General features: G+C 39.5%; 1 long non-coding RNA gene across 1 annotated transcript; it reads right to left on the reverse strand.

The window, feature by feature from the left end:
- Positions 1 to 22,641: 22,641 nt before the first annotated feature.
- On the reverse strand, positions 22,642 to 57,925 carry LOC108713978. The gene is made up of 3 exons (XR_005966923.1): positions 57,589 to 57,925; positions 27,263 to 27,308; positions 22,642 to 26,893 (listed from the first exon to the last, which is right to left on the reverse strand). It is a non-coding gene; the product is annotated as an uncharacterized LOC108713978 (long non-coding RNA).
- Between the last annotated feature and the right edge of the window lie 14,164 nt (positions 57,926 to 72,089).

Raw genomic sequence — 72,089 nt, forward strand, 5'->3', positions numbered from 1 at the left:
TATCTGAACTAAGATACGTTGTATTGGGGAAATGTCTTGCAGGTGAATAAAACTAGGTTTGGCAAGTATTTAGATGTGCAATGAAAAAGACTAATCTAAGATAATTCCTATGCAGCGTACCTGTGTGGTCAAGTGAAATGTGATGTTAACTGTAAGTGAGATGTGAGGGAAAATTTGGAGCAAATATAAGGAGTTCTGTTTTAGAAAAATTAGCTGTAAAATCCAGGAGGTAACATCAGAAAGCAAGTCTGTAACTTGTGAAAGGACAGAAGGATAGAGGTCAGTGGTAGACAAGCAGAGTTGGATATTATCAGCATAAATGTGGTACTGAAGTACTAACAGAATAAGTTTGCCTAGGGGAATAGTATAGAGTGAGAATAGCAGAGGGCCCAAGACAGAGCCTTGAGGAACTCCAAAAGGGTGAGAGGGAATGTAGTGGAAGTAGAGTTAGAGAAATCAACTTTAAAGAAACAGTTAACAAGATAAGATGTAAACCGTGAAAGAGCAGTGTGACAAATGCCAGCTTAGTATATAATATCTAGGAGGAGTGGGTGGTCAACTGTGTCAATAATATTTTAATGAATGCAATCTTACATTAGTGTGTCTAAATTGCACATTTATGTACACATTGGGGCACATTTAATCATCACAGTGACACTAGGCAAACTTATATAGTCTTTCGGACTTCAGTACCACCTTTATGCTGATGACACCCAACTCTACTTGTCTACTCCTGATCTCTTTCCTCCTGAAAGTTCACTTTGCTTGGAGGGGTTGATGTAGATGATGAAATTCAAAAGTGACTGCTCTATATTTATAATGGTAGTTCACCAGCCTGAATCTGGAGAAATTTATTTTGGAAAAAATTCATTCTTGTGTTCTTAGTAAATTGGAGAATATTCACTGGAGAAATTTCACCTGGAAAAAAGATGGGAATTTACACCAATGCAAAGAGAATTTTCACCACTGCAAAGTTAATTCTAAAAAACTTTTTGTATTCTCCTTAAATTGGAGATGTTGAGGGGAATCTTCATTTTTGGTGAAATTACTCCAAATTTTCACTTTCAACCTTTAATAAACATGCCCCATTAACTATAATGCTGAGATTACTGAGGTTTTCTTCTAAATGTCAATAAATAGAACATAAACTAAAGAGAAACAGTGATAAAGGATCAATAAGCACATATAGGCGATACTACAGTGATTTACTTTATTTTGCATATCTGTAGAAATAAGTCAAATCAGCTGGACTTGCTGTGTTTTTCTTGAAGACATTTCAACTGTCATCCAACTGGCTTTCTGAATTCAGAATAACTTGTAAATAGAATCTTTTTTTCGGGAATATATCCTGTGGAATGTTGCTCAATCAGACCAATCTGTTTATCATAACCTGCAAGGATGTTATGTAGTTAGGTGTTGATTGTATTAGCATGATTGAGGTTTTGAGGTGTTATTGAACCTTCCAGTGAAGGTGGAAAACAGGACAGGAGAAGAACTTGGTCCTCCGATATGTAGCTGGGGTGTTAATAAACACCACATCACTATCTTCTTTAAACCCGTCAACACACTTAGGCAGCAGCTAGTTCACTCAAAAGACCCAACCCCAAAGCCCAAGAAGAGTAACATTGTGTATGCAGTGCAGTGAGGGGTGTTCTGATCTGTATGTGGGAGAAACCAAACAACAGTTGCACCAGCATGTGGCGCAGCACCTAAGTCCTCTGGTCAAGACTCAGCAGTGTACCTAAATCTATAAGAAGGACACACATTTGAAGACAAGTTCAGATTCTAGACCTGGAGAGCAAAGAAGCCATATATATGAAAAGTTTGAATAGAGGCTGGAGGGTGTGTGACATCTATTGTCTGCCACACACAATGCTGTTTTGGCACCTCTCCCTGGAAGGTTTAATAACACCTCAAAGATCCATGCTAATACAATCAACACCTAACTTCATGATCTTGCGGATTATGATAAACAGATTGTGCTGATTGAGCAACATTCCAGAGGATATATTCCCCCAAAAAATATCCAATTTACAAGTTATTCTGAATTGAGAAAGCCAGTTGGATGACTGGTGAAATGTCTTCAAGAAGAACACAGCAAGTCCAGTTTATTTGACTTATTTCTACAGCTATACCTTGACCTGGCTGAATAAGAATCTTCATAAAAATTTATTTTGCATACTATATTATACCTTATTTTTTCTTTATATTTGTCTAATAAAAGTGCAAATTTCAAAGTCCAATTTTGCACAAAGGCAGCAACCAACAGCAAACAGAGGTGTACTTTTACTTTTCTAAGTAGACTGACAGCTAACTGCTGATTATTTGCACCGGAGCACCATTTAGTATAGTATAGAAGTTCAGTAAAAATCCTACTTTTCCCCAAACGTTAATCTACTGTGATAAATCCTTACAAATGCCAGCAAGAGACATGATCTAATGACCAATTACATTGAATTTACATATTCAAATTAGAGTTCGGATTTGGTTCGGTATTTGGCGAATCTTTCTCAAAGGATTTGGGATTCGGCCAAATCCTAAAATAGTGGATTGCGGATCAAGGAAGTTCACAGGGAGGGCTTTTAAAACCCAGTCTGTCTTGACTCTGGGTGAAGGCACGCCAAATCATAGTGTACCTGCTCTCCACGGTAGCGGAAACCCAGGACTCCTGTAGCAAAAAAAATTAGCGAAGAAAATTAGTGCTAGATTACGTGCAGAAGCAAAATAGGGCTTCAAATACTATCACAGTTCTAATGTGGAAATAGAAAAAGCTAGAACAATAATAATGAAGACGCGATGCCAATGCGGGTGGTGTACTTAAAGTACCTCCAAGGCTTTAATGTGCGGAATATAACCAAACGTTTCAGGAGCTTCGCTCTCCCTTCCTCAGTGGATAAGTGCACTATTTATTTACTAGGAAATAGAAAAAGCTAACCTTGCAATGTAATAAAAGAAAAGAAAGGTATCTGAAGGCAAGAGCAAGTTAACTGAAATTTACAGAGACCATATAACCAAGAGCTTCTAACTTAACATCTTCAGATGTACAAAGTATATAGTGAGCTATATTTACCTTATATAAACTCAATCTAATATAGTCCCAATTTATTTCAATTTATTTTTAAGGGCAATTGCCCCATTTGAGGCAAACATTATGATATTTAAAATTGAGTTCCTCCATCTTTATCTGGATCAGCTAGCAGATAGGCAAGTTTAATGTATTCAAAAAATTGAACTTGGTGGACATGTGCCTTTTTTAGTGTTAATTACTATTTATATTGTGTGTAATCAGTAAATGTTGTATTCCATTTTGTTAACTTTCCCTTGAGACTAAGCACCATTGGAAGCCCTGAATAACTATCTATTTGAAGTGGTTTGTAGCATAGATCACCACTAGAACACTTCTACAGCTACTCCACTACACTAATATCTTCTTATGTGCCACAATCATCAAAGCATTAATAATTTTTTGCCAGTAGGGCAACAAGCACCAGTCTCCAGGAATGCCAGGTTTACTTTTATCATAAATATCTTCCCTAATATTTAACCTATAGCAAACCCTAAATACTACCTCTTTTAAATATAGTTACATAGTTAAATCAGAGTGAAAAAAAAGACAAAATCCATCAAGTTCAACCCCTCCAATTGAAACCCAGCATCCACACACACACCCTGACATACCCTCACATAAATTATATATACCCATATCTGTACTAACTATAGAGTTCAGTATCACAATAGATTTTGATATTATGTCTGTCCAAGAAATCATTCAAGCCACTCTTAAAAGCATTAACAGAAACAGCCATCACAATCTCACTTTCCTCACTGTGAAGAACCACCTACACTGCTTCAAATGAAAGTTATTTTCCTCGAATCTGAACGGGTGGCCTCTGGTATGGTGCTCCTCTTTATGGGTAAAAAGGTCCCCTGCTATTTCTCATAATGTCCTCCAATATACATATTAATATATACAATTACAATTTATATAAAGTGTAATCATGTCCCCTCACAAGCACCTTTTTTACAGAGAAAACAACCCCCAACCTTGACAGTCTACCCTCTCTGCACTCTCTCAAGCTTATTTATATCCCTCTTAAGGACTGGAGTCCTTAAGTGTGGCCTTACCAGGGACCTATAAAGAGGCATAATAATGTTTTCATCTCTTGAGTTTATGCCCTTTTTTTATGAAAGACAGTACTTTATTTGCTTTAGTGGCCACACTGCCCAGCATTAGACAACTTGTTATCTAAGGAAACTCCCAACACACTGCCATTTAGTGAATAACTTGCATTTATATAATTTTTGCCAAAGTGCATAACCTTGAATTTATCAGCATTGAACATCATCTTCCAGTTTGCTGCCCAGTTTTCCAACTTAGTCAAATCACTCTGCAAAGTGGCAGCATCCTGCATGGAACCTATAGTTCTGCACAATTTGTATCATCAGTAAAAATAGAAACAATACTTTCAATGCCCTCCTCCAGGTCATTCATAAACAAGTTGAAAAGCAAATGACCAAGTACAGAGCCCTGCGGTATTCCACTAACAACACTGGTCCAATTAAAAAATGTTCCATGTACCACAACTCTTTGTAATCTATACTTAAGCCAGTTCTTTGTCCAGGTATAAATACTATGTTTCAGGCCAACATTCCTTAATTTAACCAGTAACCTTCTGTGTGGCACTGTAATAAATTCTTTACCAAAGTCTAAGTGGATCACATCCACTGCCATCCCGGAATCAAGGTCCCTGCTCACCATCTCATAAAAAGAAATTAAGTTAGTCTGGCAAGATCTATTAGCAGTCCAAAATATATATCCCAACACCAATTCTGAGGTTACAATTGGTATAAATAATTTCTATCCGCTTGATCCCCAGTATCATAAAAAATTACAGCGGTTTAAGATCCGCTCACCGTTGGTGGTAATTGGCCCGGGTGCACCTGCCCCGAGCCCTGCGTTTATTACACAGTCTTTCCCACGTTCCTTCCAACAGTTGTTTACATTCATAGATAAGTATGCATAAGGATCAGCTTACCCTCTCCACGGGGTGACCCGGGTGCTGCCGCCCCGAGTCTGTCGCTAAGGGAGACGTTTTCAACTAGTCACATCCAAGTCGTTGCGGCGCACTCCAAAGTCAAAGGATCGCTCATAAGTTGTTGGTTAAAAATTCATCCTTTATTGGTTACATCAGTTTAAAAAGAAGAAATGCTAACACATGGTCTGACGCGTTTCGTAACTATGTACTTCATCAGAGACCTGAGCATGCTCAGTTCCATACCACTATTTATACCCACATGGGGACTTCCCCCTCCCCTTACACATAGGTGAACTAATTAAAACTATGCATTGGTTAACTCCACATGCAGACAATCAAAATCTAAAGAGAAAAAAATATAAGAAAAAAAAGGAAAGAAAAAATTCATAAAATAATCAGTTTAACATTTCTAATTCTGCAAACAAATTCCCATCACTTTGATACATTGTTGCATACATTTAAACATTTTTCTCCATATTGCCACAGTTTCAATCTAAGTTATATTAATATGTTTTACTTTTAAGATACCACTTCCAGTTATATGTGGATATAAAGTTTTAATATGATTATTAATATATTCTATTAATTTAAAGGATGTCCTTTTTAAGTTTTATTCTATTCCATTTGATTAAAGATTATTTTTTGCGATCCCTATTTCATTCCACAGAGCTCATTCTATAAAGCAACTAACATCAAAAATGGAGTTTAACCCCTGCGGCTGCCTGGTGTGTAATCTGTGAATCCATTTCACTTCCGTTCGCAACAGTTTTGCCTGCAGGTTGCCACCCCTTTGTCCCATAGTTACATGTTCTATCCCTTGTGCCTTAAGTTTCCTTATGTTGCTATTATTACACTCCTTAAAATGTCTTGCCACCACCCTGGTTTCGCTTCCTGATTTTATGGAGTTTATGTGCTCTCTCAGTCTCTCTTTCAATGGCCTAATCGTGCAGCCTACATACTGCTTTGAACAGGCATCACATGTTAACAAATATACTACAGATTTAGTGTTACAATTCACAAATTCTTTGACTCTATATTTCTCTTGCGTGATGCTCGATGGTAACCTGCACAATGGAACAAGTTATACACCTCTTTGCTCCGCATTTAAACATTCCCTTACTCTGCAGCCATGTACCCGGCTGTGGGTTTTTAGTATAGAGACTCGGTGCCAGGATAGACCCCAACGTAGGGGCCCTCCTTGCCACTATCCTGTGTCCTGTCTGAAGTATCTCCTTAAAGTCTCTATCTGCATGTAATATCGGCACATATTTGTTAATAATGCCCCTTACTTGGCCAAACTGCCGACTAAACTTCAGACTTAGAGTGACTGGTTGCGCAGATTGACACCCGCTATTCCATCTCCTATTCCTTTTGTTCTCAATCAATTCCTTTCTATCCGCATTTAAGGCGGATCTGAAGGCATCCTGTAGCACAACAAGAGTATAACCCTTCTCCAAAAATCTATCTCGTAACTTACAAGCCTCCGCAATGAAATTCTCCTCAGTGCTACAGTTCCTGCGCAATTGTAAAAATTGACCCCTAGGTATTCCTTTGTTGAGATGCCGAGGATGGCAGGAATCTGCCCTCAATAGGGAATTCCCTGAGCATGGTTTTGTGTGGACTGTGGTAGCTATTCCCCCATCTTTGATGTATATTACTAGGTCCAAATATACGATACTATTGGTACTGAAGGTGCTAGTAAATTTCAAATTGAGTTCCACACTTTCTAACTCCTTCACAAACTCTCCAAAGGCCTCTCCAGTCCCCTTCCATACAAACAACAAATCATAGATAAAACGGCGATACAGGACAATATTGTTCAAGTTATGGGCATCTCCACCTAACACGTGGACCTCCTCCCACCAGCCTAGATATAAATTGGCATATGTGGGCGCAAAGCGAGCCCCCATTGCTGTCCCATGTGTTTGGAGATAAAATACACCATTGAATGAAAAATAATTATGGGTTAGTAAGTACCAAATCGCTTCCAAGACAAAATCTTTAACTCCTTCAGAAAAATCACTATACCTGTCCAGGTGGTATTTTATAGCTACCATACCCTTGTTATGAGGTATGCTCGAGTATAATGATACAACGTCTACAGTACCCCAACCATAACTCTGATTCCATTCAAGTTGTTCCAATAGTTTTAATACCTCTTGCGTATCCTTCAAATATGAACCTAACCGCTTCACCAATGGCTGTAAGATCGTGTCCACTAACTCAGACAACCCCTCATTTAGGGAACCAATCCCAGATATAATAGGTCTACCTTTAGGGGGCCTCTCCCCCTTGTGTACCTTGGGCAGGTGGTAAAATATTGGGACCTGTGGGAACTCCGGTACTACAGCTCCCCACATAGTCTGGTTAATAACACCTACCGATTTGCCATGCTCAGCTATGTTTTCTAACTCCCTCCTAAATTCCTTAACCGGATTCTTAGTTAAAACATTATACGTCTCAACATCCTCCAATTGTCTTAGCGCTTCACTCTCATAGTCATTCGCATTCTGTACTACCAACAACCCTCCTTTATCCGCCTGTTTAAATACCAGGTTCTTGTTCGATTTTAACTCTCTCAACGCTCTCTTTTGATCGTAAGTGAGGTTTCCTGCTGTACCTTTAAATTTCTGTTCCTGCCACAGTTTAGTTAAATCTCTCTCCACTAGTTCTTGGAACGTATCAGTCAGTGTCCCTCTACTGTTCACAGGATAAAAATCCGACTGCTTTTTTATTTTTCTCAATGAGGATAAATCCAAATTAACCCTGTCTGTACCCTCACCATTTTCTGTGCAAAGTGAATCCAATAGAAACCCCGCCCTCTGTTCAACAAAGTAGCAGGAGCTCCCAAAATTTGTGAAGGAGTTAGAAAGTGTGGAACTCAATTTGAAATTTACTAGTACCTTCAGTACCAATAGTATCGTATATTTGGACCTAGTAATATACATCAAAGATGGGGGAATAGCTACCACAGTCCACACAAAACCATGCTCAGGGAATTCCCTATTGAGGGCAGATTCCTGCCATCCTCGGCATCTCAACAAAGGAATACCTAGGGGTCAATTTTTACGATTGCGCAGGAACTGTAGCACTGAGGAGAATTTCATTGCGGAGGCTTGTAAGTTACGAGATAGATTTTTGGAGAAGGGTTATACTCTTGTTGTGCTACAGGATGCCTTCAGATCCGCCTTAGATGCGGATAGAAAGGAATTGATTGAGAACAAAAGGAATAGGAGATGGAATAGCGGGTGTCAATCTGCGCAACCAGTCACTCTGAGTCTGAAGTTTAGTCGGCAGTTTGGCCAAGTAAGGGGCATTATTAACAAATATATGCCGATATTACATGCAGATAGAGACTTTAAGGAGATACTTCAGACAGGACACAGGATAGTGGCAAGGAGGGCCCCTACGTTGGGGTCTATCCTGGCACCGAGTCTCTATACTAAAAACCCACAGCCGGGTACATGGCTGCAGAGTAAGGGAATGTTTAAATGCGGAGCAAAGAGGTGTATAACTTGTTCCATTGTGCAGGTTACAGACAGCATTGAATCGAGCATCACACAAGAGAAATATAGAGTCAAAGAATTTGTGAATTGTAACACTAAATCTGTAGTATATTTGTTAACATGTGATGCCTGTTCAAAGCAGTATGTAGGCTGCACGATTAGGCCATTGAAAGAGAGACTGAGAGAGCACATAAACTCCATAAAATCAGGAAGCGAAACCAGGGTGGTGGCAAGACATTTTAAGGAGTGTAATAATAGCAACATAAGGAAACTTAAGGCACAAGGGATAGAACATGTAACTATGGGACAAAGGGGTGGCAACCTGCAGGCAAAACTGTTGCGAACGGAAGTGAAATGGATTCACAGATTACACACCAGGCAGCCGCAGGGGTTAAACTCCATTTTTGATGTTAGTTGCTTTATAGAATGAGCTCTGTGGAATGAAATAGGGATCACAAAAAATAATCTTTAATCAAATGGAATAGAATAAAACTTAAAAAGGACATCCTTTAAATTAATAGAATATATTAATAATCATATTAAAACTTTATATCCACATATAACTGGAAGTGGTATCTTAAAAGTGAAACATATTAATATAACTTAGATTGAAACTGTGGCAATATGGAGAAAAATGTTTAAATGTATGCAACAATGTATCAAAGTGATGGGAATTTGTTTGCAGAATTAGAAATGTTAAACTGATTATTTTATGAATTTTTTCTTTCCTTTTTTTTCTTATATTTTTTTCTCTTTAAATTTTGATTGTCTGAATGTGGAGTTAACCAATGCATAGTTTTAATTAGTTCACCTATGTGTAAGGGGAGGGGGAAGTCCCCATGTGGGTATAAATAGTGGTATGGAACTGAGCATGCTCAGGTCTCTGATGAAGTACATAGTTACAAAACGCGTCAGACCATGTGTTAGCATTTCTTCTTTTTAAACTGATGTAACCAATAAAGGATGAATTTTTAACCAACAACTTATGAGCGATCCTTTGACTTTGGAGTGCGCCGCAACGACTTGGATGTGACTGGCAAGATCTATTATGCATAAAACCATGCTGGCACAAACTCATAGTATTATGATCCATTATTTTATGCTTTATTAACCCTTTGAAAAGCTTTCTTATCACTGAAGTGAGATTATTTCATACTTACATTGCACAAAAAATAAATACCATCATTGGTCAATGGTAGTTCCATTGATCTATTCAGGTAGGTGTTATCTGAAACCATTGTGATTGGATATTGGTGACTGTTTCCTTAAAGGGGTTGTTCACCTTCCAAACACTTTTTTTTCAGTTGAGTTTTTTTCATATTGTTCACCATTAACAAAGACTTTTTTCAATTGCTTTCCATCTTTTACTTTTTACCGTTTCCCCAAAATTGAAGTTTAATGTTTGTGTCTTTGGTGTTTCAGTCTGGCACTTCAGTAATCCAGGCGCAGATTCTTAACTGTTACAATTTGTTACATTAGTTGATTCAATTAGTTGAAACATTTCATAGCAGCATATGAGGAATATTAGCAACTATTGTATCAATTCAATTCACTTCCTCTGGATCAGCCAGCAAATCAGTTAGGCTACTTTCACTTACATTGCAAATGTACATTTTCATTGTGTATATCATGTTCCATTTAATAGAAAAGGAGATGGATCGTGGAGTTAGAAAGAATGTTCCTTTCAGGAAATTTATCCACTATTACGGACATTACATTGACGATTTGCTCTTTATCTGGAAGGGTGACAGAATAACTAACATTCAACGAGTTTATAGAGTACATTAATACTAATGATCTCAATTTATGTTTTACATGTGAATATCATGACACCAAGATCAATTTCTTAGATGTAAGCTTGTCAAGTGAAGGTAATAACGTGACCACATCACTGTACCAAAAAGAACATGCAGCCAATATCCTATTGCGAGCCACTTCCTCACATCCTAAACACCTTTTAAGAAATATACCAACAGGTCAATTCTTGCACCATATGCGATTATGTTCAGATTTTCACACTTTTGTAACAGAAGCATGCCATCTAAGAGATAGATTACTATTTAGGGGATATAACATGAGTTTGCTGATGGAAGCTTTTAAGAAAGCACTTCAACACCTAGAGATTCTCTTCTTCAGAAACATATTTCCAAATCCTGAGGTTTTTTATTAATATGGATAAATCATTATGTATATTAACCTATAGCCTATGATTAAACACATAATTGAAAAAAATGTTTCTATTTTAAGGACAGATGACAAATTAAATGATATTCTGAGCTCAGGGTGGAAATATGTCGCTAGAAAAGGCCTTACATTAAGTAACATGTTGTCACCAAGTATGGTAAACACCAAAAAAGAGCAAAATCCCACTTGGTTAATGATGAAGGGGAACTTCAGATGTGGTGAAAGAAGGATACTAATGTTTCCAAACATTTTCATTCATGTAACTCTGGGGATCTAGGCTGCTTTAGTGTTCAAGGTATAGAAAGAGTATATCTCAATAACCGAGGAGGTGGCCTGTCGCAAATTCTCTCTAGGAGAGAAGTCTTCTGGATTTTCAGTCTTAAAACTAGGATACCTTTTGATATGAATAGTGATGGGCGAATTTGCGCCGTTTCGCCGAAAAATTCGCGGATTTCGCGCGAAATTCGCGAAACGGTGAAAAATTAGCGAAACGGCGCCGGCGTCTCGTTTTTGACGCCGGCGCCCATTTTTTCGACACCGGCGCCCGTGTTTGACGCCGGCGTCCGTTTTTTCGAAAAAAAATTTTTCGACGCCAGCGAATTTGTTTTTTTATGATACATTTATTCTATAGTTCTACTAAACATTTCATATATTTTGTGGCAAAAATATATTATTTTTTTCCTTTTTGTGATATATATTTTTTATTTAGCTTCCTAGAGACATATAAGAGCCTTTGTCTCTTTAAGGATTGTTTTGGTGTTTTTTTCTATTTTCATATTTGTGTTTTGATCGGTTGTTCTCTGTATAAATGCTCATATTCTGTGGCTGACATCAGAGCCCATGATTAAGGGCCCCAAGTGGGTGCGAAACGCGTAGGGCGATGTAGATGTAAATATAAAATTTTAACTTTGTACAACAAAGATATATATTTTTAAATTAATTTTCGGCCCTGCGTTCTCTTCATATACTTTCACTTAAAGGAAAACTATACCCCCAAAATGAATACTGAAGCAACAGATCCGTTTACTAAAGTGCTGTAAATCTGACTTTAAGTTTCCACATGTTATCGCTCAGAATATTTTTACGCCAGAATATTCGCAGCGACTAAGTTTACTAAACAGCGATACGCTCAGAAGTCATTGCGATCACTTGCGGTACCTACGTTAAGGAACCAGCTTACGTTAGCGGTAATTTTAGCGAGTTGCGAATTTTCTGGCAAAAAAAATAATTTTACGCCACTACATAGGTGGCGGTAAAAGTTTGTGAATATTCTGGCGTTAATTTTGTCTTTAGCACATTTCGCTGTTTAGTAAACCATGCGTTAATGTGTACGTAGCGTTATTTTCAGCGAATGCGATAACTGGCGAACAATTATTCTTGAGCAAGAAAATTCGCAAATTTATATTTACCGCAGGTTAGTAAACTTGCGATAAAATATTTGGCGAAAATTCTGTCTATATATTGTGCGAATATTTTTAACGCACTTTAGTAAACGGACCCCTCTGTCTGTTAATTGGCTCACGTGACCTTACATGTGGTTTGTATGTGTGCACAGTGAATCGTACGATCTCAGGGGACGACCCTTATTTTTTTAAAATGGCAATTTTCTATTTATAATTACCCAATGGCACATACTACTAAAAAAGTATATTATTATGATAATGGTTCATTTACATGAAGCAGGGTTTTATACATGAGCTGTTTTACTCAGTATCTTTTAATAGAGACCTACATTGTTTGGGGGGTATAGTTTTCCTTTAAACACTAGTGATGGGTGAATTTATTCACCAGGCGCGAATTTGCAGCGAATTTGCACGATTCGCCGCCAGCAAAAATTCACCGGCTTCAAAAAAATGGACGCCGGAGTCAAAAGCGGCCGCCTCCGTCAAAAAATCGGATTCTCCATTTTGCGAATTTAGCAGGAAATTCACAAATTTTTCGGCAAAGCCAAACGGCGCAAATTCGCCCATCACTATTAAACACAAATATTATGCTGATAGTTAAATGCAAGTTTTTTCTCAACCACATCTACTGTTATATTGTATTACTTTGAAACTGCAGTAAAAAGGCAACTACTGTTTTTTGCAAGGGAACCAAAATATATCTGCATTATACATGTACAGTATAAGATCTCCCATAAATGACAGTTAACATATCCCTTGTGTTTTATGTTAAAGTAGGCCAATAAACATGCTTTAATGTTAAAGAACCCAATTATTAGCCCTGATTTGTAGTGATGGGCGAACTTATTCGCCAGTCGCGAATTCGCGGCGAATTTGCGCGTTTCGCCGCCAGCGAATAAATTCGCGAAACGCCCGCGAAAATTCGCGGCAAAAATTCGCCGGCGTCAAAAAATCGGCGGCGTCAAAAAAAATTTTTCCGAAAAAACGGACGCCAGCGCCAAAAACGGGCGCCGGCGTCAAAAACGAGACGCCGGCGCCGTTTCGCAAATTTTTCGCTGTTTCGCAAATTTCGCAAATTTTTCGGCGAAGCGAAACAGCACAAATTCGCCCATCACTACTGATTTCCAGTAATTTGGATAAACTGAACTTTTTCTATAATTTTGATAATAAAAGAGTGCTATGCATATTATTTTCAAAATAGTCTGGGCTTCATCCATGTCAAGTGAAAAATTACTTTCTACTTAACCATGCAGTGTCTGGGCCCATCAGTTAGCATCGCTTAAGTTAGCCCATGTATGGGTCAGATTTCAGATTGTAGTAACATAGTAACATAGTAACATAGTAAGTAAGGTTGAAAAAAGACAAACGTCCATCAAGTTCAACCTTTTTTTTTTTAAATCCGCCTAACTGCCAGTTGATCCAGAGGAAGGCAAAAAAACCCGCCTCACCAATTTGCTTCAGAGGGGGAAAAAGTCCTTCCTGACTTCAAAATGGCAATCGGACTAGTCCCTGGATCAACTTGTAATATGAGCTATCTCCCATAACCCTGTATTCCCTCACTTGCTAAAAAGCTATCCAACCCCTTCCTAAAGCTATCTAATGTATCAGCCTGCACAACTGATTCAGGGAGAGAATTCCACATCTTCACAGCTCTCACTGTAAAAAACCCCTTCCGAATATTTAGGCAGAGCCTCTTTTCTTCTAATCGGAATGGGTGATCTTGTCAGCTGGAAAGACCTGCTTGTAAATAAAGCATTAGAGAGATTATTATATGATCCCCTTATATATTTCTACATAGTTATCACATCACCCCTTAGGGTAAGGCCACACTAAGCGATAGCGCGGCGATTTGACTCGCCGCGACTATTCGCCGCGACTTTTAATCCTCAATCGCTGGCGAAACTTTGGCGCTGGCGTCTATGGGGAATTGCTGCGTAAAAACACACGCGGCGATCTTTTTTCTATTGTCGCTCGAAATCGCCTCGCTAGGCGATTTCGAGCGACAATAGAAAAAAGATCGCCGCGTGTGTTTTTACGCTGGCGATTTTGCGCGATTTCCCATAGACGCCAGCGCCAAAGTTTCGCCAGCGATTGAGGATTAAAAGTCGCGGCGAATAGTCGCGGCGAGTCAAATCGCCGCGCTATCGCTTAGTGTGGCCTTACCCTTAAGCGCCTCTTCTCCAGCGTGAACATCCCCAATTTGGCCAGTCTTTCCTCATAGCTAAGATTTTCCATACATTTTACCAGCTTAGTTGCTTCTCTGTACCCTCTCTAATGCAATAATGTCCTGTTTGAGTGATGGAGACCAAAACTGAACGGCATATTCTAGATGGGGCCTTACAAGTGCTCTATACAGTGGAAGAATTACCCCCTCCTCCTGTGACTCTTTGCCCCTTTTAAAACAGCTCAAGACCTTATTTGCCCTTGATGCTGCTGACTGGCATTGCTTGCTACAGCCAAGTTTATCATCTACAAGGACTCCAAGGTCCTTTTCCATAATGGATTTGCCTAGTGCAGTCCCATTAAGGGTATAAGTGGCTTGGATATTTTTACATCCCAGGTGCATGACTTTACATTTATCAACATTGAATCTCATTTGCCACTTAGCTGCCCAGATTGCCAGTTTGTCAAGATCGTGTTGCAAGGATGCCACATCCTGGATGGAATGAATTGGGCTGCATAGTTTTGTGTCATCTGCAAACACTAATACATTACTTACAACACCCTCCCCTAAGTCATTAATGAACAAGTTAAAGGGATCCTGTCATTGGAAAACATGTTTTTTTCAAAACACACCAGTTAATAGTGCTACTCCAGCAGACTTCCGCACTGAAATCCATTTCTCAAAAGAGCAAACAGATTTTTTTATATTCAATTTTGAAATCTGACATTTCCCAGCTGCCCCATGTCATGTGACTTGTGCCTGCACTTTAGGAGAGAAATGCTTTCTGGCAGGCTGCTGTTTTTCCTTCTCAATGTAACTGAAGGAGTCTCAGTGGGAAATTGGTGTTGTTCTTAGATCTACCAGGCAGCTGTTATCTTGTGTTAGGGAGCTGCTATCTGGTTACCTTCCCATTGTTCTTTTGTTTGGCTGCTGGGGAGGGAAAGGGAGGGGGTGATATCACTCCAGAGAATGTACCATTAACAACCACCCTCTGTACCCGATCCTGTAGCCAGTTTCCTATCCATGTGCAAACGACTTCATTAAGCCCAACAGACCTTAGTTTAGAAAGCAGTCATTTGTGGGCACAGTATCAAATGCTTTGGCAAAACCCAAATAGATCACATCTACTACCCCCCCCCATTGCCCAGCATCTTACTTACATCATCATAAAAAGCAATCAAATTTGTCTGACATGACCTATCCTTCTTAAAGCCATGCTGATTGCTCCTCATAATGCCATTGACTAGGACACAATTTTGAATGTGATCCCTTAACAAGCCTTCAAATAATTTGCCCAACACAGATGTCAAGCTTACTGGCCTATAATTGCCAGGCTGAGATCGTAATCCCTTTTTAAAAATTGGAATAACATCATCTTTTCTCCAATCCACAGACACCATACCAGATGAAAGTGAATCTGAGAAAATCAGAAATAGGGGCTGGTCTAAAACTGAACCAAGCTCTCTTAGAACCCGGGGGTATATGCCATCAGGCCCTGGAGCCTTGTTTACATTAATTTTTATTAAAGCTTTATGAATCATATCCTGAGTCAGCCACTGACTAGATTGAGCTGAGCCATTAGTGCAGCTATAAAGTGAGCCTGGGAACTCAGACTCCTCTATTGTATACATTGAAGAAAAGAACTGATTTAACACATTTGCCTTTTCTGTATCTGTTACAACCATACTGGTACCATTATTTAATGGAGCAACACTCTCAACCTGCATCTTTTTACTATAAATATATTTAAAAAACTTTTTAGGGTTAGTTCACCTCCATCACAATTAACTCTTGATTTCGTTTCTTTGCTGATTTACAACATTTATTACAGTGTTTATATTCATTAAATGCAGCTTCTGTCCCAACAGATTTGTAGTTTTTAAATGCCTTTCTCTTCTTTCCTATTAACTTATTTACTTCTGTATTAAGCCACATAGGATGATTCTTAGAGTTTTTGCATTTACTTAAGGGAATAAATTGAGGACAGTAATGATTTAATATCATTTTAATTGACAACCATTTCTGTTCTGTGTTTTTAGCAGAAAACTTAATGCCCCAATCAATATTCTGTAGGGCAGCCCTCAAGGCACTAAAATTAGCTTTTGCAAAATTCATGGTTTTTGTTGCCCCAGTATATATTTGTTTTTTGCACCAGACATTAAATGATATAACATTATGGTCTCTATTACCCAGGGGTTCAATGACTTGCAAATTTGCTATAAGTTCTGGGTCATTTGAGATCACTAAATCCAGAATAGCATTTTTTCTGGTAGGCTCCTCAACAACCTGTGCCATAAAATTGTAATGCAACAAGTTTATAAATTTGTTCCCATTAACTGATCTGGCAGTACTGTTGCTCCATCTATCTTTGTACGTGCTTTTAAGGCTTTCAAGTTAGCTGGTACAGCTGAAACATTTATAAGGTACAAGGAGGCCAATAAATCATGCAAAGAAGCTATAAGGCAAGCTAAAATTGCTATAGAAAAGGATATTGCAGCAAGCAGTAAAAAAAATCCAAAATTATTTTTTAAATATTTTAATAGTAAAAAAATGAAGCAGGAAGGGGTGGGGCCCTTACTATCAGAGGGGGGTCAGCTGTTTGATGAAAACAAATTAAAAGCGCAGATTCTGAACTCATATTTTTCATCTGTCTACACAAATGAGGAACCAGTAAGTGAAGGTTTCCTTCTTAACAGTCCCAATTCTAGTAATACAACTAATGATGCATGGTTCACACATGAAGAAATTCAAAAGAGACTAGAACATGTTAAGATTATCAAAGGTCCAGGGCCAGATGGTATTCATCCCAGGGTAATTAACGAGCTTAGCTCTGTGATTGCCAAACCTCTTTACTTAATTTTTCAGGATTCATTGAGATCTGGAATAGTGCCGAGAGACTGGTGAATTGCTAATGTGGTGCCTCTATTCAAAAAAGGATCCCGTTTTCAGCCTCAAAACTATAGGCCAGTTAGTCTGACGTCAGTGGTAGGAAAGCTTTTCGAAGGGTTAATAAAGGATAAGATACTGGACTTCATAGCAAATCATAATACTATGAGTTTGTGCCAGCATGGTTTTATGCGTAATAGATCTTGCCAGACTAACTTAATTTCTTTTTATGAGAAGGTAAGTAGAGACCTCGATTCTGGGATGGCAGTGGATGTGATTTACTTAGACTTTGCTAAAGCATTTGATACAGTGCCACACAAAAGGTTACTGGTTAAATTAAGGAATATTGGCAAGGAACATAGTATTTGTACCTGGATAGAGAACTGGCTAAAAGATAGACTACAAAGAGTGGTGGTGGTGGACCAGTGTTGTTAGTGGAGTACCGCAGGACTCTGTACTAGGTCCCTTGCTTTTCAACTTGTTTATTAATGACCTGGAGGTGGGCATTGAAAGTACTGTTTCTAATTTTGCAGATGATACTAAATTGTGCAGAACTATAGGTTCCATGCAGGATGCTGCCACTTTGCAGAGTGATTTGTCTAAACTGGAAAACTGGGCAGCAAACTGGAAAATGAGGTTCAATGTTGATAAATGCAAGGTTATGCACTTTTATCAAAAATAATGAAAATGCAAGTTATACACTAAATGGTAGTGTGTTGGGAGTTTCCTTAAATGAGAAGGATCTAGGGGTCTTTGTAGATAACACGTTGTCTAATTCTGGGCAGTGTCATTCTGTGGCTACTAAAGCAAATAAACTTCTGTCTTGCATAAAAAAGGGCATTAACTCAAGAGATGAAAACATAATTATGCCTCTTTATAGGTCCCTGGTAAGGCCTCATCTGGAGTATGCAGTGCAGTTTTGGACTCCAGTCCTTAAGAGGGATATAAATGAGCTGGAGAGAGTGCAGAGACGATCAACTAAATTGGTTAGAGGGTAGACTGTCAAGGTTGGGGTTGTTTTCTCTGGAAAAAAGGCGCTTGCGCGGGGACATGATTACACTTTACAAGTACATTAGAGGACATTATAGACAAATGGCAGGGGACCTTTTTACCCATAAAGTGGATCACCGTACCAGAGGCCACCCCTTTAGACTAGAAGAAAAGAACTTTAATTTGAAGCAACGTAGGGGGTTCTTTACAGTCAGGACAGTGAGGTTGTGGAATGCACTGCCGGGTGATATTGTGATGGCTGATTCAGTTAATGCCTTTAAGAATGGCTTGGATGATTTTTTGGACAGACATAATATCAATGGCTATTGTGATACTAAGCTCTATAGTTAGTATAGGTATATAGAATTTAATTAAAAGTAGGAAGGGGTGTGTGTATGGATGCTGGGTTTTCATTTGGAGGGGTTGAACTTGATGGACTTTGTCTTTTTTCAACCCAATTTAACTATGTAACTATGTAACTATGGGTAATTAAAATCCACCATTATCATTACTTTACCCAAACTAGCAGCCTTTTCTATTTGCATGAGGAGCTTCGCCTCCTCCTCACTTACATTAGGGGGTCTATAGCATACGCCTACAAATAATTTGCTGGACTCTTCACAATTTGTGAAGAACTCCACCCACAAGGCTTCTGCCCCCTCATTTTCTAACATAACCTCCTCCTTTATATAAGCTTTTAAATCCTGCCTAACAAACAGACATACCACTCCTCCTTTTCTATTGCCTCTGTCCCTCCGAAACAAAGTATAGCCACTGATATTTACTGCCCAGCCATGAGACTCATTCAGCCATGTTTCAGCCACACCATTTTTAGACAAAAATACACCATGTGTGCTCATACAGGTGAATTACAACTTTTGCCTACTTTTGTCTAATATGGGGCTGAATCAGCTGTTTCCCCACCATTGGAAAATCACAGGTGAAGAAACTGTTGAAGTAACATTTGACTTAGCCTACCCAAACAGAAAAATCACCCTCCGCCTATGGTTGCAGAGATGCCATGTTATGATCACTACTCCCTAAATGCTCATTCACCCAAATGCAAGAGATGAGTTCAGTTTTTGCTATTAACTCTAGGTCTCCCATTTTACCTGACAAACTCTGTGCATTTGCCAGCATTACTTAGCGGAGAATTATATCTTGAGTTAGTATTAGCCTGTTTTCCTATAATCTTGTTCTTTAATTTGGTACTTGCTGTCAAATTTACATAACATCCAACATACAACAATTTTTCAGTAATCCATACCATATTATAAACTGGGGCAATAAAAGACAAGATTATATTAGGTTAGAAAAGAAATGCCTTTTTCATAGGGCTTTTGTAACAGATCAATTGACGATAGTTTCAGTAGAAACTTTTGTGCTCTTGGCATATAGGATAATAACAATAATACAGACAAATATGGGGATATATATCTTTTGGGCTGGTGATAGTGCCTGCATGCAGTCAATGCCATGATTTACAAACTCAGCCACAACTATGATTACACAAAAATGGATATATTTGTTGCAAGTATTGATGCCATTCATTAATGGTTCATAACCTATGCATGCATATTGTGCATCGTTGTGACAAGATCAATTGCAGGTAAGTGTGTGCAGGGTCAACTTGGCCAGAGGGACACTGGGAAGAAACTCAGTGGGCCCTGCTGACTCAGACCTACTCCCTGCTGAAAACTCTGGGAGCTCCCCCTGAACTCCCTCAATTAAATATATGTGTTGAGTGGGGGAAGTGGAGGGGGGTTGCTGTGTTGGGTACATCCTCTGATTTACTGGTCCCAATAACAAACGGGATGACAAGGTAGCATAAAAATGGCCCTGTATGTTTTACACTTGCCATTGTTCCAGGGTGTCTTTTTTGCATGGAGTGGGGTGGGGGAGTTGCGGCACCGGGTTTATCCTCAGGCGGGAGGACCTGAGTGGGTGAGGAGGACTCTTAGGTGGCAGCAGCGGTGGGCCCCCAACACCCCAGTCCAACCTTGAGTGTGTTTGATGAAGCAGGGGACCACTGAAGCTACCGCCATCCTGTGACAGTGGTTTCAATTGCAGGAAATACTTAAGAATAATGTGCAAATGCGAGTGCATTGTTGCCTTGCACTGCTTTGGTCAGAGGTTTGATTCTGCAAGTTTGTATGCTATCCCTGTGTGTAGGTTTCCTCCAGGTTCTCTGGTTTGCTCTTACATTCCAAAAAACATACAGGAAGGTTATTTGGTAAAATTCACATGGTGTTCATGGTTGCATTTCTGTTGTCTGATTTATGGGAATCCTATATAATAAAGTCCAAGTGTCTCTGCGTCCAGTCCCTGTGTCCGTGGGATTGCGGTACTGCGCATGTGCCTCACGGACCGTCTCTGGCGCATACCTCCCAACTGCGCATATGCTGCATATATGCAGCCAATGAGCGCGCCGTACGCTCCCAGCCAATGAGCGCGCAGGGAGTTGAGGCATGCGCAGTACCGAGTGTCAATGTTACCGTTTGTGAATCAGACTGCTCTGCGCCCTGCTGTGTATCTGAAGACATGGAGCAGGCTAGGGGTAGGCAAGCAACAGTGCACCAGGGGGCGCAGCCATGCTAAGCTGCAGGTTGTTGGGCACTCACCCAAGAAAGGAGCCTATTGAATCCCTAAACACGGTTCAAGGGGCCAAGGACTTCATCTACAGCCTGCACGCCACCGAGAGGAGCTGCCTCCTGCAGGAACTGCACAAATTTGAATCTATTGCAATTGCACAAGGTCAGTGGAATGCGTCGAGCTACTGAATTTACGTTTCGTTTTTAGGAATACCGCTTTGCTTTTGCTGCTGAAGAAATGTAGCTTTATGTATTTATTTTTCTTGGCATGCCAGGGTTATATGCGATCATTTTAAATTGGAATGTGCAACCTTCAGTTGTTGCTGAACTGCGGTCCTAGGGTTCTAGACTGTAGTGTGGATGTCAAGTTGTTCCTTTGGTGCATATACTGTGCATGTCTGCGTGTGTGTTGGAGTGTTTGTGCTCATATCATTAGAGCTGTAAGGAGTCACATCCAAGGGTCAGTGCTCTCCAAACTGGGTCAGCTGTGCCTTGAATTAGGTGCAGTAATGTCACATCTGGATATTCCCTTGGTATACAAAGCTTTTCTCTACAGTAAGGCACCGCTGAACTATTGTGCTCTTAGTGCATAAGGATAGTGCATAGGCTCTGCTGTGCCTAGCTTATTGTAACTGCCGGTGTCCACAATAGAAAGTGTCTAGATGTTGGCTGATCAGATTTGGGGTGTTTGGCCAGTCATGTTAACTTAAAGTCACCCCTGCAAACTCCCCCCCCCCAAAAAAAATCTATGCTTAAAGGGATATGCTCATGGGAAAAATGTGTTTTTCAAAATACATCATTCAATAGTGCTAATCCTGCAGAAGTCTCCACTGAAATCCATTTCTCAAAAGAGCCAACAGATTTGTTTATCCTATATAATAAAGTTGAAGTGTCTCTGCGTCCAGTCCCTGTGCAAACAATTTTGTCCCTCTTTCTTATTCTAAAATGTTGGGAGGTATGCTGGCGAATGTTTGACTACATATGTTCTAGCGCCCGTTAATTTAACGGGCTTAATGTCTAGTGATGTATAATCTCTGTAAATATTTTTGGAATATGCCAGTGCTATACAATTAAAGAATAATAATATACCATGAATCCATCACTTTAGGTAAGAGAAGAAAAAGCAATAAGCTGCATTGCAAATGAAGTAACCTAAAGCATCCAATAATCTACTTTTATTACTACAATATACAGTATATAATTAGTGAGCAAATCATAGTGAGCTGTCATGTTATATCTGTCCAGGCATCAACGGTCATCTTTTCTGCTATTAGAAAACCATGTTGGTGTAAATATGCAGTGACTTAATGCTCATTGGAAGAGCTAGTTGGGAAAGAAGATGTGTTTAATGTTCCCTGCTTTCCTGTACATCAGAACAGAGCTAAACATAGTAGCCAGTACAATCCCCATGGAAAATGATTGCAGGGTTAAAAGCACCCTATCAATTTATATTTATTAAGAAATAGAAGGAAGTTAAAATGGAAGTACTAATGAGATATTAAGCTAATACCATTTGGGCTCTTTCTTGTTTCTTTATTGCACTATGAAGGAGGAAGCTCTTTATATAAGTATATGTATTAATGCATTGTTTCAAATGTGTCTCTTCTGCAGTGACATATGATGCCTATCTGAAGAAAAACTAGAAAACCAAAGTTTTGTATGTCTGTATTATTTGAATCTAAGCCATAAGACATTTGTTGGGATGATGATGCATTTAAGTAGGTTGCATAGCTGCTATTTTAATTTAATTATATGTATTATGTATTATTGCTTTGCAGTACACTAGTTGACTTTTTGGTATAGAAACCATTAATCACTTTGATCAATGCCCCTGAATAATTCTGCTAAATCTTCTGTTGTGTTGAGTCCTGAGAAAAAAAATCCAAGGATTGAGGAATAAGCCTTAACTGGAAAAGTCTCATTGGGATTACAGAAGAAATAATGAACACACAACAGAGTTACCTTAATTCACGCTACCCCAGAGAGGCGTTCCTGAGACTGTTCAAAGAGCATTTCAATACAAGAAAGGGCTGGAAGCAGAAAGGACTTTGTGAGTGGAAGGTTGATCAAATCAAAGCCTGAAAACCAATGGTTGTGTGAGGCAGGAATTATCTCATTCCTTTCGCGTGTGTTTGCCTATGATCCTCCACTCAAGTATGTGATTGGATTTGAGCTCAACAAAAAACTTAAATTACACACCTATTGTGCCCCAGCTAAGCTGAGCCCCACAATGCCAGAAAAAGCTCCTAGCTGCTCTTTTTTTTGGCTGAGTTTGATTTGGTTTCCCCTATCACATGCATGCTGATGAATGAATAATAGGATTATAGAGTCTTGTCTCAGAAAAATGTTGTACTTGTCAGATTTGGTGCATTCACAAATGGTCTGGAGGGATGGATAGATTCAATATAATACAAAAACATATGTTTAACTTGAACTTGTGGCAAGACGCTGGTTTAGCTGTAAATCTACATGCACATGTTTCTTTTAAAGTATTAAACATGTTTAATATTATTGTGGCAGCACATTTTGATATTGTCTCAAATTATTATTCTTGCTTTTTTATCAATCTCACACGATATTTTGGTACAAATGAAAGTTAAATTAAAAGTTTCACATTCACAAGGCCATAAACATTTTTTTTATCTGTACTGTAGCATTGTTCTTAATACTTTTTCTTTATTCTACTGTGATTGTTTGGATGATGACTGTAGCTTGGAAACAAACTGAGAATGCTACAATAAAAAGATTTTTAAGCACTACAGATTCTTGAAATATCTATACATTAAATTTTATATACTTATTAGATACACGAGTACACAGCTTTCCCTCATGTAAATAATAGGAAAACATATATATTTTTTATTATTTAACATCACATTCAACTGCAGATGAGGCCAGATGCAGGGTAAGGAGCTCCGCACACAGAGGAATTTAGTCAGAATATTTGGGCTGTAATCGCACAGCCAGCACTGGCTACATCTTTGCGATCACTTACCTCTTCACACAATTTCTTATGCTCACCCCTCAAGACAGCTAAACTTGCTACCACATCAGCTACGAGGAAACTGGAAGTACATGGTCGCAACGTTACAAGCCTAGGTTTTAAATGTCCCATATACCGAGCAATACTGGCCCTATATACTGAGCCATCAGCCCAAGTCACTAATATGGGGTTCCTCTCAGATCCATTTCACATCACCAATGGAACAAGACAGGGTTGCCCACTGTCCCCTTTGATTTTAAACTTAATCCTAGAATCATCGGCCAAAACTATAAGAGACTCCAAAGCAAAAATTGGCATCTAAACAGGCAACTTAAAATTCAACTGGCACTGTTTGCTGATGACATCATCCTATCCCTCACAAACTCAAGGCAATCACTTGCAGCAACCTTTCAAATTCTAACAACTTATAGCCATATCTCCTATTACAAATGAAATATAAACAAAACCTAAGCCCTTCCATTATGTGTTGACACGGAAAAACTTACCCCACTACAGCAAGCCTACTCTTTTTTTAATGGTAACAACACTCAATTGTGCACCTAGGAATGAGTTTGGAAACTCCATCACAACTACCTATAACAGAAACGACCCACCAAGTCTCCTTGAGATTCAAACACAATTAAAAATGTGGAGCCCACTACACATCTCGTGAATGGGCAGAATGTCAGCAGTCAAAATGATGCCACTGCTGAAAATGCTATACCTTTTCAGAACACTGCCAATCTTGGTCCTCATTTCCTTCCTGAACCAAATCCAAACGGCATTTGACACATACATCAGGGGAGGAGAGAAACCAAGAATCAAGTGCAAATTTTTACAATAAAATACAAAAGAGGTAGGATTTGGAGTTCCTAACGTGGAATACTACTATAAAGTCAATATCATGGAGTCGCATTAAAACCAAAAATTACATCCATGTCTTTACAGCTAAACAAATTCCCATTACCATTCTAGAAACTATGATCTTATTGCCCCATATATCTCACGGTGCTTCCTTAAAGAGATATTGACACCACAAATTAAACTTTTTTTAAATCTATAATAACAATGTCTTTGCATGCTATTTCGAATTTTGCCATAATAGTATTTTTTTGATACTTTTACATGGTCTATCTGATCCCCCATGGCACTCTTTGAGGAAGCTGCCAAATTTTTGTCTGTCAGCATTAGAAACTGTGATTGGTTGAGAATGGACAGTCAGGTTGGCAAAACAGTCAGCCCTATCAGCAAAAATCAAGACCTATAGGTAACTTTCAATATACATTAATATTTTGAAGAGTAGTTTTTAGTGTCAGTATCACTTTAAGCACTGCCATGTAGGATCAACAACCAAATGATGGACACTTAAACCTGTTCAACAGGTTTCCACAGGGAATATCTATCCTTTAAGTAAATTCCTCCTCTCCTTAAGGTGACCATACTTTGCAGTTGGATTCCAGGTCAAAAATTGGTTCACATCGGTAGCCTGTAGAGATCCACTGGAAGTATCCTAGTATACTCTCTAATGACCTAAAGTTTTTAACCCTTCTTAATCTTTATATAACTACTCACAGACACAACTAATCCTTTTAGACTCAATAATATACTGTAAATGGAAAACATACAGTAGTTATACAGTCATAGAAAAACATCTGTGATCTTAGGTTTATATTAAAATATACAACAATTCTGCAGTACTCTGGAATTTGGGAAATATTACTTTTTTTTTTTTTTTACAAAAAAGGCCAAATACTGAACTGAACCTAAACCCTAATTTGCATAATACAAAGTTACTCCATAAAATGTAAAATGTGGGAAAAAAACATTCTTTGATATGGTGTATGATCATAATCAGGCATTGTCTAGTCTTTGAGTTCAATTTTGTGCACAAACATAAGCATTTAAGTAATTTAAAATAATCTTGAAACATATTTGACTAAAAATGCATGACTGAATATCACAATAATTAAAGGGCTGGCAGGAGTGCAATTCTGATAATTCTCATAATTGTAACAAAATTATATTTCTTTTAGAACATACCAAATATGAAGAGGCTAAAGTGGGAATAGCAGATTTAAATGTGGACGTAGGGCTGTCACACTTGGGGTTTGAATAGGCTGCTTCAAGCAGTGGGCTAGGGAGTGTTATGGTCACAGTCTGTATCCAATTTGGATGTACACTTCATGATCTCAAGATATCCTGCCAGCAGCTGCAGAGTACTCCCAGCATGGTGCTCTCTCTTAACATGTCCCAGGTATGGATCCTATTATATGTTATCCTGGATTAGGGGCACCAATGAGGGTTGTGTCTATGTGTACTGAGCCCACAGGGAACAGCAGAATTTAGCACACAGTTATATATCTGAGGGCCTGTTTGTATCAATAATAACTTCACCAGATTGATCTAATTTCAAAGGCGCCTGTTTCTCTTTGATAATTCTGGTGCTGTGTTCAGTGTACAATCTTTCCATACTAATGCAGGAAAATGACTGATAATCTGCCAAACTGCTTACATGGGACTATCCAATTTTAATAATGAAAGATAACCCAAGTTTAAAGTATACCAAATTGCAAAGATCACAGTTATATTTGTACCACTACTTCTAAACAGCACAGAGTGTATTTCGTTAACTGAACCCTCAATATTATTTATCACTGCAGCTATTATTGTCTAAGCTGTATTTTTAATAATGAAGTAGACAGTGTAGGTGAAATAACAGTTAATGGTTGTGTTAAAGGTTTTGCTTTTAAGAAAACAAAATAACGTTTAATGGGTTATTTCTGTTTCTAATGAATATTATGCTATGAACTATTGTAGATATATATTTAACTTTTCTGAGTGCCCAGATTTAGTGATAATTCAACAATTCAGAGTTACTGGTTTAATTGCACCTAGACATTATTTTACACATTAGGAAACGGCAAGCCTCCATTCAGCTTCACATACAAATAGTAAGCATCTGCACATTTACATAAATGATGTAGAGACACAGTAGCAGCACAGATATTTGACACAATTTCCTGTACAAGTTGGGCACATAGATCATATAACTGAACTGCGTACATATAATTTACACTGAATCGCTCACAGAATTGTCTGTCTCATTGAAAAATAATGTATTTCTTCACAAATCTGCTTTTGTCCTTTGATCTGGAATAGAGGGAATACATCAGAGTTTCCAAAATCATTTTTTATTTATATAGACAACAAGTTATACAGTGCTACATAAAATAATTCTATAATACACAGGGCTCTTCTAATAAATTAACAACGATTACAGAACAAAACAGCAGGAAATGGTGTCCAGTATTCATTTTGAAAGTGTAGATATGGAATCCAATATCAGGAAACCCATTATCTAGAAAGATCTAAATTACGGGAAGGGCATCTTCTATAGACTCTAATTTTAACAAACATTTCATATTTTGAAAAAGTATTTCCTTTTTCTTTGTAATAATGAAACAGTACATTGTACTTGATCCTAACTAAGAAATACAGGGGAACCTCAATTTTACATACCCTTATTTTAAGTTTCTCCACGTGATACATTGTTTTTTCTGGTCTCCTGAAAAACATAAAATGGGAGTTTTAGTGTAATTAATTCTTATTGGAGGCAAGACAATCCCATTGGGTTTATTTAATGTCTAGATGATTTTTCATTTGACACAAAGTATAGAGATCCAAATTACAGACCCCTTATCTGGAAAACTCCAGGTCCCAAGCATTCTGGATAACAGGTCCCAACATGTATTTAAATCAGGTTTAAAAATAAAGTTTTTGCACACATTATTTTGTGCCCGGGCAGATTCCCTCTATAACACAAATACAAGTATATTTATCACAGAGATCCAATGGAATTGTTTGTTTCAAAAACAAACTCAGCATAACATTTAGAAAATTCTGTGCAGAAATCTCTCTCCTAACTTTGACAAATATACCCATAAATGTATAGGAGCTACTGACACTGTTTTATACTTACATGAGAACGTTGCGAAATAGAGTGTTCACAAAGGAGAAATAATATTTATGGCAGCTTTTCTAACCTCTGACAGCTAATCTGCAAAATTACTTTAATCCTACTTCCACAGAGCTCATACTTCATGCAGCTTTTGTAAAGTATCTAGCTTATATGGAAACACAGTAGAGCCATCCACATATTACCATAATAGCAATTGTAAATCTTGTTGAAGTGGCACTGCTAGTTAATAAATGCAGCTGTATCAAAACATATTTCACTGTTAAATATTTTCTCTTTTATAAATAATAAAAATGGGTTTGTTAAAGGATATGCTTAATCAGTACTGAAAGGAGTAGGGTCTAGGCTAAATTGTATTACGTTTCATGTATAGGAGATAGGACCCATATGAGGGGAGGTATATTTAAACATTCTACAGATTTTGGTGTTTTTCAATTGGTAACATACTTCATGAAATTTCAGTCTGAATATTTTAACCAGAGTTATGCGTCTTTCAGCTATAGGCAGAGCATTGAAATCCCAAAATCTTCCAATGGAAACCAAGCATGTCATGCATTTTCATAGCAGTAAATGTACTTTTACTAGGTTATAGCATTAGTACATTGTAGGAATGGAAGTCATATATTTTAATTATCCTCTATTCATATAGATCAGACATATTAGTCATTGTTTTACAGTGAATGAACAGCAATTTACATCTGTATTTGCCCCAGTGGAGCTTTCAACTTCCCTACCATAGGCATAAAACACATTCAGATCTATCAGTTTGTTATAATGTAAATATACAAATCGTGGGCATGTTCTTTAAGAAATAATTTCACCTTTTATCTACATGGATATATAACTGCATTTAATATATATATATATATATATATATATATATATATATATATATATATATATATATATATATATATATTTAATATATATAAATGCATTTTAACAGTTAAGGTTTGTTCTTGTCAGTATTGAACTGTAGCATTAAAATAGCCATTCAGTTATTTGCTTATATACATACTTGTAAGAGCCTCTAACCCCAACATCTGTCAATAACCTTTGTTCGATCTTTGTAATAAGACCTGAAATGCAGTTGTACTGAAAAAGGATAATTTTCTTTCTGGTATATTTAAATGTTTAAACCCTATTATGATATGTAAAGTAGTGATAAAACCATTAACTACTCTCTAAGCCTTAAATAAGAAAAGCTGTCCTAGGTGGTCTAATCCCTGCTGTGAGCAACTAACATGTCCGTCATTATGGCTGGGCTCAGAAAATATTTATTTGACAGTTGGGAAGGAGAGAGTCTGGATTCCTAGGCTATTTTTTTTCTCAAGAAAGGAGTCAAGCAGTCAGGTGGTATTTGCATGCAACCTGGTAGGGAATTGAGTTTGTAAAATGATATTATTTAGCAGATGGCTGTATTTAAATTACAAATTGCTGTAATGGCATGAAACATGTCAAAAAATAGCTTACACTGGCAAAACAATGAAAATATTCAAATATTCAAAGTATACTTACAAACGCAACTACTGTCACATTGTCAGTTACTATACTATACTATCAAGCTGCTATATTGCTTGACGCCCAACAAAATATTTCTTTCAGTGGTGAAAGTGACTATTACCCTGTGGAAAAGTGTTTTTTTTTACAATTCAAGTCATTGCACATTCAGACTTCTGCTATATTTAACCCCTTATTCTACCTTTTACCTAATAAATCAAGAAAACCAAGAAAATATAATTATCTCTCGGAAGACCTTTAGTAAGCTTGTCATCTCATTCAAAGCCAGAACCATATCAAATCCATATGGTGCATAACTGAATAAGAAAATGACCAAAGTCATTCTGTATGGCTGCTTGGACACCAGTGAAATCTACAAAGTGCAACCTTGCTGATCAACCATTATGCACTGGAATCCCACGTGAACCCATTTTTAAGAGGATATTGTAACAAAACTCGTACAGTATAAATTGACACCTTAGCAATTTTTAGAGAAATAGCAGTCACCTGCAAAATAGAATGCATGGCAACTTGCATGCAGTTTACAAATGAAGGCACAGATTTGTGTCTGCTTTGGTAAATCATGCTTTAACAATAAATGGAATTACCATGTGATACACTAGGGGGGTTATTTACTAAACTCTGAATGCAAAAATCCCGAAAAATTTTATATTTGTTTTTATAAAATCTGACTTTTAAAAAATCACGAATTTTTGAGAATTTATTAAACTCCGAGGATGGAAAAGTCTGAATCAAAATATCCAGCACCTCAGACCTGTCGAGGTTGCATATAAGTCAATGGGAGAAGTCCCAATGATTTTTTGATGTGCACAGGGTTTCGTTTTTGGAGTTTTCGAGCAAAAAGCATAATAAATCTGAGTTTTCGGGTGAAAAATCCAAAAAAAATCTGAATTTTCAGGAAAATTTAATAATAAATAAGTGTAAAAAAATCTGAGCAGATTTGATTGGAGTTTGTAACAGAAAATGTTGAGATAAAATCAGACTTTGATAAATAACCCCTGTACAAACGTATATGGATGAAATGACAATAAACTCTCTTGACTCTTGATTTAAATTAGAAAAGAAATTGAGATTTTCACAATTTGTTCTGTAATTTTAGGGCAGATTTATCAAGGGTCAAATTTTGAAGTAATCGGAGTTTTTTTGAACTCCCATAACTTCGAAATTCGAATAAATTAGTGTCTCAATTGGAAATAAACATAACATTCAGTACTTTGGTTTTGCAAGACTAATGATAATAAAGAAACTCTTCTCCATCTAGTAAGATCACTACAATGAATATATCCAAATTGCTTTCAGTTTCAGTTTAATTTGAGCTAGCTCGACATCCTGGCTGAGATTTGTGAAAAGAGGATAAATTGTTTCATCTGTGCACAAAGCAATGCATAGTATGAATAAATCTAGGTGTAAGAATTAGACAATTATGTTGAATTATTTTTATGCCATTTGTCCTACCATTTTCAATATGGGGTTAGTAACCATATAAACATTAGTCTGAATGAAAGCTATTCTCCACTTATATGCATTGAACATTGTTGAACTAAAATAAGTCACAGTTCACATTTATGTTTCTCCAATTTTGCAATGCAAATTGTTTACACTGAGTATTAAAGTGGTTGCTCACCTTTGAATAAATGTTTAGTAGGTAGAGAGTAATATCCTGAGATTTGCAATTGGTTTTCATTTTTTTTATTTGTGGAGTTATTTAGCTTTTTATTCGGCAGCTCTCCAGTTTGCAATTTCAGCAGTCTGGTTGCTAGGGTACAATTTACTCCATCAACCATGTACTGATTTGAATACGAAACAGGAACATGAATAGAAATATAGAATTTATTAATAAAAAGTAGCAATAACAAAGCATTTGTAGCCTTACAGAGCATATGTTGTTAGATGGGGTCAACGACTTCCATTCGAAAGCTCGAAAGAGTCAGAAGAAAAATAACTATAGAATTATAAAAAATAAATAATGAAGACCAATTTAAAAGTTGCTTAGAATTGGAAATTCTGTAACAAACTAAAGGGGTTATTTATCAAAGGTCCAATTTTAGAGCTTTGTTTTTTATACCTCAAATGAACTCACAACTCTAATTAGTCCGATCTAATTGATGAGAGACAAAACTCGAATCGCTCGAATTGATCGAATTTATATGGCTATAACATCTTCAAATGGTTCAAGGGACCTCTGTCATTTACTTCTACCAAGACAGACTTTAGGTGAAATATTTTCAGATTCGATCTATTTCCAGCTTCGGGGGAATAATAAATCTCAAAAAAATTCAAGTTTTTTTATTTTTAACCCGAAGATTTGAGTTTTGACTGAAAAATACCTTTGACAACTCAATTGTTTGGGTTAAAAACAAGTGGACCTTTAATAAATCTGCCCCTAAAAGTTAACGTAAAAGTGAACCACCCCTTTAATAAATTATGACAAATAATTTAGTTAACAGTTTCCATAAAATGAAAATCTGCCCCCAGGAAAAAGCCAAAGGCCAATTTTTCATGTAACATTTAAAGGAGCAGAATTGGACGCCATCTATTTGAGACATAATGAAAAGAATGCTGCCAGCATATAGGAATGAAAATAAAAGCAAAATATTCAGGACTTTGCTGAAGTGTTTCCCAAAGCACGGTTCTGTAACCTTAACCTTTAACAAACACATATTGTATCTGAATCAATAGCTGTTTTCAAATGATAGTTAATAGATATAAATGTGTTCTTTAGATTTGCTGTGTTCTGAGGACTTCAAGCAGCAAAATAACATCATGCTGTGAGACTAACTGTAGCAGCTGCTGAAATATTTCTCATTCATCCATCAGCTAACTTCATGTTAACATGCAGAACAAAGTCCATACCATCTCTTTCTGACATGCGTTTCCATGTAGTAATAAATAAAGTCAAATTATTGATGATAATAAGTGCTAATATTATTACGACCTCAATTAAGTGTTTTTTTCAGACGCATTAGCAACTAAAAGGTCTTCTGAGCTAGCAGCCTTTCATTCCCAGTTCCACTTTGCATTAAAATCCAATTGATCAAACCTGTTTGTCATTTCCCTGTGTGCGGATAAGTATAATGGGTAATGTATCAGCGTGGTGCTTTAGAGTAAAAGCTATTAACACCTTTTGTTGTTTTCTTTTGGATCTAAGCACACTGGGAGGTTTTAACCAGACCTAACCATTGTCAGGCTTCAGACCTGAGGAATTTTAATTACCACATTGTTTCCCCCCCCCCTTTTTGTTTGTAAAGATCTATGTTACTGTTACTTCTTATATGTCAGGGTTGTCTGAATGTTTCTTGCATTTTGTACAAGAATTCATATTAATGCTGCATTTCTTTTGGAAAACTGGGTTTTAAAATTGTTTATCTTTGGTCTTTTCCAGGTTAATCTTTCTCCAGTGCAATGAAGATGTCTACTTCAAGGTTGGTGGATATAAACAAGAACTTCTGAACATTTATGCTAACCTTATTCTGCCACATATACTAAGTAAACTAACTTTTTTTTTGTAAAGAGCTTTCTCCAGTGCAATGAAGATGTCTACTTCAAGGTTGGTGGATATAAACAAGAACTTCTGAACATTTATGCTAACCTTATTCTGCCACATATACTAAGTAAACTAACTTTTTTTTTGTAAAGAGCTTTAATAAGATGGCTATATCCATCTCATTTATGTGTTTCCCATCTTTCTATGGAAAGATCATTATAAAAACTGCCTACAGTTATGCTGTATAGAGCTCATTTAGCAAGGTTTGGCAAATAAAAAACTAAATCAAAGCTGCTGCTTACCACCACTATGTGCCTCTCTGCCTGGACCTGTCAGTGCTGCATACTGGAATGGCAACACATTGGTGGGACTGCCTGTCTCCTTGCATGCCCATATCTTGCACACATTCAAGACATGGGCAGAAGTACTTGGGATTCAAGGTGCAAGAATGCCCTGTTTAGGGTAGGACTTAATGGGGACCCATCACCCCAAAAAAATATGCAAAATCCTATTTTATCACATTTGTCAAGCAAAATGAACTATAATTACACTGTTCAAATTATTTGAATCTTGTTTTCTTCAGTCTGGGAATTCATAACTATAGCAAGCAGGCAGGACACTGTTATTAAGTCAAGCCTTGCATCATGTCAGAGTCTTGTTTGTGCACCAGAATGGGGGACCAGATGTCCATCCCCATGCCCTGGCTACACAATTAAATGGTGAAAAGAATGGGGGGAATGTGTGAAAAACAGTGACATCTAGGAAGCTTTAAATGGTAAGTGAAAGTAATTGTCTGCCCAACCTCTAAGCCTAATGGTGGCCATACATGGAGAGATTTGCTCGTTTGGCGATGTCGCCAAATGAGCGGATCTCTCTCCGATTCAAGGTGGGCAATATTGGGCTGATCCGATCGTGGGCCCTAGGGACCAACGATCGGATCCTAATGAATGGGAATGGGGGTCGGATCGAGGGACCGCATCAACGAACAGATGCGGCCATGATCCGACTTTCGGCCAGATCTCGATTGGCGAAGCCCGTCGGGGGCCCCCATACACAGGCCAATAAGCTGCCGACTTGGTCTGTTGGCAGCTTTTATCGGCCCGTGTATGGCCACCTTAAGACATAGAGGAGGGGCAGACAATATTTGATTGACTGAGATTTTTAAATGAGCTTACAACAGATGCCGCTTTCCGATCAAGGGAGAGAGTTGTTCTTAAAATAGCCAGGGCCAACCTCTCTCGAACCATCCGACAAGCAAAGCAGGAGTACACACTGAAGATTCAAAATCATTTTAACAACTCAAAAGACTCACGCAACAGACTTTCAGGCTGTCACACAGTACAAACCTGTGCGGAGCAGCAGCGACGAAGACACCACACTCCCAGAGGAACTGAACAAGTTCTACGCACAGTTTGACGCGCTAAACAAAGAGCCTGTGAGGAAAGCCATGCCTCCTCTCACCGACCAAGTCATCTGTCTACCCACGGCCGACATGAGGTGAACCTTCACCAAAGTCAATCCACGAAAGGCTGCCGGACCAGACAACATTCCTGGTCGTGTGCTCAGAGACTGTGCTGATCAGCTGGCTGACGTCTTCACTGACATTTTCAATACATCGCTAAGCCAGATGATCATCCCCACATGCTTCAAGTCCAACACCATCATTCCAGTGCCAAAGAAATCTTCAGTAACCTGCCTGAATGACTACCGCCCTGTTGCACTAACCCCGGTCATCATGAAATGCTTCAAGAGACTTGTCTTCTGTACTCCACCTCTCACTAACTCATCTGGACAAGAAAAACAGTTATAAGAGAATGCTGTTTAGCTCAGCATTCAATACCATCATCCCTCAAAAGCTGAGTGGGAAACTCAGAGAGCTGGGATTTAGTACCTCTTTGTGCAATTGGATCTTGGACTTTCTGTCAGAAAGGCCTCAGTTTGTTCGTATTGGCGACAAGGTTTCCAACACCATCAGATTGAGCACAGGAGCTCCTCAAGGATGTGTTCTCAGCCTGTTGTTGTACACATTGCTGACACATGACTGCATAGCTAGACACAGCTCAAACCACATCATCAAGTTCGCCGATGACACAACTGTGGTTGGGCTCATCAACCACAATGACGAGTCGGCGTACAGAGATAAGGTTCAGCAGCTGGCGGTCTGGTGCAGTGAGAACAGCCTGTCACTGAATGTGGATAAAACGAAAGAGATGATCATCGACTTCAGGAGAACTCTCCCGGCTCACACACCACTCAACATCAACGGCTCTACAGTAGAGACAGTACAAACCTGTGCGGAGCAGCAGCGACGAAGACACCACACTCCCAGAGGAACTGAACAAGTTCTACGCACAGTTTGACGCGCTAAACAAAGAGTCTGTGAGGAAAGCCATGCCTCCTCTCACCGACCAAGTCATCTGTCTACCCACGGCCGACATGAGGTGAACCTTCACCAAAGTCAATCCACGAAAGGCTGCCGGACCAGACAACATTCCTGGTCGTGTGCTCAGAGACTGTGCTGATCAGCTGGCTGACGTCTTCACTGACATTTTCAATACATCGCTAAGCCAGATGATCATCCCCACATGCTTCAAGTCCAACACCATCATTCCAGTGCCAAAGAAATCTTCAGTAACCTGCCTGAATGACTACCGCCCTGTTGCACTAACCCCGGTCATCATGAAATGCTTCAAGAGACTTGTCTTCTGTACTCCACCTCTCACTAACTCATCTGGACAAGAAAAACAGTTATAAGAGAATGCTGTTTAGCTCAGCATTCAATACCATCATCCCTCAAAAGCTGAGTGGGAAACTCAGAGAGCTGGGATTTAGTACCTCTTTGTGCAATTGGATCTTGGACTTTCTGTCAGAAAGGCCTCAGTTTGTTCGTATTGGCGACAAGGTTTCCAACACCATCAGATTGAGCACAGGAGCTCCTCAAGGATGTGTTCTCAGCCTGTTGTTGTACACATTGCTGACACATGACTGCATAGCTAGACACAGCTCAAACCACATCATCAAGTTCGCCGATGACACAACTGTGGTTGGGCTCATCAACCACAATGACGAGTCGGCGTACAGAGATAAGGTTCAGCAGCTGGCGGTCTGGTGCAGTGAGAACAGCCTGTCACTGAATGTGGATAAAACGAAAGAGATGATCATCGACTTCAGGAGAACTCTCCCGGCTCACACACCACTCAACATCAACGGCTCTACAGTAGAGACAGTAAAGAACACCAAATTCCTGGGAGTCCACATCTCTCATGAACTCACCTGGACCACCAACACCGCCTCCATCACCAAAAAGGCTCAGCAGTGTCTTCACTTCCTAAGACGACTGAAACGGGCCAGCCTTCCGCCTCCCACCCTCACAGTGTTCTACAGGGGCACCATAGAGAGCGTCCTGACGAGCTGTATCTCCATTTGGTACAGTAGTGCCAGCTCTGCTGACCGGAAAAGTCTACAGCGGACTGTCAGAGCAGCTGGCAACATCATTGGAGCGGCTCTTCCATCACTGCAGGACATCTTCCACAAGCGCTGTGTAAGAAAGGCCTCCTGCATTGCACTGGACTCCACACACCCCTCACACGGACTGTTCACGCTGCTTCCATCCGGCAGACAATTTCGCAGTATTAAAGCCCGAACAACCAGGCTTTGCGAAAGCTTTTTTCCGCAAGCTATCAGACTCCTCAACTCACTGCCTGTCCTCCCACTACATTCCAGACACACCTGAACTGTGAACTTAACTTTGTGAACTGTTAATTTATTTGCACAATTCTAAAGGTTTACACATGTATAGATCCAATTTCTGCCTATATATTGCACATTTCATGTTTACATATTTATTGTGTATTTTTAAGTGCCTTTTTGTGATATGTACTAGCTGGAACCACATCGCCTCGTCTCACTGTATATTCGTACACTGCTGAGATGACAATAAAATTGACTGACTTTGAACAGCTATGAATGTTTTAATAAAAAAAAGAAATTGGATTTCATGTTTAATTTGAAAAGGACTTTTATTATACAGCTTTTTGTGACTGGGTGACAGGTCCACTTTAAGGAGGCCTAACTGGCCCCTGTGCCAGAGATAGCTTTTACTTTTTTTCCATATACATCTATTTTTGCTATATACTATAATACATATATGTAAAAATATGCAAAAATTGCTAAACAAAAATTACCAGTGTAGGAGGGTAAATGTTTTTTCTACCATTACTTAGAGAAGTTTCCTCAAGGGGATCCTGTCATCGGAAAACATGTTTTTTTCAAAACGCATCAGTTAATAGTGCTACTCCAGCAGAATTCTGCATTGAAATCCATTTCTCAAAAGAGCAAACAGATTTTTTTTATATTCAATTTTGAAATCTGACATGGGGCTAGACATTTTGTCAATTTCCCAGCTGCCCCTGGTCATGTGACTTGGGAACAAGTGGAGTTTAAATCATATTATCATAACTATTTGAGTCCCCTACATATGCCTCTGCCTTTGATCTATTGATTCTCCTGGACAGGTGAAACTTCCTAAACTCACTCATTTATTATTTCCTAAAGATTAGCTTTAACCCAGCCATATATTCTGTTACATGGTTACTGAAAAAACATGGAATGCACATATATCCCTTCCAGAATGTAGTAGCACATAGGTCACAGTGACTACGCAGTCCTTAGCATATTTACCCCAATGTTTGCAGTCCTCCTTCAATTATATAAACTTCCCATTTCAATCATATCATTCTGATTCCAAAAGAAAACGAACGTACATCTCTCACAGGGGCATTCTCCCAGGAATGGCTGTTCAAAGACTGCATAAATGTAAAAAGAAACCCACTAAAACTTATGCTGAATGCAGTACTTGCTTTTTAAGTTTTCAACTCCTTTTACGCCTATACATTACACTTAAAGAGTTATTTATTAAGGCTTGAGTTGTGTTTTCCACAAAAGTCGAGTTATTTTTTTTGGTCAAAAATCCCATTTTCAGGTTAAAAAATGATACCCCAACCTTGGAAATAGCTTGAATCCAAAAATACACCATTTAGGGCTCTTACTCACGAGCGTTTTTACCTGCGCTCCCCTGCGTTCCGTTTTTCGGCGTTCAGCCGCAGGGGAGCGCAGGAATAGACGCATTTCATTATTTCAATGGGGCTGTACTCACACAGGCGCATGTAGGCACCGAACGCAGGTTGAGACGCAACATGCTGCATTTTTCCTGCGTTCGGCGCCTACATGCGCCTGTGTGAGTACAGCCCCATTTGAAATAATGAAATGCGTCTATTCCTGCGCTTCCCTGCTGCTGAACGCAGGGGAGCGCAGGTAAAAACGCGCATGAGTAAGAGCCCTTAAACCTGTCAAGGTCATGTAGGAGTCAACAGCAGAAGTCCATTGAACCATTTAAAGATGTTAAATTGCTAAATTGCAACCATGCAGTTACCCAAAGCAATGTATTTAATATGCTCAGACCCCCTTTTTAATTGGTATGATATGAATGGTTTAGAGAAAACCTGATATAATTCGAATATATTTGAAAAGATGACATTATCACAAAATTAAAACACAATTACAGGCCGACTACATCTGTAGTGGAGAAGTTATTTGAAGCTTTAAAATAACATTTAATTACTGAAGAATAGTGTTATAAATAGAATTCAGAATGTTTCTGTGATGGACAATCATCCAGATATAGTAGGAAGTTGGAAAGTGCAGTATGCATAGTCCACGTAAATTTTGCCAAATCTTTTGATAGTGCTGCATAAAAGGCCAATGTGCACATGAGCACTATTTAGCCTGAAAACACATTTTGAGGGTTATAAATCACTCAAACATGCACTGCCTCAGTTTCCCATTCAGTCGGAGGCACAGTATGACATTAGGTTTAGCTCATGCTAAGTCTTTGCATACAAATGAGGAGAAGATCTCCTAACTGAAAATGCTATGCTTTTCATGTGGCTCCACTTCCATGGTGCTACATATGCTGATCAGAAAATTCTGTATTTGCCCTTATTGAGGCTTACTAGTGTTATGCAATCATTTGGGCTCTGATCAGCAACTGATTAGCTCCACTTTAAACCCCCAGTGGGTAATCTTTAACCTGGGTATTCAATGAACATAGACAGTATAGCGGTAAAACTTGTTTTCCTTCCCAGGATTCCATCTGCGATTCGTGCAAATAAGTATAGGATCTCCTCACTTTAAATGCTTTTCATGCTAATCAATCTACATATGGTGATTAGAAAACCCTGCACTATACTGATGAGCCCCATTAGGTTCAGAACTAGTCTGTAGTGGGGATCTGATCAGCAAATGGTTTGGCTGTTTTAGGAGCAAAACGGTGATCTTTCCTAATTCCTTTAGCCCCTAGATCTATATATATATATATATATATATATATATATATATATATATATATATATATATATATATATATATATATATTTGATTTCCATAAATTTGTGAAGTTTAAATTCTTATGATGGGCAACAGACTTAATTTTTCACAAAAAGGTACTCTAGTAATGAAAGTGTTCAATTGATCTCATTGATAAATTAGTATGTCATCAGACAAACAAATAGGATAATTAAGGAGGGGAGGGGAAGAAATGCATTGAGGAAGCCACATCTGTGCCTAAATAGCCGCTTCACAGTCCCCACTGCTGTATTTAACGCTCTTTAATGTAGCATTGTTTACTCACAATTACATTTTTTACCATTAATTTAACTTTTAGGCGCTGAATTGGTCACATGTGCTGAGGTCCCAGCTCCCAAACAGATGTGTTTTATACACTTGTTTAAACACAACTCTCGTTAGGAAGTTAAGTGTGTAGAGCGAGTTGATTATAGCACAATGTAGGATGCTTCATTATAGAAAATCCCATGAGGACGGCAGCCAGAGCCTGGAATGTGTGTGTGTTTCTGATATACCTGTGAATATTATGATCAATAAATCATACAGCAAACCTGATTGTATGCACTCCCACACTTATGTGCTTTAGGTTCTGTTTATGATGCTAAACAACCTAAAATGTCCAGTGTGATAGAAAGGAGGTAATTGCAGGAAGTCCACGGCAGCAAGCTGAGTCTGCAAGTGTATCTTTATTGGGGTAGTGAACAGCACAGTGTGTGCTGTTCACTACCCCAATAAAGATACACTTGCAGACTCAGCTTGCTGCCGTGGACTTCCTGCAATTACCTCCTTTCTATCACATTGATCTATTAGGGTATCACCACAGGATACCCTGCAGGAGTACCACCAACACGATACCCTGCAGGAGTACCACCAACACATCATACAACTTGCCAGAGTTCAGCCCTGCTACTAAAATGTCCAGTGTCTGTGATTCTTTTTCTTAAATACTATTGTATCTATAGGCAGCTTTCTTTACATGTGCTGACACACAAATCTCATATCTCATAAATATGACAGACTGTGTTATACCACATTTGTACAACTGAATACGCATGACTCTGTTCTCAAATTATAGTGCCTAAGACCAAACACAGAGCCCTCTTATAAAACTGACGTTGTTTATACCAGACTTCAAATTATTACCTACTGAGTCCTTCTAGCAGACTTTATTCCCACACCTACTTTGTTTACCATCATTTATTTCATCAGTCTCATCCTGTGTATGTATACAAAAGCTATATGCTTTTTAAACATCAAAAGCAGTGTGCTATATAACTAACACTGTAATATGTCATTAGACATTTCATGTTATATATCGGGATATTGGTTTACTACATCCATACTTTTTAATTACTTTTTTTTTTAGAAGGTTACTACATCCACACTTTTAACAAATCTGAGTATATGTATACAATTTCTTGCCTTCATATGCCTGACATTGTGTAGGATATGCTCAGAAATTAGACAAACCCAGTTCTGCGTACACCCTGCTCACTGATTTCTTGGTTTGGGAGAGGAGTTGTTGACATGTATATATTAACTACATGATATGCAGGGTCGCCATCAGGGGGGGACGGGGGGACAAGCGTACCGGGCCCGGGCATGAAGGGGGCCCGGCAGCGCTGCATTTTTTGAAGATCCGGGCCCCCCTTACGAGCGCCCGAGCCGTACGTCTTCCCTCTGTGTTGCCGAATGCGGAAGTGCCGAAAAGCGAAGCTGATGCGACGAAAAGACCCGAAGTCACGGAAAAAGCCGAAGTCCCGAAGCGCCGAAAAGACCCGAAGTCACGAAAACAGCCGAAGTCCTGAAGCAGCGCAAAGACCCGAAGTCATGAAAGGAGGCGAAGTTGAAGTACTGAAGCCATGAGTTCAATTCTACTGAACACCAGTTTGTGTATTTTTTTTTTTTTTAATCCCCTGGCTACCAATGTATTATTTTAATATTCTATAGGCCCCTGCCACCAATCTTTTTGTAAAACATTTAAGGGGCCCCTTGCCACCAATGTTTTTTTTTTATATATTTTTTTGGGGCCCCAATTTTTTTTTAACTTGTAAGGGGCGCCCTTGCTCCTTTTTTTTTTTTCCAAAAACATTTTTTTTTAAAAAAATTTTTTGGGGCCCCAATTTGTTTTTAACTTATAAGGGTGCCCCTGCCACTTATTTTTTTTTTCAAAAAACATTTTTTTTTTTTTTTTTGGGGCCCCAATTTGTTTTTAACTTATAAGGGGGCCCCTGTGACCAATGTTTTTTTTTTTATATGTTTTTTTGTTGGGGCCCCAAGTTTTTTTTAACTTATAAGGGGGCCCCTGCCACCAATGTTTTTTTAAAAAAAACATTTTTTTTTTTTTGGGGCCCCAGTTTTTTATAAGCATCAATAGCTTTTTATAACTTTTGTGGAGGGGGGGGGTTACTTTTTTAGCGCTGATGTCTGTGTGGTCTTTTAACTGCGATGTGGAGTGGGCGGCATATTGGGTGGAGCTTGGTCATCAGTGTGGGTGGGGCCCAGGGGGCCCCAAAAATTTTGTTGTATGGGGCCCCGTGATTTCTAATGGCGGCCCTGATGATATGGGAACAATAACTTACTTCTATTACAGGTATGGAACTTATCAAGAATGCTAGGGACCTGGGGTTTTCCAGATAATGAATCTTTCTGTAATTTAGATCTTCATACCTTAAAGGATAAGTAAACCTTTAAAACAAGTGAATGTAAAATTGATGAGAGTGCTATTCTAAGAATTTTAAGGTACATTCATTATGTATTCTTTTCTCATTCCAAAATATTTAGGGATACATGTACTGTTAATATGAATGAATTTTTTTAAAAACAGCGCCACCTGCTGGTCAGTTTCCCACTAGTCTGACCACCAAGTAGTCAAGGAAGTTGTCAGGTGAAAGAAATAGGCTGCTCTGATGTCCTTCTTCTTAGGAATAAAATCAGAAACTTCTCTCAAATCTTTCCTAAGCAGAAGAACATCAGAGCAGCCTCTTTCTCTCTCCTGACAACTTCCTTGACTACTTGGTGGTCAGACTGGTGGGAAACTGACCAGCAGGTGGCTCTGTTGTAACAAAATTCATTCATATTAAAAGCACATGTATCCCTTAATATCTTGGAATGAAAAAAGAATAAATAATGAATGTAAATTACAAAAGTGCTTAGAATAGCACTCTCATCAATTTTACATTCACTTATTTTAAAGGTTTACTTATCCTTTAACACTACTAGAAGATCATGTACATTAAATAAAACCTTTAGGATTGTTTTGCCTCAAATAAGGATTAATTGTATCTTAGTTCAGATCAAGTACAAGATACTGTGTTATTATAACAAAGAAAAAGGAAATCATTTTTAAAATTCTGGTTTATTTGGATAGAAAGGAGAGACGGTCATTCCTTAATTCGGAGCTTTCTAGATAATGGATCCCATTCCTGTATTATACCTACAGTAGACAAAAGCTAATGGTTAATTGGTTGTTATGGTTTGTTGCAGTGGAGGCAAATTGACAAATTTTTATTAACACCACTGTTCTTGTTTAAAAAATTTGAACTAGTTGGGTAAATGTTTACTGTTTACCCAGTGGAATATGCTAATCAAGACAAAAGGTGTCACACCACTGAATGTGCAAGAACACACACTATTCAAGGTAAAACTGCCCATACACATTAACTCATTTGGTGAGGCAAGTATGGCCACCTACATGCATCATATCTGGGGTCTATGCAGGCCCATCAGTTGAGTATCACATCAAGGTGCTGATGCAGACCTCACCCAATGGGATTTTCACACCTGCTTGATCGATATCTGTTCAATTTTTGGCAATTTATCTTTTGGGGAGACAGTTGGGAGGTGCCCATACACAGGTAGATAAGCAGCCGACTCAATGGATCAAGTCAGCAGCTTAAATCTGCTTGTGTATGGCCATCTTTAGTACCAGATGGATATTCTAAATATAAGTTACATGAGGTTCTGTTTATACATGCATATATGCAAGTCAGAATGTGTAAACGGTAATCCCTCATTTCACATCTCTTGGTCAGTAAATGATTACTACAAAAGTCTTAGATCAAAGTACTAGACATTTCTGCAAATCTGACACACTGACTAGGGCTTAAGAACCTTACTCATGCATTGTATATAAGGTTCTCTTTCAAGGTGAGCAACAATGAAGACAGCAGTGGCCCTACAGAGGTACTCTTACAGTGTTTTTGTACAAAGCAGGATGAAAGGGACCCTACAAATATTAATCTTTAGGCTGTTATGATCTTGTTGTTTCACAGATTTCTCCCTCTCTCTTTCTCTCTCATCCCTGTTTTTGTGCCATTGACTCAATGTACCTCATTAATAAACAGAGCTAATGGGGGTACAATAGGGTCTCATATTGCATACTGTACCATAGCACTGGGGGAATTTACATTTTCTTCAACACAATAATATTTCATTCCTCATTCCATGTCTGTCTTGTATATACTATGGCTTTTCACCATTTCATCACCTTGTGATATAGTCTTTGTGACACTAAGGGGGTCTATTTATCATGCTGCATAAAACATTAAAGACAAACATCACTGGTGATGCCAGGTTTTTGCTTTTGTTTTCTAAATTGCAGGTTGGTTGCTACGGCCAACATAACCGGTGATATTTTTCTCCAGTGTTTTACACAGCTTGATAAATAGGCCTCTTGGTGTATTTTAGAAATTTGACCCCAACTGAAATCTGACAGAGGTGCTTCAGTTCTTCTGTGAATTCTATGTGAATGAGAGGTATTTTGGAAATTTCCTCTGTCTTCACATTATTGAGTAAGCAAAAGTTACATCAATCAGCCTATGGTGACCTAGCCTAGATGACAACTAAGCAGACATGAGGGCATCTGTTCCAATTACAATATAGTATGTTCCATCTTAATATTCAGAGGGTTTTTATAGTAAGAGCTGTGAAGTTTTGGAATTCTCTCCCTGAATCAGTTGTAATGGCAGATACATTTGTTAATTTAAAGAAGGGGTTGGGTGGCTTTTTAGCAAGTGAGAAAATATAGAAAAAGACATCTATTATTAAAATAAACATATCTATATAATACAGAAGAGAAACTTTTTACTTCTTGGGAACTATGAATATACAGTAGGTTGAGACATTTTTAGGGGAAGTTCTACTAACCTTGCAGAAATGCTACAAATAGGGGACTTATTAAAGCACATTCCCAGGCCCCATGCTTTAATTCATTATTATCAATGTATTCTTGCTAATCTACCATAACCACATCATATGCTGACCCTCCCTGTCCACCTCTGGTTATACCTTTAATCATTATTTTTGTGAATTTACTTTCCTTTATTTGCCAGTTAAATAGCAATATACTCAAAAAAACATGTAAGCACTGCCTTATGTGGATGATTAAAGATAATATCACATCGAGCATTTTGATAGCTGCCTCTTTGTTATGGACTACCATAATGCCCTGTTCACCAAGGGATGCTTCATATATACTTGTATTAGAAATGTACTGCGAAATGCAAGCAATGCCAGTCGGCAGCATCAAGGGCAAATAAGGTCTTGAGCTGTATTAAAAGGGGCATAGAGGCAAGGGAGGAGGGGGTCATTCTTCCACTGTATAGAGCACTTGTAAGGCCCCATCTAGAATATGCCGTACAGTTTTGGTCTCCATCACTCAAACAGGACATTATTGTACAGAGGGTACAGAGAAGGGCAACTAAGCTGGTAAAAGATATTGAAAATCTTAGCTATGAGGAAAGACTGGCCAAATTGGGGATGTTCACGCTGGAGAAGAGGCGCTTAAGGGGTGATATGATGACTATGTATAAATATATAAGGGGATCATATAATAATCTCTCTAATGCTTTATTTACCAGTAGGTCTTTCCAGCTGACACAAGGTCACCCATTCCAATTAGAAGAAAAGAGGTTCCACTAAATATTCGGAAGGGTTTTTTTACAGTGAGAGCTGTGAAGATGTGGAATTCTCTCCCTGAATCAGTTGTACAGGCTGATACATTAGATAGCTTTAAGAAGGGATTGGATAGCTTTATAGCAAGTAAGGGAATACAGGGTTATGGGAAATAGCTCATAGTCCAAGTTGATCCAGGGACTAGTCCGATTGCCATTTTGGAGTCAGGAAGGAATTTTTCCCCCTCTAAGGCAAATTGGAGAGGCTTCAGATGGGTTTTTTGCCTTCCTCTGGATCAACTGGCAGATAGGTAGTTAATGAAAAAAAAAAAAAGGTTGAACTCAATGGACATGTGTCTTTTTTCAACCTTACTTACTTAGAAAGCAAATTATGTTTTTGTCCATACACACACATTGCCACGCTAGAATGGTGAATATCAGGGTACAAACTAGTGCCTTCACTAGGAGAAATACAATGGAGTGCTGAACAAACTAAAAGACAAGGATCATTTTGTAACTGAGTGTCCTCATTATTGCTTGCTTCCCTTATTTACATTTACTAATCACATGCATGACACACAAGCATATTATTTATCATATGATTAACATGCATAAATCTGAGTTGTAGAATCTAAAACACAAACACACAATTAACTTCATGCCGCATAACATACCCTGTAAATAACACATATAATGAGCTTTGATTTGCTAAGCAATTTTAAGGGATAACTTAGAAAACTTGGTGGACTAAATTGTTGTTATCTGCCATCTCATTTTCTGCTTTTACTATGGCCCAGCTGAGACACGCACTGCAATTAACCCTTCCATTGCCAGGGGGCTCAGTATTGCATCTGTCACTGCCACAGAAAAGGCTTTGAAGCCACCCTAGCTTGCTCCTCAAGATTAAACAAACGCTGTGTATACAGAGCCTTGCTTAGAATTAATTGTTGTCAAGATAAATTTCACACCAAAGATAACAGACGTGCTGTGTAAATGAGATAAACAACTCACTTGCCTGAAGTCTAATGAGATGCAAGAAGAATTCAAGAGAGCTAGACAGAGACACTGGACTGTGGATAGTGGTGCCATCTAGCTCTGGAAATTATGGATTTGCCATATTATGCTATGTTTTCTTCTGTGTTTCTATGTATTTATTTTAAAAATGTATTTCTAGAGAGACTTCATATATGCTACATTTAAATACTTTGAACTTTTTTCTTTGCTGGGAAAAAAAAATAGTCTCTGAAAATCTATTCTTAGGATAAAAGCATTGGCTACAGGGTATCTTTTTCTTTGACCTAAACAGCACATTTTGGATTTGATTTTTTTTTAACCTTGTTAAAAGGGTTAATATGAGGGTTAAGACTGATTGTATTCACATAACTTGCTAAACACATCATTATGATTATGCATGTATATAGGTTTATTTGTTATATGCAACCAACAATCACTGAGCTTTATGAGGATAACAAAACAATATATGTATGGTAACTGAGCAGCAGTTTTGAGAGCAAACATTTCAGGCACTGTGTGGGAGTCTCTTTCCTAATGTTTACACATTTAATTAATTATAACATGAATTAACAGGGAAGGGCATGCAATTAGGGAACAAATGAGGCTATGGTAGTAAACATTCAGGCTGTTTATTTTATAAAATACGTGCATGCCCTAAACATGTCTTAAACTTGAATCCTTGTTACATGGGACTTAATGCTACAAAAAGGTTTCCAAAAATTCTTTAGCAGGTTCTACTACATATTCAGCTAAGGGGTCTCTCACTGTAGAAATCTATATTAAAGCCATACCATGTTGCTTAGAAGCAAGTTATTCAAATAAGTAAAAGTAGGACCATAGATAAGTATGAAATGTGCCAGTATGAATGTAACTTGCCCCCCTGCACAATACTATAATTTTGTGGGTTTCAGTAATTATTGTCAGTGCTGTGTCAAGTTAGCGAGGCACCCCAGCCAGCTGGTGAATGCCCCTGCCTTGTCTAGTGCGTGAGCGCGCACAAGCATGCTCAGATGAGGCAGATGCCAGCATTTGCGATCGTTCAGGGCCTGAACTAGGGGAGTGCAGGCAGAAGATGTATGTGCCAAGCGCCCCCACACTATTGCACCCTAAGCATGTGCTTCTTCTGCCTACCCCTAGTTCCAGCCCTGATTTTTGCCCCCCCCCCCCCAGCAGCAGCCATTCATTCACTCTACTGACCACGTTTGTTGCTGGAGAGCACATGGGTGTGTTCTTAATTGTTCACTTGTGGAAGCAAAGGGAAACTATTCTCCTGATCCTTACAGGTCTCTATAATAAACATCACATAAACCCATATGAAAATACTATTTTTATATAAATAAAGCCTTTTTATGAAAAATATATTTTTTCTAATAATACCATTAGTAAGGTACAACTGGGCCCTGCCTTCAGATAGCTGGTAACAAAAGAGCTGTGCTTCCCCTCTGTACACTGCTCTCTGCTTGAAGAGCAGCATTCCATAGGACACAAATACTTGTAACTAATCATGCCTTAGCACTCTTGCACTTGTGCTTCGGGGGGATGGATTAGATGCCACCCTTTTTGGAGTATCCTGCCTAACACAGGTATGAAGACCTATTATATAATATATGCCGTACATGAAGCTATACACATTGGAATGCCACCAGAGCTTATATTTATCTAGGTTGTGTATAGCATACACACAAAAGAATGGAGAGAAATTTACTTTAACCTACCTTATAGTGTAAATATGGAGACACAAACAGACAACAATAACAAAGTATTGCTCCTGTGGGGTGCTTAGTGTGTGCTACTCCGTTAGCTAAGCCAGAAAGCTCCCCACAGCTTTCCATATGAGAATTCCATATTTACATTCACTTTTAGAGTTCCCTTAAATAAATTTAGTCAAACTGTTTTAAACCATTTAATACATATGCCCCTTATAATCTATGGACAGTAGATTTATTTTTCTTCAATTTTTGAAATCAAAATGTGACCATGAGATGGCACTGTTTCATTAGTGCTTGTGGATAAGGTTTTCCTGTTAGAGCAATCATGGTATATAAACACAAATATGTGGGTAACTATACTTCCTTAGCAAAAGAGACGAACCAAGGCCAATAGACCTTCTCTGTTAAGGAAGCACATGCTTTTATAGCCATATTACGATGAGATAATAGTCGCAGGGGCAGATTTATCAATGGTCGAGGTTAATTTTTGACAAAAAAAATTTGAATTTTGTGCTAGTACTGTGACTAGGGAATAGTCCAAATTCAATTCGAATTTGAAAAAAAAATTAAAAAATTCAAATACCAAAATTTATCATGTACTGTCTCTTTAAAAATTTGACTTTGACCATTCGCCATCTAAAACCTGCCGAATTGCTATTTCTTTTTAGGAAAAACTTTGAATCTAATTCAATCGAATGCGATATTCCTTTGATTCGTATGATTCAAATTTGGCTGAATACAGACCTATTCGACCAAAAAAAAAAAACTTCAACTTGATTTTGGTTCGTCTTTTTGAATTGGATTTTTAAAGTTTTTTCAATTCGAATTTCAACCCTTGATAAATATGCCCCCAAATGTATATATTTAATGTCTAATAGTCAGACCCTTTTGTACTATTTATTCACATGTGCAATGAGGGCTATTTAGTAACTTTTGTCACATCGACTCCTAGATTTCATGAATTTTGACTAATTTCTACTATTTAGTGGAAAATATCCAATTTTCAAAAATTTTTCACCAAACAGTATTGGAATACAAAGCTGCAAGATTCTAAATCCTGAACACGCCATGGATTTACCTCCTAACTGCTATTAGCAAACGGGACTTGTGATGTTTGCATTGGAATTTTCAGATCCTTAGCAATGGATGGGTTAATAATACTATAGACACTCATAATGCATGACATTGAACGTATATTTCCTACATGTCAGCTTTATCCTTTGTAGTGTCATGATAGGGACAACAAACTTCTGTTCATCAGGTTTAAACATGTGCACGTTTAATTCATTGTGAAACAGTAAGTAGAACTAAGGCAAGTACGTCAAAAGGGATGAATATTTAAGGCAGGGCTAGCTACACTATAAGGCTGTTCTCATTTACACACAAATGCAGTAGCCCAATCTTCAGCCCCCCCCCTCCATCAACACCAAAACACGTAAAATCTTCAAAGGCAAACTGAGAGGTATCTGGTTACAGGGCCAATTCACTTTTTAACCTGGTATAACTGTTTTGTGACCCCTAATGATCGCACATTATGTGGCCAGATCAACGAGCACTTAATAACAAAGACCAAAGCAAAATACGGTTGGCAGTCAGAATGTTTTGACACCAAGGGGTCATGTGGAGAAAGTTTCTCAAGTGAATAGGAGAGAGAGCAGTAACAAACTATCAATTTGTATTATTATGCAACCAATCACAATAGAGTGACCTCTGAACCCACCCATTAAATTGTTCCTAATAATTTTTAACCACGGTGCTGTTTGTAAAAGCTGCAGGTGTAAAGGTCTCTGTACCAAATGAAGCAGTAGCAAATATGTAGGATGCTTTAAAGCAATGTGATCAGGAGCACAGCAGCTCTTTGAATGGATGAATGGGATGGCCCTGTACTGAAAGAAAAGAGAGAGAGTGTGTGTGTGTGTGTGTGTGTAAATGCACAAATAGATGAAAAGATTGTAAGGTAGGTGCAAACATGTTTTAATATAATGTAACAAGCTACTGAACCAGAAATTCCTGCAAGGGAGCTCTTCAGCTCTTTGCAAAGTATTGCAAATTATAGATCTTCAATGGTAGCAAATCTGAAACCCTTTTTGATAGCCAAGGTGTCTGGAACCTGCACTGGACCAAGTATACTGAAGCAACCTTTCTCACCCTACACAGATGGGTACAAATGCAGAATCCTGCATGAGATGACGAATATGAGAAACATTTTCTGTAACAGAAAATTAAATATTCTATTTTATGACACACACCACATCAGTCAAACTAACTGCAAATTGATTCCTTGTTTTCCGAGTGTTACTGAACATGCAAGCATTTCACCCTTGTTGTTAGATAATATTTATGACTTAAAGGGGTTGTTTAACTAACACTTTTTTCAGTTCAGTCGGTTTTAGATACTTTACCAGAAAATACTTTTTCCAATTAATTTCTATTTTCTATGTGTGACCGTTTTTCTAATATTGAAGTGTAAAGTTTAATTTATCTCCTTCTAAATCAAGGAGGGGGTCACCAACCCTGTTAACTTCTAAGTTGATACATTTAGATGATACATATTTTATCGTTGGCCCTGCTGACCAGAATCTCTGAATTTCTTACAGACAGCTATTTGAATTGATACAATATTTACTAATACTCCAGAGATGTATCAAATAAATGTTGCAAAATTGTAACAGTTTGGAGTCTGCGCCTGAATTACTGAGCTGCCAGACTGAAACATCAGAGACAGGAACATTAAACTTTAAGTTAGATTTTGAAAAAACTGTAAAAAATAAAAAATGGAAAGTAATTTAAAGTAATTTAAAAAAAGTCTTTATTTCTGGGGAACACTCTGAAAACAATTGAACTGAAAAAAAGTGTTTAGAAGGTAAACAACCCCTTTAAATTTTGCTTGGTAGAATCTTATTTAATCATATATTTATAGCAACGAGAATGCAGATAGTAGATAACTGGAAATCTGAACATATACCAAGATTTGAAGACATCCTTAAGATGGTGGAGTTCAACCTACGAGCAGAAAAGTCTTGGGCAATGAAATCAGACAACTTACAACCATTCCTCAATAGAACTAGCTTATGGTCCTCATTATATCCTCAGTCAAAATTATTTGAGATATAGCTTCTTGAAGCACTGAATTCTTGACCTCCCACAGTCCTATATTTTCTAGTTGACTCTGTGTAATATTTCCATCAGACAGAGAAAAATGAATAACTAAGTCTTAAGCAATTTGTCCGGTTGGATAATTTCCTTTTTCTTTAGTTTCCCCTTAGATTTAGGTTTAGATAATTTAAAAACAGTTACCTGATGACCATGGGGTAAAATAGTTTATTTAATAAAAATGTATCATTAAGTAATAAAAATATAGTATTCCACAAGTTTATTGTTAAGTGTCACACATCTTATGATACATATTAATATAAAGATGTGGATGCGTCTTCCGGAGGTTGCCAGGGAGATTCTGCTCCACTTTGATAACACTGTTTTACAGTTAGTGGAATATTGATAATTTGTTTATTGTGCTGCGATGCTGATGTTGGTCCGCTGCATATATGTACAATCTTTAATGTAAACATATTACTTATTTACAACATGCCTATTTTTTTCTTTCTCTTTCCAATGGCTGTAATAATTTTCTTGAAAAACCCCAATAAAAAACATTGAAACATAAATTTTGCTTGGTATCATACATAAGGAAAAATAGTATCATGCTTAGTAACCAAACTGAACGTATATGTGGAAACATTTCTTGATCCTGCTACTGCTTAATATTACAACCAAACGGAATGTATACTGTATATGGAAACATTTCAGGGGTTCTGGAGCTGGCAGTTATAACCAAATATGAATTTACATGTTATACGTTTCTTTTCTCCTGGCACTGCATTGTGAGATGGTGAAGCATTGGTGGTTCTGGGGCTGGCTGTATATGAATGCACATGTTATACATTTCTTTGGTACTGCCATTGGTTAATATTATAACCAAAATGAATGTATATGCTGAAACATTTCAGTGGCTTTGGGGCTGACTAAGATAATAACAAAATATAAATGTACATTTCATACATTTCTCTGGTTTGGACACCAATTAATATAACAACCAAACTGAAGGTAGGTGTTAAACAGCTCAGTGATTTGGTTTAAGGCATTTTCCAGATGGTACCTACACAGCCCCCAGGTTTGTCTGTAGGCATGGTATCATAAGTCACTGTTCCAGTATCCCTGTGTCATGTTTGTTTTATATAACATTTGAGTTAGGTTATAAGCATGGATTACGCTTGCAATCAAGCCATTTGTGTATCATACGCTTGCTTAATGTAGCAGCTAAAACGGGCTTAAGGCGGCAGCCAAGTTAGGTATATGGATTATGAACTTAATTAAATGCAGCAGCTGTGCTAGGGATAAGTATTATTCTCTTGTATACAGCAGTCAATAATGGCTTAAGGAACTGTGCCCCGGTAAGTATGACCCAACCAATATATGTACAGTGGTGTGAAAAACTATTTGCCCCCTTCCTGATTTCTTATTCTTTTGCATGTTTGTCACACAAAATGTTTCTGATCATCAAACACATTTAACTATTAGTCAAAGATAACACAAAATGCAGTTTTTAAATGAGGGTTTTTATTATTTAGGGAGAAAAGAAATCCAAACCTGTGTGAAAAAGTAATTGCCCCCTGAACCTAATAACTGGTTGGGCCACCCTTAGCAGCAATAACTGTAATCAAGCGTTTGCGATAACTTGCAACGAGTCTTTTACAGCGCTCTGGAGGAATTTTGGCCCACTCATCTTTGCAGAATTGTTGTAATTCAGCTTTATTTGAGGGTTTTCTAGCATGAACCGCCTTTTTAAGGTCATGCCACAACATCTCAATAGGATTCAGGTCAGGACTTTGACTAGGCCACTCCAAAGTCTTCATTTTGCTTTTCTTCAGCCATTCAGAGGTGGATTTGCTGGTGTGTTTTGGGTCATTGTCCTGCTGCAGCACCCAAGATCGCTTCAGCTTGAGTTGACGAACAGATGGCCGGACATTCTCCTTCAGGATTTTTTGGTAGACAGTAGAATTCATGGTTTCATCTATCACAGCAAGTCTTCCAGGTCCTGAAGCAGCAAAACAACCCCAGACCATCACACTACCACCACCATATTTTACTGTTGGTATGATGTTCTTTTCTGAAATGCTGTGTTACTTTTACGCCAGATGTAACGGGACGCGCACCTTCCAAAAAGTTCAACTTTTGTCTCGTCGGTCCACAAGGTATTTTCCCAAAAGTCTTGGCAATCATTGAGATGTTTTTTAGCAAAATTGAGACGAGCCTTAATGTTATTTTTGCTTAAAAGTGGTTTGCGCCTTGGAAATCTGCCATGCAGGCCGTTTTTACCCAGTCTCTTTCTTATGGTGGAGTCGTGAACACTGACCTTAATTGAGGCAAGTGAGGCCTGCAGTTCTTTAGATGTTGTCCTGGGGTCTTTTGTGGCCTCTTGGATGAGTTGTCTCTGCGCTCTTGGGGTAATTTTGGTCGGCCGGCCACTCCTGGGAAGGTTCACCACTGTTCCATGTTTTTGCCATTTGTGGATAATGGCTCTCACTGTGGTTCACTAGAGTCCCAAAGCTTTAGAAATGGCTTTATAACCTTTGAAATTGAACTCAGGTGTGATAAACCACAGTTAAGTTATTTTTTAACAAGGGGGGCAATCACTTTTTCACACAGGCCCATGTAGATTTGGAGTTTTTTTTCTCCCTTAATAACGTAAACCTTCATTTAAAAACTGCATTTTGTGTTCAATTATGTTATCTTTGACTAATAGTTATCGGTTTTTGATGAGCAGAAACATTTAAGTGTGACAAACATGCAAAAGAATAAGAAATCAGGAAGGGGGCAAATAGTTTTTCACACCACTGTATTATAGGTACAGTAAATGTGGTTACTTATGTAGACATATATCTTGTGCAAATGGATTGGCTAAGGTCAATTCTGACTTATACAAAGGCTATGTAGTATGTAGGATTATACACTTGTGTATCACAAAGGTCAGTATAGGCATGTGTAGATACTGGTTTGAGATTAGTGGTCAATTCTGATTTAAATGAATATGGATATACTGCACAGGGATGCTAATGGAGCAGTCAAACAGCAGGTAGGCATTGTACAATTGCTGTATTATAACCACTGACTTGTAGGCCACAACCATTGGGGTATATGTGGTCCATATATTTTTTTTTACATTCAGAACTGTAGGCTGGTGGAGAAGTCACTAATTAGAATAAGGGTTCTATGACTGCACTGTATGCCTGCTTATTTTGAAAATAAGATATACTGTATCCTGCCTTTTGAGATAAGGCAGATCTTGGGCTGAAAATGTATAGATCTATAGCTATTGATTCAGCAAGGATTGCCACAGCCTGTGCCTCAGGCAGATAACTTATTATTCCTTGGGAGCGATAAATGTTCCGTATGTTCTGATTATAAACCAAGGTCTATTCATATAATTGGTATGTTATTCACCAGGATCTCTTACTTAGGCTACAGGGGTTCAACTCATTATCTGGCCTCAGTCCAGAAGACAGTCAATCAATGCAAATTTTTGTATGCACGGGATTCATTACTAACTCATGGTTTTAGAGCCTTGCTATGTGCTATACTATAGCACAGACCTATCCAGTTTGTCTTAAAGGGATACTGTCATGGGAAAAAATTTTTTTTTTCAAAATGAATCAGTTAATAGTGCTGCTCCAGCAGAATTCTGCACTGAAATCCATTTCTCAAAAGAGGAAACAGATTTTTTTATATTCAATTTTGAAATCTGACATGGGGCTAGACATATTGTCAATTTCCAAGCTGCCCCAAGTCATGTGACCTGTGCTCTGATAAACTTCAATCACTCTTTACTGCTGTACTGCAAGTTAGAGTGATATCACCCCCCTCCCTTTTTCCCCCCAGCAGCCAAACAAAAGAACAATGGGAAGGTAACCAGATAGCAGCTCCCTAACACAAGATAACAGCTGCCTGGTAGATCTAAGAACACTACTCAATAGTAAAAACCCATGTCCCACTGATACACATTCAGTTACATTGAGAATGAAAAACAGCAGCCTGCCAGAAAGCATTTCTCTCCTAAAGTGCAGGCACAAGTCACATGACTGGGGGCAGCTGGGAAATTGACAAAATGTCTAGCCCCATGTCAGATTTTAAAATTGAATATAAGAAAATCTGTTTGCTCTTTTGAGAAATTGATTTCAGTGCAGATTTCTGCTGGAGTAGCACTATTAACTGATTCATTTTGAAATTTTTTTTTTTCCCATGACAGTATCCCTTTAAGTACAATAGGGGTCCAGTCAGCTCACTGCAGATATACTCATGGGCCATTGCCATATAGAGCTAGCTGTAAAATTAGGTGCACACCATCAATGCGGCTGTAGCTAAAGTTGCAGAATGCCATTAGTGATTTGAAAAAAAACGTTTTTCATCCAGATTATTATCCACAGGGTCATTATAACAAGTTATTATTTCTGTCATGTTAACCCTTATTGTTGACAGGAGGCATGCACTTACGTCATGCTGTTTTTTTTTGTGCTTTTTTTAAGGGTCTGTTACTTTGTGTTTTGCCTTTCAGACCACCATAGACTGGCCCGGCTAACTGGGGTTGGTATCCTATAGGTTACCGTCAGGACAGGATGTTTATAAAATTTGTCTTATTTAGCTTATACTTCTGGACATAGGCTGCAGTGTTTGCCTTTAGACAAGGCCCTGGTTATGGCATGTCTTAACTACGGGCTTGGACATTCGAGTATAGTTAGTATGGGTGTTCCATTCCATAATAATAGGTGGATAATTATATACCTATACCTAGATTAATTCTGATCTTGGAGACTTAAGAATGATCTCAATGGCCTGTCCATACAAAAGTAACTCATCTCCACCAGTATTGTATTTGTTAGTTATAATTCCGGGAGTCAGTCAATTCCTGCCTATTGGGTAGACATGTGGGAGCATACCAAACAGATTTTGGTTCTAGGCCCAATCTAGAGTTAGTTCTCTCTTTTTAGGTGGAGGTGTCATGCTTGCTTCACACTCCAAAGTAGCATTAATTTGGAGTGGGTTCTGCCTTTAAAGAGGCCTATTTCTTTTTCTGGCAGTCCATTTCCTTAGAAGAAAAAGAGTTCCCAGGTTTTGTACAAGGTCATTTCTGTCCATCTATTGAGGTTTCATTCTTCTGAGTTTTATCTGGATTAAATTACACTTGGCCAGGTTTCCTTATGTGTAACAATTACCCTCCCATTGGGGATATTAGCTTTCTAAGTCCCAGTAAGTATGTTCAGTGAAAAGGGAAAATAGTATCATTACCGTCATGGACAACTCCATGTCATAGTTCCCGTCACTTTTTCGGTAGTTTCTAGAAGCTTATTACGAGACAGAGGATTGGGGGGTGGGGTTGGGCTTTTAAAGCTGATGGGATGCACTGGGGCCCGGGCTATCCCGTTATGTATGACACAGAGTTGTCCATGAAAGGAAAATGACAGTAAGCATCAGTGGCGTAACTTCGGATGCCAGGGCCCCCCTGCAAAAAAAATTTCAGGGCCCCCTCTACACAAAATAGTGGGAGAATTGCATGTATAATATCCCCAGAACTCATAGAAGGATGGCACAGTAGTGTCAATTTCACATACAAATACCCCAGAACTATAGAAGGATAGCAAAGTATCAATTCCACATATAAATACCCCAGAACTATAGATGGATGGCAAAGTGTAAATTTGACATATCTCTCTGTAAAGGCTATGACCAAACTTATGAGCTGTTACTGCAGAAGTAAGACCATGCCCACTTTGAATATAGAGATAGCTAAGCATCTATTTTAGCTCTTCTTCTAAACCTCTTCCTATAAATCTCATTGTTCTGAAAAAAAGCTACTGATGCAATTTCATTTATAATGCACATAAAACACTTGGCAGAATGAATGCAGTGGCAATTTCATGTAAAATACCCCCAGAACTCATATCAAGATGGCATGGTAGCAATTCTATGTATAAATACTCCCAGACTCATAGAAGATGGCACTGTGGTGGATTCATAGATAATAACCTCAGCACATATATTAAAATAACTATCAAATTTCCATGGGTTAAAAATAAAAATGGCTAATTACAGCAATGAAATAGTCCAAGTCCTTACTAGGTATCTTACTGTGCTGAGACGGAAGGGTGGGGGGTGTCACTGAGCCACCAATTTGCCTTTTAGCAAGTCCATAGCCCAGCTTACAGAGCCAGTGTGGGCGGGAAATTCAAATCAGTCAGGGCAGCGAGTCTGTCACCGCTTCGCTCTTCTGCTGCTCTTGTTCCTTCCCCCCCTCGAAACCAAAGGGCCCTGGTGAGAACATTTTACAACTAGGCCCCCCAGACACCACAAACTGGACCACAACTGTAACTGACCTAATTTTTTTATGGCCATCATTTGTTTATAGATTTTGAATTATACAGCAGTTCTTGATAATTTTTTGGCTGTAGGTGGCTAGGGTCCTATTTACCCCAATAAGCAGACAGTAGGTTAAAAGATAAGTGAAAGATAAACAGAGAACATAAATATAAATTAATAAAATATTTATAACAGTGTACAGTGTAGCCTCAAAGCAAAAATTGTTTGGAGCATTGTGAGAATTGTAGTCCACCAGCACCCTGACACTGCTCCTGCAACAAACATAGCACTGGTCATGAAGTTTGTGGATGACTGAAAATTAATATACTGAATGCCCACTGAATCATAGTTCAGTTGAAGCCGAATCTTTAAGCCATGCTCCAAAATGTGCACAAGAGAATGATCCCCACCCCTCACCCCATTACTTTATGCCTTACCTGGGGTGGCTTCCAGCACATACCAGCAGCAACATTTAATTTATTGGTAACTTCCCCTTCTGACCCCATCGCTGGGGCAGGGGGGCCCTGGTGCAGTTGCTCCCTGGTTCAGAACAGGAGACTCTGACTGAAGATGCGATCGATCGGTGCCAGACTAGCATCATAAATCACTGCGTGTGCTCTTTAAAAAGAAGAAACTCTGTGCAGCGCCAGCGTGTTATGTGAGGTAACGCATCTTCAGTCAGAGAATCTCCTGCTTTTCATCTTCCGGTGTGGGGGAGGAAGTGAAACAATTACTCACACTCTGACGGCTGTTCTGGCACAGGCCCCGATTGGAGGAAATCTGCCTAAGCCGGCAGTCTGCAGAGGTGCTGATTGCCAGCACAAATGTCCTGCAAATGTGCGCATAATGCTGAGGAAGCAGGCCCCGGCGGGCCCCCTGTACCCCCGGCCCCCCCCGCGACTGCGGGGTCTGCTTCCTCGGTAGTTACGCCACTGGTTACTACATTATGCCGACTGAGAGCACTCTGCCAAAGAGTCAAGAGGCCAGTCTCTCTGGCTGTCAATTCCCAGCTAACAAGTATCCACATACGCACTGGCTAAACAGTGTTCTACTCTTACAGCATTGCCTTAGCTTCTAGGCTAGCTCGACTCAGAAATCAGAGTAAAAGAAGCACATGTTAATTTAACACACCTTTACTATAACAGAATAGAGTTGTAACACATAAATCTTACCTGATGCTTCTGAGAATCAATCTCAGCTGCTAAGGGAAGGAATGGGAGGGGAATCTACCTGCTCATTAACTGCACCTGAACACTGACCTCCAGAGAAATTACCTAATTACAGTACCTACAGCTCACAGAACATGCAGACCAACATTTGTATTATTATTGCTCACTGAACATACAGATTAGCATTACATTTGCATTGCTCACAGAACATACAGACCAGCAATGTATTACCATTGCTCACTTTAACATGCAGACCAGCATTGCCTTAACACTGCTCACAGAACATGCAGACCAGCATTGCTTTAACACTGCTCACAGAACATGCAGACCAGCTTTGCAATAACACTGCTCACAGAACACGCCGATCATCATTGCATTAACACTGTTCTCAGAACCTGCAAATCATCATTGCATTAACACTGCTCATGGGACATACAGACCAGCATTGTATTACCATTGCTCGCAGAACATGCAGACCAGTATTGCATTATCACTGCTCATAGAACCAGCAGACCAGCATTGCCTTAAAACTGCTCACAGAACATGCCAATCAGCATTACATTATCACTGTTCTCAGACCTGCAGATCATCATTGCATTAACACTGCTCACATAACATGGAGTCCAGCATTACATTAAAACTGCTCCCAGAACATGGAGATCAGCATTGCATTATCACTGCTCACAGAACACTGAGACCAGCATTACATTAGCATTGCTCACAATCTGCCAATCTGGCTCATCCATTCTTAAGAGTTAAGAGACTCCAGCATCAGGATGGCATTCCAAGCTTAAGCATAGTTTTTAACTGCCAGCAGATTAAAGGCCCCATGGTTGTTTTTATATAAATTACCTCAAACTTGGGAAAGACTTGTGAGAGAGGCAGCTGGCTCTGTAACCTAAATTCCTCCAGATGAAAAAAATAATACAACAGTATAGGGGAAAAAAAGAAGGGGACCATAAGGCTCAGGTCACTAACTAAACATTATTCACAACACAGATGTCTGCTAACCCCACTCCCCAAGGCAAACCTGGGATTCCAACAGCTTACCCTTAACTAACTACCACCTCCCTCTCCCATCTATAAAAAAATCATGAGGGGTGTAGGAGTTATTTACCCCAATGCTGCTGGATGCTTTTTAGACATGCCCAGGTAGGCACACGGATGGGGGGGACATAGCACTTACATAGTAACATAGTAAGTTAGGTTGAAAAAAGACACATGTCCATCAAGTTCAACCTTTTTTTTTTAACATGCCTAACTGACCCAGTTGATCCAGAGAAAGGCAAAAAACCCCATCTGAAGCCTCTCCAATTTGCCTCAGAGAGGGAAAAATTCCTTCCTGACTCCAAAATGGCAATTGGACTAGTACTATGAGCTATCTTCCATGACCTGTATTCCCTCACTTGCTAAAAAGCCATCCAACCCCTTCTTAAAGCTATCTAATGTATCAGCATGTACCACTGATTCAGGGAGAGAATTCCACATCTTCACAGACACTGTAAAAACCCTTTCCGAAAATTTAGGTGGAAACTCTTTTCTTCTAATTGGAATGGGTGACCTTGTGTCAGCTGGAAAGACCTACTGGTAAATAAAGCATTAGAGAGATTATTATATGATCCCTTTATATATTTATGCATAGTTATATCACCCCTTAAATGCCTCTTCTCCAGCGTGAACATCCCCAATTTGGCCAGTCTTTCTTCATAGCTAATATTTTCCATACTTTTTACCAGCTTAGTTGCCCTTCTCTGGACCTTCTCTGGACAATTTATAATCAGGGCACATGGATCAAGATCAAACCAGTGATATTAGCCACAGTAACACTGTGCCTACCTGATCCAGATTATGAAACACCGCAGACTCCATATATGAGGTAATGTGCTTAGAGGGAAAAAGATCACAAGGACCAAAACCCCAGTTCATAGGACTCTTTCCAGCAAGCCCTAATGCTTCCCCAAGGTTAAAAAGAAAACTTGGTTCTAACAGGAGCAAAAATAAACTGAAGCAGAAGGAAAAAAAAGACACCAAATTGGGGGGTGGGGTTAGGTTTTTGAAGCTTTGGGGAGGGTCCTTCTGATGGGAGCACTGAGGTGGGGGCTATGCCGGTAAGTATAACATGGAGTTGTGCAGTTAAAAATTGTTGCTTCCCAAGTTCTGAAAAACCCCCGGGGGGTGCGGGCCCAGGTGCAATCGCACCCCCTCAGGGCCCACTGGAGCCTCAGATCTTTGGAAAATCTACTGGATCATCGCCAAATCCAGAGCGAAGACTCCTGCCAGAGAATCTTCTCCAAAGGTTTTCTCCTCAGGGTTTTCTGGTTTCCTTCCACTCAGGATAGGTTAACTGGCTCTTGCTTTATAAGATGTGATAGAGTTTAGATTGTAAGCGCTACTGATTTAGGGAATAATGTGCAAGATCTCAGTAAAAGTGCTGCAGAATATGCCAGCACTATATAAATTAAGCATAATAATAAGATATTCTGAAGTACTAATACAGTCTTAATTGTAGAAGTGCCTTATTTTCCTAATACATTGTTAGCCATGTTATATTGAAATGATACAAAGAAATCTCTGGAACCCTTAAAAAGTGTGGGAATTAGCTGTGATATCATGTGTCATAGGTAGCCAACACATGACTAATCATTTGTTCTATTGGATCCCAATAAAATTTGTGTCTGTATTTAACCACAGAGATACAATTTGTAAAATGTTCTGTGGAAAAGTGAAAGTAAAAACATAAAGCATAAACATAAACATAAAAGATGTTTACATATATCTTTTCAGGGGTAAATTGCAATAGTAGTTGCCACTATTCAATTTCATATTTCTGTTCAACACAAGTTTATTTTTCAGATAAGTGTCCAAGCTTAATGTTTAGTACAGGTAACTTTTAATTTCATTCAATAATGAAAGTAGAAAGGTAGTTGTTATGTTTGTAATAATTTGGAAATATCATGGCAGAGAAGCGCATGCCGTCTGAAATAGATACATAAGGGCCACCACATTCCTTATTGGGACTGCTCCTGCAAGCCTAATAGCATACACAATGTTGTCTTCTAATCACATTGTAGAGATTGACGACTGCAGAGGGGTCACCAGCACTTAAAGATTCTCAAGAAGACAATTCTAATCTATATGAACCCTTTGTCACATCCCTAGTGCTGCTAATCTTAATTGAATCAATCTTTTGGCATCTCCTGACAATGAAAGATTGCAGGAACCTGGGAGGCCTTCCTCACACAAGTCTATACCATCACAAAAATAAAAATCTCCCCCATAATCATTCATTTCTGCATTTGATGCCATTCTTCACTGTCTGCTTGCTAGACCCTGACAAACTATCCCCCTTACCTCCTCCTCTTTCTCTCTAATCAGATCTGAGTGTTTGTCCTTATAGCCTCCTGCCTTCAGTCCTGTCTTCAGGGGAAAGTAATTTTGCTAAAACTGCCCTAATACTCTTTCAATATATCAAATTGTGCTGTCTCTTTGTTTATGAATGTTTTGTGTTGAGGAATTGCTGACCTCGTATAAGAAGGAATTGAGTGAAAGGTGTTTGTCAAATGAAAACCCCTCACTGCTGAAAGGTCCCTGAAAGTATTACAAAACAATATTTTTAATTGCAGCGAGAACTAACATTTTGTTTTAAAAATAAATATCTAAAAATTTCTGCAAAATGTTTGCACATTGTCTCCAGCTTCTCTTATTCATCTTGTTGCTGTCTACATCTATCATCACCTCTGTATTCTGGTCTTTGTCTACTACCATTATGTCTAGTTGATTTGCCAGTACCTGTCTGCTTTTCTGTATCTGGAAGTCCTAAAGGATCTAAGCCATGTTATTCCCCAAGACCTTCTGTGAAATCAGGAAGGGTCTGCTGTGCAGATGTTCCTATACACAATGCCAACTACTTGGTTTAATGTATGCTGTTACAGCCTGCATCTTACACCCTGCCACTATATGTTGGACTGGCTCTTGGGCAGTCCCAAGAAGGGACTTGGGTAGTCCCAAGAAGGGACTTGGGTAGTGAAGCAGTATTCAGTTGTATGAAATGAAATCAAATGTGAAAAACTAACTAGCAAAATTACAAGTGTACCCAAATTTTTGCACAATTTGTATGCATGTAACTGCTCAATACTGATTAATGGCAACACCAAATTAGGTGATTAGCCGTTAAGGCTTGAACTTCATAGGCAGGTGTGTCCATTCAAGAGAAAAGGTATTTATGGTGGCCAATTGCAAGTTGTGCTTCTGTTTGACTCTACTCTGAAGAGTGACAGCATGGGATCCTCAAAGCAACTCTCAAAAGATCTGAAAACAAAGATTGTTCAGTATCATGGTTTAGGGGAAGGCTACAAAAAGCTCAGAGGTTTAAACTGTCCATGTCAACTGTATGGAAAGTAATCAGGAAATGGAAGGCCACAGGCACAGTTGCTGTAAAACCCAGGGTTGGCAGGCCAATAAAAATACAGGAGCCACATATTCAAAGAATTGTGAGAATGATTACAGACAACCCAAAGATCACCTACAAAGACCTGCCAGAACATCTTGCTGCAGATGGTGTATCTGTACATTGTTCTGCAATTCAGCACAATTTAGAGAACATCTGTATGGCAAGGTGATGAGAAAGAAGCCCTTTCTGCACTCACGCCACAAAGAGAGTCGCTTATATGGAAAAGCTCATTTAGACAAGCCACAGTCATTTTGGAACAAAGTGATATGGACTCATGAGACAAAAATTATTATTTGGTCATAACAAAAAGGGCTTTGCATGGAGGAAGAAGAATATCACATTCCAAGAAAAACATCTGCTACCTACTGTCAAATTTGGTGGAGGTTCCATCATGCTGTGGGGCTGTGTGGCTAGTTCAGGGACTGAAGCCCTTGTTAAAGTCAAGGGTCAGATGAATTCAACCCAATATCAACAAATTCTTCAGGATAATATCCAAGCTTCAGTCACAAAGTTGAAGTTACGCATGGGTTGGATATTCCAACAAGACAATGACCCTAAACAAACGTCAAAATCTACAAAAGGCATTTATGCAGAGGGAAAAGTACAATATTCTGGAATGGCCTTCACAGTCCCCCGATTTGAATATCATTGAAAATCTATGGGATGATTTGAAGCAGGTTTTCCATGCTCGGCAGCCATAAAATTTATAGAGATTTTGTATGAATGAATAGTCAAAAATACTGCCATCCAGAATCCAAACACTCATCAAAGGCTATAAGAGGTGTCTAGAGGCTGTTACATTTGCAAAAGGAGGCTCAACTAAGCATTGACGTAATATCTCTGTTGGGGTGCCCACATTTATGCACCTGTCTAATTTTGTTATGATGCATATTTTCTGTTAATCCAATAAACTTTATGTCACTGCTGAAATATTACTATTTCCATAAGGCATGTTATATATTAAAAGGAAGTTGCTACTTTGAAAGCTCAGCCAATAAACAAAACTCCAAAGAATTAAGAGGCGTTCCCAAACTTTTTCATATGACTGTATGTAGAGAAAAGAGAAGGAGGATAGAGAGATTGATAGAGGAGAGCAGGTATAATAGTTTGGAAAGTAAGCCCTCAGCCTAAGGTTTTCTGGTGGGCTCCTGGCATCCCAGTCCAACACTGGATACCCCTACGGTTACCCCTTCTAATATCTCCTCATGGATGGCACCCAAACCTCTTCTCTATACTCCTAAACCCCTCTGAGCAACCTATGAAGTTGGGGGGTATACCCGATTGTCCCTTGAGGAAAAGGGTCTTAGGTGGGTAATGGTCTGTGCATGTACTGTCCGGATAAAGGGCACTTTTGCAATACCTGTCCCTAGAGGCCAGGAAACGGTAGAATGTTAACAGGTCTTCGTAGTCCTGTTTGGGTAGTGCTGTTTCTGCTCCCCAGCCATTCTCTTCTCAAATGCTCAACCCGGGCTTCTTAAACTAGGATAAGGGTTGCATATAGAGTTCTGCCTCCTTAGATTCTGGGGCAGCTAGTAACCTCCTAGATATCAATTTTGTGTATAGACACAGAATACCCATACAACCCCTTGTTCCATCTGTCAAACTATTAGCTGTTGATGGTAGTTCCCTAGGGTGTGGATTGCTGTCCTCTAAGTCTCAAATTCACATCATGTCTCTGGGGAATTACTCTGAACAAATTTCCTTTTATGTTATCAACTGTCCTCATACTCCAGTGGTTCTAGGCCTTCCCTGGTTGCAGAAACACAATCCAATGTTGATTGGGTCACATGCAAATTACTGCATTGGGGTGCAGGCTGTGAGTCTTCATGTTTTAAATCCTCCCATGTACTAGCTGCAACTTCTCTTGAAGGGTTATTTCCTTGTTACTCTTCCTTTTCTGATGTCTTCTCTAAAAAAAAACTGCTGAGACTCTTCTTCTGCACAAGCCCTATGACTGTGCTATTGATTTAATTCCAAGTTCCTCTCCTCTTAGAGGTAGAACATACTATATTTCTCTTCCATAGTCCTAGGCCATGGAAGAGGAAAACCTGGAGGGGGGTTCAGAAGGGTGCCAGCTTCTTTTTTTTTTGCAAAGAAAGATGGGGGGCTAAGCTATGCATATATTATAGAGGTCTAAATATGATCAAGGTAAAGAATTGTTACCCCTTACCTTGATCTCTGAACTCTTTGATAGAGTAAAATCTTCCAAAACTTGTCAAAGGGGTGCATATAATTTAATTTGCATCAGGGAAGAGGATGAATGGAAGACCACCTTTAACACTTGGAATGGGTATTATGAATATTTAGAAATGCTCTTTGGCCTATGTAAAGCCCCAGCCATCTTCCAAGAATATGTAAATGTTATCTTCCGAGATCTTTTAGGTTGGTATGTTGTGGTGTACCTGGATGACATATATTAATCTATTCCTTTAATCGAGCAGATCATTGTGCCCATGTTTAGGAGGTGTTACGTAGGTTAAGACAAAATCAGCTCTATGTCGAACTCGAAAAGTGTGTCTTTAATGTGCCCTTCTTACATTTTCTAGGATATTTCATTTCTCAAAGCAGTACTTGAATTGGAGTGAATAAAGTGGAGGGATGCTCTGTGTGGTGAACAAAGCGCGGCATGCTAAAACTAACCCCTTCCACAACTATAAGTCACACAAATACTGTTTTCACCCACTTTAAAGCAACGCCATTTTGCTATTTCCATTTTGGCATTTCCTTCTAATGCAAAATTTGATGCCCAGTATGCATAGATTTTTTGTAAGTATGTGACCTGTAGGGACCCCAAAATTAGAATTATGAATTTAGCTTTTCTTGACTGAAAATTCAGCTTCTGCAAACACGGTACCTTGTCTGTGTATTGTGTGTCATAACATAGCACAACCCCATCATATTCTTTATTAACCAAGATTATTTCATATATATCATTCTCTCACTATTCCTTAATTGGCTTTTGTTTAATACCTTCATTTTCTCTGTTTCCCCTGTTTTCTTCTCCTCTCCTTTTCTCTATAACCCTCACTGCTGTCTCCACCTCCTTTATCTGTTTAACACTACTCTCTTTTCTACTTCTCTCCTAGCAATATTTTCTTTCCTTTCATATATTTAACTATATATATTTAACTGTATTATATGTTACCTCTTCATTTTATTTGCATGCAAAAGTGGAGAGAAGTAAAATGAAGTTCCAGGATTCAAAACTCTGGCATCCCCGCTGAGGGGATGCTATTTCACAGAAATCCCTCCCCAATTCCAGCACTGCTCAAAAGGGTTTAGAGATGTCAACCAAGGTTCAAGCTATTTTAGAGTGAGCGCAACCCCTGTCTCTGCAAGCAAAGTTCACCAATTATTACAGGCAATTTATTAAGAACTTTTCTATACAGGTATTGGACCCCTTATCCGGCGTCCCATTCAAAATCTGGCATCTGCTCTCTCCAAAAAAAGGATCCGGCAACCCGCTTCGAAATTCGGACATTTGATACCGTAATTTATTAAGTAAAGCCATCAGACATTCACTCACATTCTTCAACCCTTAAACAAACACAGAACTTTACCGGTTTTCAAACACCTATGTTTTTTGTGGTATGTGCCAGTTCTGGTTCCCCTCCAACACAAGTAACTTCCTCATCCTAGCTATGAGTCATAGCTGCAGGCCACAGGTTAGAGCCTCCCACTCCCATGTAAGCTGCTTTAAATTTATGGTTCGTTCTGTCCATATTTCCTTGGTCTCTGCCTTCCCCCATACTAATAATTTAAGTGAGTGAGACATACTTACACAGTAGCCGTACCTTCATTTCTTTGGCTGTAAATCTGACAAGTAGCCAATAACAGGGATGCTAACTGTTGATACCAAATAGTTATACTGTGATTTTTTCCAAATAATTTTTCTAAGATGCTTTGAGGCCATATTCCAACCATTGGCCAATCAGATTACTCTTCCACTGCAATAGATGGGGAAACCAATCACACTGACATTGCATCACATATATAAGTAAGATAGGATTGTAAGTTAACTGAGGAGGTGGGGTATAGGGGTTTAGCTGCCCTCCAACCACAAAGAAAGAGGTTGTACTCATGTATTAATGTTTTCCCTAATCTGTATTTAAATTAACATTTGGTAGCAGAGAATGACAGATTCATTTCATGTATTTATTAAGAGACAAAAGGCAAATGCCCATTTAAATATCACATATAAGGCTATTTGTTGCCACTCCATTGTTGGGCTGCATCATACTTGTAAGATTAATCTATTTAACATCTTAAACATGACTGTCGTCAGCTTGCATGTACGCTGTGTGATAATTTCTCCTTCATTAAAATGCATCAGTTCTGTTAACTCAGCCTAGGATGTTAGCTAATACCCAGGAGTCAAATTCATTCATTATGCATGTACATTATCCTTACAATTATTGATAATGCTTTTCATAATAGTTATTTTACATACATTAACTTTTTCAGTTTTATTAGGACTAAAGGTACCTTTATGATTCTTAAATATATTGCTGAATTATAAATTAAATCTCAGAGCCCTATGGCTGAAATTTTTCCCCTGCTAGTTGAAAGCACAGTGTCAGAGGCAATGGTGTGGCTCTATTACATCGAAACTTAATTAGTTCAGTAAATGACAACACTTCAATGTCAATCATACTATTGTATCTCAGTGATTAAATATCACATTAAAATGTGTTAACAAGTGTGTACAGTGACAGAAGGGTCATTTGTGCCTCTTATTACACATATTAGCCTATTATATATTATTTTACGTAGAGGGAACATTATTTATAATATTATTGACATATTATTATTGATTGTTTGGCATGTACTGTTTTCAGTATAAACATATACACTCATAGACTGCTCCACAAAAAGTCCTTAAATTGGAAGTATGTATGTCCCACCTCATGCACATGAGGTAATGTTGTTCTATTTTCTTATTTATGCTAAAGAGGTTTCGCAAACTGTTTACCATTGATTATGCAGACAGTATAATGGAATTGAAGTATATATATATATATATATATATATATATATATATATATATATATATATATATATATATATATATATATATATATATAAAGCAAAAAAACTTCCGCACACATAGGTCTTGATAAGTGAAAAAAAGCTGGTAGATTTATTTCAACGTTTTGGCTTACAAACTCAAGCCGTCATCAGGAAGGGCAGAGCCTAAAGTGAACATGAAGTTATATACACACACAGGATTCAAAAATGGCACCAAAACCTGTCAGGTATTGCTGGGATTCGAGCCGGGGACCTTTGGGTTTCTGGCTCGATAACTTAACCATTTGGCCAGGTGAGCAGCCTGTAGGGTTGCTCGCTATGTGTAACCTGGCCTCTGCAGTCCCAGCCCAGCTGCCGCCTGATTGGCCTCTCCAGCCCCAGCTCAGCTGCAGCCTGTTTGGCATCTACAGCCCCAACCCAGCTGCTGCCTAGCTTAATCAGCCAATCAGGGCTGACTCTTCCCTATTTAAGGGAAGCACTCAGACCACTCCTTGCCAGAGCATTGTATGGTTTCCTAGTACTGCGGCAGCGCCCCTAACTAGGTAGTTCTAGCTCTTGCCCCTTTTCCCTTGTTATTCCGCCTTGCCTTGTCTTGTCTGCCTGTCCTTGTCTTGCTTTATCTTATCTTGTACCTTCCCAGCCTTGACCTTGATCCGACCCTACCTTGTACCCCTCTCTTGCTATATCTTGCTCCAGCCCTCTCTTGCTATATCTTGCTCCAGTCCTCCTCTTGCTATATCTTGCTCCAGTCCTCCTCTTGCTATATCTTGCTCCAGTCCTCCTCTTGCTATATCTTGCTCCAGTCCTCCTCTTGCTATATCTTGCTCCAGTCCTCCTCTTGCTATCTTGCTCCAGTCCTCCTCTTGCTATCTTGCTCCAGTCCTCCTCTTGCTATATCTTGCTCCAGTCCTCCTCTTGCTATATCTTGCTCCAGTCCTCCTCTTGCTATATCTTGCTCCAGTCCTCCTCTTGCTATATCTTGCTCCAGTCTCCTCTTGCTATATCTTGCTCCAGTCTCCTCTTGCTATATCTTGCTCCAGTCTCCTCTTGCTATATCTTGCTCCAGTCTCCTCTTGCTATATCTTGCTCCAGTCTCCTCTTGCTATATCTTGCTCCAGTCTCCTCTTGCTATATCTTGCTCCAGTCTCCCTCTGCACTCTATCCCCAGTTTGATCTGATCTACGCCCGCACCGTCCTGTCTGTTCCAGTTCCACTCCTGTCCTGTCCAGTCTGTTCCTGTTGAGTCGTCGCCCTCTTCTTCCTGCCTAGTCCAGTCCTGATCTTCGCCCTCTCCGTCCTGTTCTGCACCTGATCCAGACTGACTCTTCGCCCTCATCAACCTGTTCCTGCATTCCCTTCAAGTGTTCCCTAGGCACATACAGCTCCTGCCTCAAGGACTCGCCCTTTCCCTTCAGTCTCTACAGCGCCCCCTACCTAATCCTTGACAGAATGCTCTGGCCACAAGAGTCTGCAAGGGCTGTTCCTGTGCCTTCTGACCTGATTCCCAAAAAGACTGTATACTCTATTTTGACCCGCAGATACTGTGATGGCTCCCCAAGTAAAATTCCTATCTTTCTAGAAGAAGTCCTGCTCCTCCAGTCGAGCAAGTTTTGGAGATCATTTTCTTCCTGCTAGAAGGTGAAGCTCGTTTCTGGGCCGAGAACTTACTGAGCAGTAAATCCCCTTTAATCTACAATACTGCTCAGTTTCTGTTGGCATTCCTAGATAAATTTGCCTCAGTTCCCAGGCCAGCTATCCCTCCGCAGTCTGCTCCAGTTCCAGGGCCGGCTATCTCTCCGCAGTCTGCTCCAGTTCCAGGGCCGGCTATCCCTCCGCAGTCTGCTCCAGTTCCAGGGCCGGCTATCCCTCCGCAGTCTGCTCCAGTTCCAGGGCCGGCTATCCCTCCGCAGTCTGCTTCAGTTCCCGGGCCTGCTACCCCTCAGCTGTCTGCTTCAGTTCCCGGGCCTGCTACCCCTCAGCTGTCTGCTTCAGTTCCCGGGCCTGTTACCCCTCAGCTGTCTGCTTCAGTTCCCGGGCCTGCTACCCCTCAGCTGTCTGCTTCAGTTCCCGGGCCTGCTACCCCTCAGCAACTGCTTCCCCTGCAGCCTCGGCTGCTTACAGCTCCAGAGGGTGTTTCCCAGCAGCTTCGGCTGCCCACAGCTCCAGAGGGGCCTACCCAGCAGCATCGGCTGCCCACAGCTCCAGAGGGGCCTACCCAGCAGCGTCCGCAGCCCACAGCTCCAGTGGGGCCTTCCCTACAGCCGCCATTGCCTTTAGCTCCAGAGCCAGTTCCCCAGCAGCCTCCGCTGCCCATGGCTTCAGCTAGGCTTCCCCGGCGACTGGCTCCCCACTGGCTGCCTCCTGCACTTGTGCTGGCTCCCCAGCAGCTGCCTCCTGTACCCATGCCTTGTCCTGTGCCCCCAGAAGAGGGGCTTCTGCCTGATCCTGTGCCCCCAGAAGTGGGGCTTCTGCCTGATCCTGTGCCCCCAGAAGTGGGGCTTCTGCCTGATCCTGTGCCCCCAGAAGGGGGGCTTCTGCCTGATCCTGTGCCCCCAGAAGGGGGGCTTCTGCCTGATCCTGTGCCCCCAGAAGGGGGGCTTCTGCCTGATCCTGTGCCCCCAGAAGGGGGGCTTCTGCCTGATCCTGTGCCCCCAGAAGGGGGGCTTCTGCCTGATCCTGTGCCCCCAGAAGGGAGGCTTCTGCCTGATCCTGTGCCCCCAGAAGGGGGGCTTCTGCCGTGTCCTGTGCCCCCAGAAGGGGGGCTTCTGCCGTGTCTTAACACAGTGACTGTACCAACTCATAAAATAACGTTCAAAACCCAGGCACTCATGTGGAGGGCACCCGCGAGGGTGGCTCTGCCGAGTATCAGGGCACCCGCCAGGGTGGCTCTGCCGAGTATCGGGGCACCCACCAGGGTGGCTCTCCCGAGTATCAGGGCACCCGCCAGGGTGGCTCTGCTAAGCTCCAGGGTGGCTAATACTATAGCATTACCTCCTAGTTGGGCACCCGTGTGGGTAGTTCTGCCCATAACATTGCCAGTTCCCCAGGCGCATGAAAATGTTGGTCACTGTGGCGCCTGAGAGTCGCCTTGTGAGGGGGGGGATACTGTCAGGTATTGCTGGGATTCGAGCCGGGGACCTTTGGGTTTCTGGCTCGATACCTTAACCATTTGGCCAGGTGAGCAGCCTGTAGGGTTGCTCGCTATGTGTAACCTGGCCTCTGCAGTCCCAGCCCAGCTGCCGCCTGATTGGCCTCTCCAGCCCCAGTTCAGCTGCAGCCTGTTTGGCATCTACAGCCCCAACCCAGCTGCTGCCTAGCTTAATCAGCCAATCAGGGCTGACTCTTCCCTATTTAAGGGCAGCACTCAGACCACTCCTTGCCAGAGCATTGTATGGTTTCCTAGTACTGCGGCAGCGCCCCTAACTAGGTAGTTCTAGCTCTTGCCCCTTTTCCCTTGTTATTCCGCCTTGCCTTGTCTTGTCTGCCTGTCCTTGTCTTGCTTTATCTTATCTTGTACCTTCCCAGCCTTGACCTTGATCCGACCCTACCTTGTACCCCTCTCTTGCTATATCTTGCTCCAGTCCTCCTCTTGCTATCTTGCTCCAGTCCTCCTCTTGCTATCTTGCTCCAGTCCTCCTCTTGCTATCTTGCTCCAGTCCTCCTCTTGCTATCTTGCTCCAGTCCTCCTCTTGCTATCTTGCTCCAGTCCTCCTCTTGCTATCTTGCTCCAGTCCTCCTCTTGCTATCTTGCTCCAGTCCTCCTCTTGCTATCTTGCTCCAGTCCTCCTCTTGCTATCTTGCTCCAGTCCTCCTCTTGCTATCTTGCTCCAGTCCTCTCTTGCTATCTTGCTCCAGTCCTCTCTTGCTATATCTTGCTCCAGTCTCCCTCTGCACTCTATCCCCAGTTTGATCTAATCTACGCCTGCACCGTCCTGTCCCATCCAGTCTGTTCCAGTTCCACTCCTGTCCTGTCCAGTCTGTTCCTGTTGAGTCGTCGCCCTCTTCTTCCTGCCTAGTCCAGTCCTGATCTTCGCCCTCTCCGTCCTGTTCTGCACCTGATCCAGACTGACTCTTTGCCCTCATAAACCTGTTCCTGCATTCCCTTCAAGTGTTCCCTAGGCACATACAGCTCCTGCCTCAAGGACTCGCCCTTTCCCTTCAGTCTCTACAGCGCCCCCTACCTAATCCTTGACAAAACCATGCCAGTGACATCACAAAAAGTGGATGTGGTTATAGTACTGAGTGCATCATTGAAAGTCCCATGGAGCTGAGCCAATCGTGTGCATTGTAT

This window comes from Xenopus laevis, chromosome 4L, assembly GCF_017654675.1.
Source record: "Xenopus laevis strain J_2021 chromosome 4L, Xenopus_laevis_v10.1, whole genome shotgun sequence".
NCBI lineage: Eukaryota > Metazoa > Chordata > Amphibia > Anura > Pipidae > Xenopus > Xenopus laevis.